This window comes from Pipistrellus kuhlii, unplaced genomic scaffold (genome assembly GCF_014108245.1).
Source record: "Pipistrellus kuhlii isolate mPipKuh1 unplaced genomic scaffold, mPipKuh1.p scaffold_m20_p_6, whole genome shotgun sequence".
Taxonomy (NCBI): domain Eukaryota; kingdom Metazoa; phylum Chordata; class Mammalia; order Chiroptera; family Vespertilionidae; genus Pipistrellus; species Pipistrellus kuhlii.
In genome coordinates, this window is record NW_023425562.1 from 37887098 (window position 1) to 37938943 (window position 51846).

At 46.2% G+C, this 51846-nt stretch overlaps 2 protein-coding genes and 1 long non-coding RNA gene across 7 annotated transcripts; 1 reads left to right on the forward strand and 2 right to left on the reverse strand.

Annotated features, from left to right (window-relative positions):
- Window positions 1-1450: 1450 nt before the first annotated feature.
- Window positions 1451-30405, reverse strand: CNDP1 (carnosine dipeptidase 1). Of its 5 annotated transcripts, none has more exons than XM_036418389.2 (12): window positions 30244-30405; window positions 18122-18247; window positions 16524-16673; window positions 15662-15824; window positions 14907-14995; window positions 11656-11856; window positions 10047-10131; window positions 7216-7376; window positions 6109-6273; window positions 4469-4610; window positions 2119-2266; window positions 1451-1934 (listed from the first exon to the last, which is right to left on the reverse strand). In XM_036418389.2, exons 1-12 carry the CDS (start codon window positions 30265-30267, stop codon window positions 1865-1867), a joined length of 1524 nt encoding a protein of 507 aa, XP_036274282.1. In that variant the 5' UTR covers window positions 30268-30405; the 3' UTR covers window positions 1451-1864. The 5 variants fall into 5 exon arrangements, with proteins under 5 accessions (XP_036274282.1, XP_045430426.1, XP_036274283.1 ...); XM_045574470.1 differs by lacking the exon at window positions 30244-30405 and adding an exon at window positions 23321-23483; XM_036418390.2 differs by lacking the exon at window positions 30244-30405 and adding an exon at window positions 23313-23483.
- Window positions 30406-34145: 3740 nt separating this feature from the next.
- On the reverse strand, window positions 34146-49821 carry CNDP2 (carnosine dipeptidase 2). The gene is made up of 12 exons (XM_036418392.2): window positions 49803-49821; window positions 47972-48061; window positions 46622-46765; window positions 44596-44758; window positions 43105-43193; window positions 41422-41622; window positions 40025-40109; window positions 37711-37871; window positions 37059-37223; window positions 35984-36125; window positions 35586-35733; window positions 34146-34754 (listed from the first exon to the last, which is right to left on the reverse strand). The coding sequence occupies exons 2-12, from the start codon at window positions 48029-48031 to the stop codon at window positions 34685-34687; spliced, it is 1428 nt and encodes a 475-aa protein (XP_036274285.1). The 5' UTR covers window positions 48032-48061; window positions 49803-49821; the 3' UTR covers window positions 34146-34684.
- On the forward strand, window positions 40265-40692 carry LOC118707693. The gene is made up of 3 exons (XR_004984363.1): window positions 40265-40359; window positions 40480-40599; window positions 40668-40692. It is a non-coding gene; the product is annotated as an uncharacterized LOC118707693 (long non-coding RNA).
- Window positions 49822-51846: the final 2025 nt, after the last annotated feature.

The window sequence follows — 51846 nt, forward strand, 5'->3', positions numbered from 1 at the left end:
GGTAGATTTCTCTTAACTCTGAAAGTAACAACCTGGAAGATCATGCTTATCACAGCAGCACTGGGGCAGCTAGATGGCTCAAGGCCACGTGGACAATCCAGAGAGACATATGAGAGCTGGGCTGACGGGGAGGCAGAAAGGCATGGGCTCTGGACTCAGGCATCCCAGGGTTAGAATCTCTGGATTCAATGACCTTGTTCGTCCTCCTCCATTCTCACTTGGTGGCAGCTGAATAATTAACCAAGACACTGCAGGTCTCAGATTCAGCAGGAGTGAAGATCAAAGAATATATCTTATTACTCAGTAACTTGGTAAAACTGATGTTACATTGCTCAGAAGTAGTGACAATATAGTATTTTACAACCTGCTTTGGTAAGTTGACTTATCTGAACACCCTTTTAAAAATAAAATTAGCATCCTAGACCTCTAGTACAATTAGTTCTTGGGAACTCTGCCAAATAACGTCAGGTAGGTCCCACAAAAATCCCAAATGTCACACGATTCAATGTAATCCAGCAAGCACAAATTAAATTTAATATTGAAGAAAATGAAACACCTGCTAACACTAACTGCCAGGACTTGATGTTCTTTCATTCAGAAAAGTGGACCCTTTGTGTGTGTCCCTCTCCACACACACACAGGCTAAAGCCTAAGTGAGGTCCCATTTCTGTGACTGGAGTCAGAGTAAGTGGATCACTGGTCCCATGACCCAGACATTTCAGATGTGAAAATTTAACACTGACATTTTAAGGACCCACCCACAGAGATGGAATGCCTTATGCTTTGGTTTATTTTGAATCACAAGAAAAACGTTTTTAATAAACCCTTAAATTCTTCTCCATTAATGTGATTTAGATAATGAATTCATAAAGATTGAATTGATTTGTTTACATTCTCAGCCTTAGAAAAATTACATTCTTATTTGTTTGTGTACACTATCAAACCCAATCAAGCAAACAAGATGGTTAACTGAAATGATTAATGGATGCACACTAGCTGAAGGCTTTAAATATAGAGTGTGTTACTGATGTCAAGGTTGATTAGTTCTCTATCTATCACTGATGCTATTTAAAGCTTTGAGCAATTTAGATGTAGTCATTGAATAAAATTACAATGGGCTGAGTGAACTATCAGGATTGATTCTGCTGTAGCAAATTTACATGTGCACAGATGTTGGAACGAACGAGTGGGCCTTTCCTGATGGGGAGAAAGAAAGAGCAGAAATCAGGTGGTCTGTTGGCATCCATCACAACAAAGGTAAAGGGGCTTGGAATAAAAAGTACTCATCTTCACACAAGGAATCCCAAGTGACATGAGGCTATGCATATGGATCATTTCTATTTCAGAACTTTTCAGAGCAGGAAAAATAAATGAAAGGGAAGCAAGAGGTTAACATGGTATCAAGCTCTAGTAACTCCTCTAAAAATGAACCCACAGGGAAATCATGGTAGTCAGTGGTAGAGACCATGGTTTTTATTAATAAGATAAAAGGAAGATATGGTACAAGCAAGGTTGGGGTGAGTACTGACAGTCACTGTATGGAATGATTATGTGTCATGAGTACTTCTGGACCTAGAAAGCAAGCTAGAGTGACTACACCAATCATTGTGAGGGGAGCTCCAATCCTGGGCTACTGCAGCTGAACTTGGGGAGATCAGATTGGTAAAGGAAGCTGTGACTTTAGAAAGGCTTGCTCTGGGACTTTAGACCATTCCCAATGTCTATACTTATAGGTCCTACTGTCCAAAGATCTTTTAAATGGGAGGGAAAACATAATTTTCTGGACCAAAATTCTCTGGATATTGAGGTTCCTTTCCTTTCCAGGGTATTAGCAGGTCAGATCTAAGCTGGAAGGTTCCTGCCATTATTCATGCAGTTGAGCCACCTCTAGGAAAAAGGCAGCAAACAATTTGGATCCTTCTATGTAGTTCCACCTAATAAGAGAAGTAAGAGAAACACTGTTATTTCCATTCAAATGATGGAGGAAAACTAGTCTACAATGTGAACAGAAAGATTTGAGGATATCAGCTCAATCTAAAGTATGCAGCTTGTCAGGAGGTTCTGATGAGTGCAGGCCTGGGGTTGAGCAGTGAGGGCATAGCCCTCACAGGAGCCTACCTGTTGATTTTCTCATTCTGAGAGTGCTCCCCATCATCAACAGCGCCTAGTGGAAGCATCAGCACACTCTTCTGGATAATATCCTGGAATATTTTGGCAATTGGTATGGTTGATCCATCCCGGATCATATCTGGCTCTGTTCCAAACACTAAAACAGGAAAAGAAGGCATTTGAATAACATAAGGACAAGACTACGCCCAGTAATCACCATTACTTTTGGTGCATAGGGTAAGTAAGCTTTTTGCTATCATGCAATTTATATTCTAAAATAGTCAGTAGCATCCAGAAGAAAACTGTGATTGCCTTCTTTACAGCTACCTACTTAAAAAAAAAAAAAAAGATATTTTCAAAAATTTTGTATTTTGAAGTAATTTCAGACTTATAGAAAGTTGCAAAAATAGTAAAGTTCCCAGGTGTCACTAACCCTTCTTCCCCTAACATTAACAACTTACATAGCTATTGTGCACTTATCAAGAATAGGAAATTAAAATTGGAATGTTATTAACCAGACTCCAACCTTATTGGAATGTCATGACTCTTTCCTCTTTTTCTGTGCCATGATCCCATCCAGAATCCTACACTGCGTTTGTCACCACTCTTCCATCTCCTCTGGTCTGTGACAGCTTCTCAGTCTTTCCTTGTCTTTCATGTCCTTGACCCTCTTGAAGAGTACTGATTGGTTGTAAATTGGTTATAATTCCTCAATTTGGGTATATCTGTTTTCTCATAACTGGAAGAGGTTATGCATTTTTGGGAAGAGCAGCACAGATGTACTTTTATGGTTGTTTCATGAATTAAATATTAGAAAAGTGGGACTTTGTGTTTTTGTGTTTTGTTGATGTTGTTGTGTGTGTGTGTGTGTGTGTGTGTGTGTGTGTGTAACCAATCTCTCTATATAAAAGCCTAAGTGACTGTCTTACCCTTTGACCGTTCGCCTGGTCACTATGACATACAATGATCACCAGGGAGCAGACGTTCCAACCAGTAGAGAAGGGAGCCTGAGTCCTCACGGAATTGGCCATGGATTAGGTTGCTGCTGGGGAATGTCAGCCTCGAATATGCTTCACCTGCATCCCAAGATTGGTTTCAACCCAATCCCTACAGGCCAGGCCAAGGGACCCCAACTTTGCATGAATCAATGCACAGGTCTCTAATATAAATAAACCGCTATAGTCAACTATCACCTGACTGTCTGAATATTTGTACTCAGATTTCAATATATTCCATGAAATAGTTTAATGGTCTAAGATCTAGAAAGAGATGGGTTCAAACCTTCCAGACAAGAAGGACAAGTTGCCAGTGATGGAGTGGAAATGAAAAATAAAACGAAGACAGAAAAGAGAATATGCCACATGGTCTAAATCCACAGAGCAAGGCATGAATGTGAAGAACGTTGATGTACTTGGCGGTTTATCACACAAATAGACCAAAAGGCGACTCCTGCATTCCTGCAAGAGGATCTCAGGTCTTTATTGTTGACCCTGACATGTCGATCACACATCTCTCTTCAGCTGTCATTACATTTACCTGCCTGACTTCTCTTCCTCTTTTCTTCACTCCCAAATTTTACTGGTAAAATACTGCTGCACTTAGAGGCATTGGAATGGGGCTTTTTATCCAATTTTTTATGCTTGTGTCCCTTGTCCTGACAACCCTCACAGAGACTTGGTCCTCCCAGTAGGTCTGGACCTCAAACTCCAGCTTTGGCATTGTCAGGGGTGTGGCCTAAGGCCCCATCTGTAATACAGTAGTCCCTTCTATTCATGACTGCACTTCCATAAACTCAGTTACCCATGGTCAACCACAGCCAGAAATAAACAATGCCTACATCACTTCATTTCATCATTGAGAGGGCAGGGCAGGGTGAGGGGGCAGGGCGGGGTGAGAGGGCAATGCAGGGCAGGGCCAGCTCCCAGTAACTGGACCCTAGCCCTAACCCAACCAATCAGGTCAGCCAAGGTAGCAGCACCACCCTCTCTATAAAACCCATTGATATGTTAAGTTCTTTCTCTTTCTCGCCATGCCCTCACTGGTGTAAGTGGGACTGAGCTCGGACTAGTCCGAAATAAATACAGGCTTTCTGCAATTGCATTGGATTCGGCTCCCTGGTAGTCTTTGGGGTTTATGACACTTGGACATTACAATCATCACATGAAGGGTAAGATGTTTTGAGAGACCACATTGATGAGACAGTGTATAAAAAGACCCCTGCACGGTAATACAGCCTGTGTAAAAAGGATGGTCGATATTTGGAGTTTTAAATGTGTCTGCTTTATCCACATCTCCCACCCTTGTGCACCACCCCTCAGTCCCACTGGACACTGGAAACTCGAAATATCCTAAGTCCAACCTGTTTTGATGGCTCTTTTTGCTGCAAGATACTGATGATCTTTAATATCTGCAATCCACGGGTGCAGTCCCAGCACCATGGAAACAGCCATCTGGTTGGAACTATTTCTTTGGGAGAATATATACTGGAGATACTGCTGCACCTAAAAGGTAATGTTTTCAAATGTAAGAGAAAATTTCTAATTATTCCCTCAGACATTGACTATAGTCTTCCATCAAGGAACTTGGAAACTCTACCCAGCCAAGTCCAAGGGTTGTGATCTGACTTTGGTTCTGCCTGCGGGATGATGACACAGTGAGCAGGTCTCTAGGATGGAGCTTCACCCAGTGGGAGAAACACTTACCCTCACCCTCTTCTGTCCCCAGTCCCTCCCCTCCCCATCCTGACCACAGTGACTGTTAATATTTGCTTGCTATGAATTTGATAACTGAAACCTTGAATAATATTATGGACAACATGAATAATATGAATATTATGAATGTTGAGTGATTATGTAACATAAAACAAGTATAACTTCTCAATTTAAAAATTCTTCTTTTTGGACTTAGTTTGAGAGCAATCCCACACTGAGCTTGGGAAGGGCCTCTTAGCATCCTTCTCTGCCCCTGGATATGTTGCTACTACAAAAATCCTCTGAAGGAAAACTCCCATAGCCTGAGATATTTCTTCCATTCATTCCTTCACCTAACATTTATAGAACACCTGTCGTGTGGCAAGAACTTTTCTAGGTGCTGAGGATATAGCTGTGAGCAAGACAGACAAGGTCCTGCCCTGAGGGAATGAGTGTTGTGAGAATGGGGGAGGGGAGAAGGAGAGGCAGTTGGGGAGGGGACCTTACTTGAGAATGTAATTATCTCCTAGAACCTTGGTTGGCAAACTGCAGCTCCAGAGCCACATGAGGCTCTTTGGCCCCTTGAGTATGGCTCTTCCACAAAATACCATGGCAAGTCTATTTTGAAGAAGTGGCATTAGAAGTTTAAGTTTAAAATTTTTGGCTCTCAAAAGAAATTTTCAATCGTTGTACTGTTAATATTTGGCTCTGTTGACTAATGAGTTTGCCAACCACTGTCCTAGAAGACAGCAACAGAGGAATGTGGAGTAGAGAGAGTTGGGATGAGGTATTTCTTGAGCTCATTTGTTCTGAGTTTACTTCCTATTAAACTTGAAGTTTACTGATGACAGGTGGGTAATGTAGACATACAAATCCTTCCAGATAACTTTTTCATTAAAATGGCCCCTGTCAGAGTGTTCATTTCAGACAGGTGGACAAGCAATGGGCACTTGAGATTTTCTGGCTCCAAACAACCAGCCAGTTAGCTTCTTCATCTGTGCACAAAACCAATCTCACCTTTATACCTACCATTCAATTCTTTAAAATTTTCCATCATTCCAACTCCAAATGGTTATCTGACTACTGTAATTTCAATATAATCGAGGAGATTTTTAGCGAACAAAAATTATATATATATATATATATATATATATATATATATATATATATATATTTAAACATGTGTTGCAGTCCCTTTTATATTGGAAAAAAAAAATGGTACTTCAATGCCAACACCTGCACTGCTCACTCCACAGGGTGTGTGGCTCTCGGGAGGGTGCTCCTAGGCAGAACCATGCAGGTTTCTTACCTGTTTTTCCACCACAGACATATTCATGTGAGGGACCAGGCGGATGGAAAATTTTCCTAGAACTCGGCCAGGTATGACTGTTTTAGTCCCAGGCTCATCGAATGCGCCCTCGATCCCATGGATAGAAAGAGATGGGTACCTCCATAGGTGCATCAGAATTTCCTCCTGAATTAAAAAAAAAGTTATTTTATTATGTTCAAGAAAGACTGGTTAAAATCAGTTCCATGAGATTGCTTACATCACCAGTTTCTGTACATCAGTGACACCGTTGATGACAAGTTCATTATCACCCTGCGTGGGACGTCTGGACTGATAACACAAGTGATCTTCCCCTCAGGACATGAGGTCCTGTGCGGCTGTCACCTCCCCAAGTGACTCTAGTGGCAAAGGCCCTTCCTCACCCGAGCTCTGAAGTTTCCACTTGATAGATGTGTGGTCAGAGACAGGGGCCCTTTCAGAAATGTGAGTTCAGTTATAAATTTCCATCCCCAATCATCGCAGTGACAACTTGCATGTAAATGCCTTTGATTTCTCAGGCATCCAAGCAGTTTTCCTGCAGGCTGTGGCCTGGAGCCTTCAGAGGAAACAGACCCCGCCTCATAGTAAACTCCGCCCCTGCGTCTAGCAGAGGTGTGTCCCCCCCCCCCCTCCCCCCAGCGCCCACACTTCACAGCAGGAAGAGGTGGCAAAGGAAAAAGTCCGAATTTGCTCTTAACAATGCCTCTGCCTCTGGGCTTACTGACTACACTGAGGCAGCGATGCAGGCATTTACAGGGAGCTCTGAGGCTCTTGGTTTTGTCTACAAAAATGAACAGTGAGGGGCCTTGGAGCTAAACAATTGCAGGCTGTTCTCACTCTTTGAATGAATAGGAAGCCCAGCTGGTGGGGATTGAGGCTAGCAAACGGATTAGGAAAGGCTGGGCTGGGAAAGGAAATGCTCTGGAGTTATGGCCCCCAAATGAAGATCTGGATCTAGACCCTGACACGCCTCAGAATTAGCTGCTGTCAGTTCCAAGATGCGGAGATGAGCAGCGTCCAGACCAGGCAATGGGGAAAGCGGTTTAGTATCATCATTCCTTCCAGAGAGCCGCCAGCTGGTGGCTGTACCTTGGTGTCGAACAGAAATTTCTTAACCCGGCTGCTGTTCCGGTATTCTTCTAGGTCCAGGTCGATGGCGCCATAGAGTTCTTTCTCCTCTTCCGTGAGAGGAGCCACGTGGTCATAGATCCCAGGGATCAGAATGTGACCAGCAGAGTCTGTGAGGCTACCTACAGGACACACAGGAAGCAAAGCCAAACAGATGTTCCTCTGGGCTGATGCACAGGCCCTGCAGTGGGACCCCTAGAGGGGGATGCTACAGAAAGGAGCAGGTCACCAGGCCGACTCAGCCTGTGCCAGACCTGCTTGAATGTCTATCTTGTTGGATGGAAGGATGAAAACATGGATTTGCAATCAATTAAATGGGGTTTGACTCACCTGCATTACATTCAAGTTCCCACCTCTACCTGTGATAGCATAAACATAACAACTTTTAAAAATTTTATCATATCCTGAGTTAAAATGTAATGTGTTCATTATAAAAATGTTTCATTATATATGTGTAAGCATATACATAATACTTGAGAAAGTGAAAATCATCATTCCTTCTCAACATCTCTCCCCTCCACACATAATAATATAACAAATGCTCATCATTAATCAAAAGCATAATATTGGGGTCTAGTCTGTGAGATCCATCAGGACCATGAGAGCCTTTGTGGTGATGAGCAGTCAACTGGACTGTTATTTATGAAAGACTTTTGGGATTAATAGGAACCAGGAAGTCATCAAAGAATATCTATAAAAGAAGCAGACTCGAGATTTAGTGGACATTGCTCACTATCTCAAGAAAGTACTTATCAAAGACACAATGCAACCAGCAAGTAGAGAACATAAATGATGAAAGATGTCTCTGGGCAGCAAAATCTGTCCTTAGTCCATCTAGGGACTTTCATTCAAGTAAAGACACTTCATAAAACTATGTCCACATTCCCAATGTGATTATAACCTGTCAATGCCAGAAAATTACTGTGAGGCATGACATTTTCAAATCTTTCCATTAAAATTGACAATCACAAAGCACACGGTAAAAGCTGTGGGTCTACAGGCAGCTCTATCCTTGCATGGGAGGATGTCAGCAGAAGTTTGGGGATGTTCATTAAAGGGACACTAAGTGAGTCTACTGTTGGTGGTGGATTTATGTCCTGCTTTGACTTTGGTGAGGGTGACTGCAAATCAATGACAGCCAGTCCCAATCACTCGGTGCCCAACTTTACTACTGGGTTTGTATCATGACCTTAACATACTATATTGTATTGAGCTAAATGAGGGAAGTTCCATAACTCAGGGCCATGGATACTGTGCAGCAATCTGCAGTACTGTACCCCAAGTGCAGTGACACATTCTGGGTGAAGTCCTGGGGGACAAGAGGAGGGGCTGAGGAGGATGTGGTTGAAAACCAGAACAGAGACATCTTCCCTTCACCTTTTGATCCTGACACTCTCAACCCTCGGGCCTTGCTGTCTGTGGTCCTCTTAAAGCACTGGGCATGCCATTACATGTTGCACTACTGCCATCCGTGACCCAGTAGATTTTCATAGGGGGTTTTCTTTGGCTTAATTAGAGCTAAATCACTTGTTGGTCCACTCATGTGGTGTCACACTTGTTATTTAGCCTCATGTGGTCAGAGACAGTGCGCTCATTCACGGAAGGTGGGTCTGTGTATGGTCACATCCCAGCATTCACCAGGCGCTGGAACATAGCAGGTGCCTAATGACTAAAAGTAATGCATCAGTCCTCATAGACCTTCAACCCTGCGTCCTTACATACACAGCAGATGAAAACCACATGGTGAGCACAATCCAGAATCACTCTGTTAGGGATTGTTTCAAAATTTAAAAAAGGGAAACCCTTTTCATTCCATTTGAGAGAGAGGGAGATTGAAATGCATTGTAAAGACATGAAGGTGTTGCTCCTAGGGAAGAAAATAAATTATTTCTAGTAAAATAGAGAATTGGCCTTTGCCCATCCCCCAAATATTAAGTTGTATGCTTAATATTCTGAATCTTTCTGGAAACAATTTAAACACTTAAAAGGAAAATGGCTTGTTGCATTCTGTCTTAAATTGCCAAGCAAGTATGTTGTAAAATTTGTATAAAGATGCACTTTGTGCCACGTGAGGCAGACCCCAGTATTGTGGGCTGAACTTACGTAACCTGAGAACCTGAGTGAAAAGAACACCAACATTCAAACACAAAAGAGCAACATCTCTGACAGGACTGTGGAAGGGGCTCCTGCAAGCAAGGCCCCTGAATATGAAGCTTCCTTCAGTTCCTAGAGATCCACCCCAGCTGCTGCGCAGTCCTGATATAGGCAAGAGCCACAGGGTGAATCAAGGTGGGCAAATGGGCTCTCGGGGAATACCACACACACACACCTCTAACTTTGCTTGCAAACACCAGGTATCCACAGGAGGTCAGAAGCAGGTGTAATCGGCAAACTCATTGGAATCTCTGTGCAACCTGGGGGCACAGCAACGTGGAAAAAGGAGCCAAGTGGAGCCAGGATATTTGGCATCATTCTGAGAGCCTCCCCAGAAGTCTTTCGATGCTATGCCATTGTCTTTGCTTATGGCCAGGTGTGTCACAGTATCCAGTAAAAGGGACAAATTCAGGAAGAGATTCAGTCAATGAAAAAAAAAAAGAAAAAAAAGATAACATGGACTTAATAAGCCCAAGGAACATTTAGACAAGGGGGAAGCTAAGAATATGGTTTTTCTTCCACTGCACCTCTACTCAGAGCTGGCTTGAACCAAGGAAGAAGAAACACATTGGGTCAAACAGAACTATATTTTAGGAAATTGCTTGATGTTTAAAAAGTGAAATGAAATAAGACATTACCGAGAAGAGCCACCAAATCAGCCATTGGCTCCTGAAGAATACCACCAAAGGTTCCTGAATGAAAATCTTGATCTCTGCATGTCACCTGTAAGACAGGTAGAAGAGAATACAGGTGCTACCACTGTTGTTTTGTAGCTGTAGCTTTCACATGGTGGGAAACACACCCAACCAGTGTTCCTCAGGGCTCAGGTAAGCTCCTCCTCCTGTCTAGTCACATGACTCCCATGTCTTCTTTTCCCATGTCTTGAATCCCTGAACCTGACCAACCCCCACCTATTTCACAAACATGGTTCTATCCAACATCACCAAACTATTGATGGCTACATTATCGTCTTCTTCTTGGTTTCACCCCCATCTGTTGCTCACCCTCCTTCTAGGAAAATTCTCCTCCTGTGGTTTCTGAGCATGTTTCTCCTCTGTATTCTTTTATTGCCTATTGGATATTTCTATTAATGTCTCCCCTTGTAACTTCTCTTCTGTCTCCCACCCCCACTGGTTATTCCTCACACACAGAGCCCCAAGAACTAGCTCGCTGGGCTTCACTCACAGCCCCATACTCCTACATGTTCACACCTATATGTCTGATCCCCTAGGTGTGCTACTACTTTCTGAAATTCAGGTCTAGAAGTCAACTCAACACCTTCTGCTATGATGACTTCCTACCAACTTGCTCATTTCCAAAACAAGGATAGTCCCCAGACCTGTTAATCTGTCACCTTAAAATTATCTTGGATTCCTTCTATGTATACCATATCTAATCTGTTACCAAGGTCCAGTGAGATGTTTTTTAAAATTGTCTCTTTGATTCAGCCTCTACCATCATTCCTGCCCAGCTGGTCTTTCTCTGCCTGGTGCACCTTTAAGGTGTGACCAGGAGTGTTTCCTCTTTCCTGTCCCACTGGGTTCCCACAGGATGCAATTATTACTGTCCACCTTGTCACAGGATAAAATAGACTAAAGTGGCTGAATAACAGATGATTTTCCAGGAGGGACTCTTTGATTCTGAGTTGTGTGCTCTGTCCCAAACTGTCTGTATTGATGGAAGAGGAGAAGGAAGCAGACTAGCTGTCACATTTAGCCATCACACAACCCTAGAGGCTTGTGGGAGGGTTTTCTGTGTTCGCTTTAGAGTAAAAATGCCAAGACTCGGAGGGTAAGGGGCCTACACAGGCTGTATGTGCAATCACTGAGCCAGACTGGGATGCGGGCCTCACAATGTCAGTGCCCCTGGTCCTCCGTCCCAGAGGCAGGAAGGCCCCATGGATTAGATACTGTTGCCCTCCCAGGAGCCCCAGCACCTGATCAGCAGGCTCTTAGCTCCCCCCACTCCCTGGAGGCTGCTGAACCTGCCTCCAGATTCCACTTTGCACAACTGCAGTCCCTAAATCTCTTGGCTTGTGAGTCATAAGCCCTCTCAATTCTGTCTGCAGAAAGATGCACAATTTACAGGCTCACAGTGGGGCTTCATGAACCCCACACCCCAACCCAGGACCTCCCAGAGGCAGGTGAGCTTCCTGGGAGAACTCTGTGCTCTCACACAGCTTTGTCTCTGCCCATCCTAGACCCCAGGGTGGCTTCCTCCCAGCAGGCCACCAGGGTTTGCCATTACCTCCACCGTGAAGTAGCAGTTCCCTCGAGTTCCGTAAATGAGTGCTGGCCTCCTCTGGCTCACCCACAGGTTATCTGAAATCACTATGTAGTCCACGCTGGAAAAGAACCTGTCCTTCTCTCTCCTGACCAGTTCCTCCAGGGCCACAGAACCGGCTTCTTCCATCCCTTCAATGATGAATTTGATGTTCACGGGGAGATCCTGAGTTAACAAGTCAAAAGTTGGACAAACCATTCTGTCAAAAACCACACAGCCGCCCACTCACCTTGTAAGACTTAGAGACAGTGTGTATTTAATGTAAGTACAGTAATTACCATGTGTTCAATATGCGAATTATTCATGTTCCCAACATCTCTGTTACAACAAAGGAGTTTCAACCAACGTTGTGAAGGAGAGTTCAAGGTAATGCCCAGTGTACACATTCCACCGTTCCAACCAATTTAATGTTGATGAAGGATTTGGGGAAGGAATTCCTAAAAGCAGTGACATCTACACCACAGAGTTCTGCGGGGCTGCCCCAGACAGAGGCCCTTTCTTCCTTCTTCCCAAAACGAATTTTTCAAGAAAGGTTATTCTGTTACAAATCTCCTTTCTGAACTCATAACTCTGAGCATGATAAATGAGACCTCTTTCCTTTGAAAGACTGGCTAATATTTAAGCCCTGGGATAATTTTTATTTCAAGTATCTGTTATTTCTCAACTACGAGTTCAATCTGCCTTTTAACTTATTCAAAGGCTTTGATCATGCAGCAGAATGGGACATGAGTTTTTTTCCAGTTAGTATTAGGGCTCAGAATCACTCCTTTAAAATTTTTACAATGTGCCCTTCCCCCATTTGGTTTTGATCTTATTGTATTTCTATAATTTATAACTTCCTATCTCTGAGAGCCACATGAAGAGGAGAGGTTAAAGTCTCTTCCCAGAGCAGAAGACACACGTAGGAGACTCTAAAAGTGATTATACGCAGACAAACGGCAGCACATACATACTAATTAGCTCTAATGAGTAGGACTGACTGGCCAAAGATGAACAAAGGCAGGATGAGCAGAGGATTATGTATTAGAAAATATGACCTTCGGCCATTCTGTTGGTTTAGGGCATGTGGGGATGATGATTTGTTCAAATGTATCATTTGTGTACATTTCTATGTGTCTTAGGAAGTCAAACTACAGTACTGAAATCTTAATATTCAAAAGCTCTGTATTAACACTTAGTTAATATGACTGAGATGTAGTTGCAAAGTCTAAGATTTTCTTGCCAAAGGTGATGAATAAAATCCAAGCCAATGGCTACTAAGTGTTGGAGGAGGGTGGTAGGCCAGCAGGCCCTCTGGGGCTTTGGTCTCTGCTCTGTCCCTTGGCACCCAAGGGACCTGCACAAGCTAGTCCACCTCCAGGCAGCTCAATTGTCTTCCTGTGCCGTATGGGCACTGACAGCCCATCTGGCTCTTGGTGAGATGGGCAAGTGAGGTGACACATGGCTAGTGATCTGCACACAATACAGGAAAGGGTGAGAGGCGAAGGGCAGGAGGGCGCCAGGAAAGAAGAAGCCCACAGTCATAGGGCCCAGCACTCGTAGGCACTGGAATTCCTTGACTGTTACTTCATTTAGTCTTCTCAATGCCCTGAGGGGGAAATGATCATTCCTACCTCACAGACAAGGAAAAAGAGGCTTAGAGAGAATTAACTGGATTATGTGCTGTTTGTAAGTATGTAAGCTTCAGAGTTGAAATTTAAAAGCAAAACAGATTTTGGTCTTTATATAGGAATTTTCATATAAATATTGCTTCCCTCCTCTTAAGAAAGAAGGGGAAAAACAAAGAGAGAGAGATAGCTAGAGATAGAATGAGGAAGGAAGGATGAGATGAAGGGAGGGAGGAAAGAGACAGAGAAGAAAGTCTAAGGAGATAATTCAAGACAGAGAGGAAGAGAGAAGAGAAACCAAAGCCACATTAAACTTTCAGGCTGACCAATGTGAGTGTCAAGAATCACAAGGCAACATTTCAGTGGTCGAAGGACCTGCCAGCAAACTATCCTCACTCATACTTTCTTTCTCAGTGAGACAAAGCAGCTAAGCAGTCACATTCCCCCACACCCTTTCTGCTTATGTCTGGGAGAAAAGAAACTCATGAAAGAGAAGCCCAATGAAATCTCCTCCAGGGGAAGGCACCACAGGATCAGGCCCTGCTCTGAGGGACAGGATTTGGGAACAAGGGGCACCATCAAAGATCTAAGCCTTGGGTCTGGACTGGGGCTGCGCCGGGGCCTGAGCACTGCTTCCCTGCTTCTTCCTGGAAGAGGCTGGAAGGAGACCAGCACGCAGGAACCCTGATCTTCAACTTCCTGCGTACAGAGGTGCTTGATTCAGGGAAGTCATGTGAAGGAGAAGTCATGGCTACGTATCCTTAAGGTTAGCCCCATAAAATCCTCGGAGGGAGCGAAGGGCCAACACCTCCATTTTTATGGGACAGGACTGAGGCCCAGAGAGGCCAGCTCTCCTGCCCAGCACCACACAGATCGACTCCTCTGTTTGCCTAAGTGCATTCATCAGAAGGCAGGGTGGTGTGAGATGAGACCACCCTTGTGAGAGCATCAGGTGGGACAGTAAAAGGCTCAAAGCTGGGCCACCACCATGTCCTCCGATGGCCCGAGAGAGGCAGCCCTCTACCTTTCCAGTACCTGTACTGGCATACCTATGAAAACTACATGTCAAAGAATGGAGAGGCCTAAAGATTCAAACAGGATGTCACATGCCAGGGAACTCTATCTTGATCATTGATAAAATAATGTGCTGTTTTAAAGTGTATGTTTGTGTCTATTAATAAAATCAAGCTTTGTTATAAGGAGGAAGAGAAGATAAAAATCACAAGTCAAAGTAAGATAAAGGTGAAAAAGACAAGTCCCAGTGAGAGTAACTTAACCACAGGCTCGTCATGCTTTTTGTTATGTTATTGTTTTTTTCCATGTGGTCAGCAGTACAGGCTCAAGGTACTGCCCCAGACCAGCTGGGTGGCTTTGAGCAAGTTCCCTGACTGTCCCAAGTTTCACTCTCCTCATCTATAAAATGGGTGTGATTATAAGAGTACAGCCCGAAGAGGAAAGGACAAAAATTTAGGTGAAAGCTTGCAGCACAGGGAGGGACTCAAAGCATATTGCCTGGGCAATTATCATTGTCATCATCATCGTCACTGTCACCATCACCATCATTATCATCATCATCGAGCTCCCTCCCCAACACCACTGGCTACCTACTTCCTCCAGGGCTCGAAATGCACGCATAGCATTAATCCACGCCAAAACAGGACCCTTGTTGTCTGTTGCTCCTCGTCCATAAAGTTTTCCTTGAAAAATGGGGGAAGAATTTTCAGAAAAGCGTGGGTAGCTCTGCCAACTTGAGTGAGTTAAAAACCAACATTGTTTTATGGGTAATTGCTTGAACAGGGCTTTCTGCTTATAAGAACAAATCTTGCACTGAAATCTCAAAGTGTGATTTCTTATATATAGACAGTATGGCCACTAGCTAGACATAAATGTAAGCTCTCTTGAAATATACTGAACCATTATGAGGTGTTTTATCCAAATTCATAGAAAAGGGCCTGTGTTACAGATGGTCATGTAACACAGCCTCTCATGTTGAGATTTTACAACTAGCAAAAGAATGAAAAAAGAGTACATTAACCTTTCTTTTTTTTTTCTTTCAAAAGAAATTATAGTTGTTAATTTTAAAAAGAAAACATTTGACCAAGATAACTGTTTTCCTCACAGCCCAAGGACTCCAGCCTGGGGCACTCATTCACTCATGGGCACAACGGTTTGAAGTTTCTTTTCCAAATGAAATAAAATTGGCCACATTGGACCAACTTGTAGAGCATGAGAGTTGCATTTAGTTCATTCTTAACAACAGGTTAGGTCTGGGCCAGTGATGGGAAGCCTGTCTTAAATCTTTAACCCTGTGAGCATCCCTTATCCACAGAAGCACCAGCTCTGTGCACCAGCATGTCACTAACCGTCCACTTCCGTCAGCGTGTAAGGGTCTGTGAGCCACCCGTCAGCCTGTGTGGCTGGCTGCACGTCCAGGTGGCCGTAGAAGCACACGGTGGGTTTCCCTGGATCATTCCCCAGCTCACCCAGGATGACAGGAGGTATCGGGAGAGTCTGGCCATCAGGGAGCTGCAGGAGGACAATGGGTCGTAGTTTTAAATAAATGCTGTTTAGTTCTTCCTGACAATTCAAAGACATAATGTTGGGAGTCCTGCTTCTACCCCTGGGTCCTGGCAGAGCCCATATAACTTTCTGATCACCCTTTATCCACATTTAACATGGTACCACAAGACACTTTTAATTAAAACGTGAAGTATAATTAAAGTGAAGCACTTCCTCAGATACACATTGATAAGCAGGAAACTTAGCTGAGCATGCTCTTCAGTAGGAACTCAGACTCAACTACCTTGAATTGGTTGTTGGAAACAAACCATTGGGAGACTTTCAATGCTAAGCCAGGCAGCACTGGGCGCTAAGAGTTAAGATCGCCATTACTGACCGAGGGGCAGTAACAGGAAGTGATTCTGATGAGAGGCTGGAGCCTCAGAAAGATGCCTTAGAGCTCAGGGTAGTTTGAAGCTTGCATGCAGGGTGTGAACAGCACGGGGGCCTTTCCAGGGTGAGTCTCCTTGACTCACCTCCTCCACTTGTGTTCCCTCCTACCCCCACACAAGTCCTGACACGATGAGAAGTCAACATGGCAACCCCGTTTGAGATGAGGAGGAATTCTATGGGTGTTTGTATTGAGGATCTTGCCACCACCACGGGAGGGCATGGCTGATGCACAGGGAAGTGGCAGCTCATGGAGAAGGGAGGGACAGCCAGCACCTGCTGAGAACCCAAGTCCTCGAGGTCCACGCTGGCCCCCAGGCGCCGAAGCTCCTCTGCTGCCACGGCCATCATCCTGGAGAGCTCTTGTCGGAGGTGGGGCACAGGCTGAATGGAATCACTCTCTATGGCCACCCACTCCTTCAGCTTCTGTGAGGACAGGCCACAGGGTGGTTAGCATGACACAGCACAGGAGGCACAGAATTCCCCAATGTCCATTATTTGACCTTGATATTCAAACGTCACTGGCAAAGCTGAAAGTGTAATCAGGAACATAGACACCAGAGTTGGCTGGTCAAAAGGAGAATGGAACAAGGCAGATGAGTGGAAGGCTGTTGTCCCACACACCAGGCATGTGCCCCCGAGGGTTCACCAGGGTTGCAAAGAAGGGCAGGTCCTGGACCCACCCTTTCTGATATTTAGCACTGAGAAGGCTGGTTGGCCATGCCCCCACCAGAACTGGCTTCCCACAGTGCCCTGAAGGCCTCTGGACCTCACAGAGTACCCGACTTGACCCCCTGGCGGCTTCAGCAGGCTGCAGGGCTCCTTGGAACCATCCTTCATACTTAGATTTTGTGGTCATCCCCACCTGCTTCTCCAGAATCCTCAGGGTGGCAGGCAGCCTTGGCTCCTAACCCTGGACTGCTCATCAGAGTTGGACTTGAAGAATACTCCGTACATTTTTTTAGCCTCAGCTTTCTCATCTCAGGTTACGGTGACTGTGAGGTTGCGATACAATGGAAAATATATATATTTTGATCTTTGTCTCACCTGTTGTCCAGAGCTCCTAAAACTTTCACAACTTCCTAAGTGATGGAGGTGTCAGGGTCATCTTCAGGTCCAATATTTGCTCTCAGACTCAGTGTCCTTGGGAGGTGAGTTCAGCCAGGAGAGGACCTCAGTGAGGGGACTATGGCAATCTGAGGATGGTTCCCAGTGAACATGAGTTCAACATTTGCCAGACTCCAAGGACAGTCCCCTAGATCAGTGGTTCTCAACCTTTCTAATGCTGTGTATGGTTCCACATGTTGTAGTGACCCCCAACCATAAAATTATTTTTGTTGCTACTTCGTAACTGTAATTTTGCTACTGTTAATGAATCATAATGTAAATATCTGTTTTTTCCAACCCTGCTAGCGGTTCTCAACCTGTGCGTCACGACACACAGGTTGAGAGCCACGGGTTGAGAGCCACTATAGAGCCTAAGACCATTAGAAAACACAGATATTTACATTATAATTCATAACAGAAGCAAAATTACAGTTATGAAGTCTCAATGAAAATAATTTTATGGTTGGGGTCACCATAACATGAGGAACTGTATTAAAGGGTTGCAGCATTAGAATGGTTGAGAACCACTGCCCTAGATCAAGTATGCTGGAAAAGAACAGAGCTCCCTTTTCCGGAAGAGTGGTTGGGAGAGATCTCTTCCCTCAACCTAACAAATAGTGACTATTTTAATTCAATGAAGAATCACAGGCATTTTAAATGGAATTAAGTTGTCAGGCAAAAAAATCCCCACATCTCCCAGCAAACCACCGTTCACTCAGACACTGAAAGATTTCTCATGCAAGTGTCCCGCCTGTAGTTTCTCCAACCTGCACAAATTCATCCTGATGCAGATCCATGTACCAGAAGACCTTCTCAAGCAGCCCAGCCTGGGGTGAGGATGGAGAGGACATGCCTCCCAAAAGCAGCAGCAGAAGAGCAAGGAGAGCTGACACCTGTGAGTGGGCACAAGGGAGGAAGCAAAATAAGTACCAGGGTTTGGACTTCCGACCTCGCAAATACTTCAAGAAGTCTGTTCTCCGACACAGCTGCGTGCAGTCACTCAGGCTAAAATAACACCAGGGAGTAGAATGGGAAATCTATGTTGTGCTCTGTTTCCCCAACTGCTTCCTTTTCAGTGCTAAAGGATTGTGATAAGACAGAAAGCAAGCTGACGAGCTGGTTTGGAAGCAGCCTTCCTCAGTCTGTTCCTGTGATCATCTTCCTCGTTGATTGACTTCCCCTTACATCACAACACACACTTATGGTGTGAAGGGCAATGTTTGTAAGGAGGAGAAGTGTGCTGTAATTTTTAAAATAATGAAGTTTGTATGTGTGATTTGCCACTCCATTAGAAAGAATATTTTGTAAGGACTGCCTAGAATCCCGGGCAGTGTGTGGGGTTTTCTCCATCAGCTCCTGAGGCTAGAGCACTTTAAAAAGAAACATAAAAGCACAGTGTGATATGTAACATGGAAGATAATGTAGGCATAGTTGGCCACATTCCCCACCTGGGGCTCTCCCTGGTCCACGGCTTGCTCCCCTTTCCTCCCACCTCTTTGGCCTCTGCTTCCCTCCCTGATGGCTCTTTGCCTCTCCTGGCCCATAAATGTGGGACTTGTCCATGGCCCCAATCTTGGCCCTCCGCTTCCTCCTTCCCCCTCCCACACCCTCTTCCTACTCATCCTTCCACCCTGTGGTAGCTGCAGCTGGGTGCAGAGCAAAAAACCACAGGGAAAGACTTCCAGACTCAGAACTAATTCATCATCTTCTTCTGAACACGCTATTCCTTGTGGATTTTTGTACATTTTGAAGCTAGACTTTATTTTCTAGAGCCATTTTAGGTTTAGGCAGTTTCTTTTCTAGGCCTCCAGTCCTAAGCACCAACAAAGCCAAGGTGAAGATATGTATCTAGATTATACTTATACAAGTCAATAATATAAGATAAATTTGAATAGACATTTCTCCAAAGAAAATCTACAAATGATCAACTAAGTACATGAAAAGAATGCTCAACACCATTAGTCATCAGGGAAATACAAATCAAATAAGGAGTCACTTCATACCTTCTCATCTATTCCTATGGTTAAAATTTAAAAAAGTTAGGTAACAACAAGTGCTGGCAAGGATGTGGAGAAATTGGAACCCTCGTACATTGCTGGTGGGAATGCAAGATAGTGCAAATGCTTTGGAAAGCAGTCTGGCAGGCCTCAAATGATTAAATATATGACCTAGCAGTTCCTCTCAGATATGTTTTTAAGGAAGATGAGAACACGTGTCCACCAAAAAACTCAATAGGGATGTTATACAGCAGCATTATTCATAATGGCCGCAACCCAAGTGTTCATCAGTGGATGAATGAATGAACAAAATGTGCTGTATACAGGAGATGGAATATTACTCAGCCATGAAAAGAATTGCTGATACATGCTACAACATGCATAAACCTTGAAAACATTATGTTGAGTAAAAGAACCCAGACATAAAGACTACAGATGGTATCAGTCCATTTATGTGAAATGTCCAGAATAGTTAAATTGGAGAGACAGAAGTAGATTGGTGGTCTAGGGATGGAAGAATTGAGGGGAGTGACTGATGATAATGAGTAAGAGGTCCTTTGTGGGATGATGGAAGTCCTAAAGTTTATTTTGGCAACATTTGTGCAATTCTGAATATACTAAAAACCATTGAATTGCACACTTTAAATTGGTAAATTGTAAATTCCGTGAATTGCATTGCAATATGGTCACTATAAAAATAATAATAATAAATATTAACACTTGTTAAAAAGTATAAATATATTATTGAATATGAAAAATATCTCAAAAGGAAGCTAAGGAGTGGGTAAATTTCAGGTAAATGTGAACCTTGCTCATTCATAAGCGGTTTAAGAACTTGGTCCAGAAGATGGCGCCAATGAGCCGCCCCTGAGTATCCTTTGCCTCATTCTGATCCTAATGAGGCTGGATCCAGCTAAGCTCTGGGGAGTTAAGGTTAGGGTTAGGGTTAGGGCAGGTGTCGGCAACCTGCGGCTCCGGAGCCGCATGCGGCTCTTTTGAAGCTTTGCTGCGGCTCCCAACCGGTCGATAGCAGGGAGGGAGGAGCTGGGGGCGGGGAGCTGTATCACTTACCTCCGCCGCCCCCGGCCCTCCAGGCGCTCTGTGTGGCCGGTTGCCGCGACTTAGCGTCGCTAGGCAACCACAGTGTCCCTGTCCTGGCCCAGCTTCCTCTCTCACATCACAGTGTGTGATGTCACTGAGGACACGCTGAGCGTGCACCTCTGAGCTGGGGTGGAGGAGACTGTTGCGAGGGGAAAGAGAGGTGCTGACAGAGGGGACACTGAAAAATAATAATAATAAAAAAGCAATAAAGAGAAAAAAGGGAGAAGGAAAAAGAAGAGGACAGAGAGGACTGGAGAAAGAGAAAGAGGGCTTGCAGTGTGACTGTCACTGGGAGTCGGGCCTGTACAGTGAGTGGAAAGCATATATTCTGACCTCCTGCTCCACAACAAGGTCCGGTGGCTGTCCAGAGGCGAGGTGCTAAAACGCTTTGTCGCATCTTTGGAAGAAGTAAAAACTTTCCTGTCCAGCAAAGAGCTCACCTTTCCTGAGCTGGAACAACCAGAGTGGCTGGAAAAATTACATTTTATGGTAGACATGACAGCACATCTAAACACACTAAATACAACGCTTCAGGGGAAAGGAAGCACAGCACATGCTGGAGGACGTTTTGGTATTTGAGCGCAAGTTGACAGTGTTTGTCAAAGATTTACAGAGAGGTACACTGTCTCACTTTCCCTCTTTGAGAGAGTTCAAACAAAGTTATGATATGATAAATTTGGAATATTTGAAGTCTGCAATCACCACAATGCAAAGTTCGTTTGGGAAACGATTCTGTGAGTTCAGAGAGGAAAAAAACACATTATCCTTCCCTGTCACTCCCCTGGCGATTGATCCATCCCTATTGAATATAACTGCATTTGCAGGTGTAAGTCTACCTGATCTTGAGATGGAACTGGCTGATATAGCCGACAAAGATATATGGGGGTCCAAGTTCAAATGCTTGGCCGCTACTCTTGAGGATGTTGCCTGTCAGAAGGCCATTCTGGCTCAGAATCATAAATGGAGTGATATTAAAAACCTTCCCAAACAGGACAAACTTGTATTCGAAACATGGAATGCCATCCCCAACACTTATATAAACATGAAAAAGTATGCATTTGGAGTCCTGTCTATCTTCGGCTCCACATATGTATGTGAGCAGGTCTTCTCCAACATGAACTATATTAAAAACAAACATCGATTACGCCTCACAGATGCAACTTGCAAGCCTGTGTGAAAATGAAGGTAACATCTTACAGGCCTGATGTGCAGACACTGTGCACTGAGGTTCAGGAGCAAAAATCCCATTAACCAGGTAAATTAAATATTTTAATTAGCTATTAATTTACAAAAATATATTTTACATTGTTAAATGAAAAAATCCTTTTTTTCTTCAGATTGACAGCTAACTGCACGATCCGGTATATAGCATTAAGGTAAGAAACAATATATGCAGTGTTATATTTGTTTTAAATATCGCAATGGTTTTGCGGCTTCCAGGCTTTTTTTTCCCTTCGAAAACAGGTCCAAGTGGCTCTTTATGTCTTAAAGGTTGCCGACCCCTGGGTTAGGGGCTGCAAACAAATCAGGAGGAAAGAAATCTTGAAGACTGACAGCAGCAGCAAAGAAGCTCTAGACACCTGGGGAAGGCTCTTTGAAATGGAGCAGGGTATTTTTTGTAGGCAATCAATCTGAATTAATATGTGAGCTGTTACTTTTATTTTTCATGCATTCAATTTCCACTAAAAAAAGATTTGGTGCTCCAATCCAATGAAAACTAAAATGGGGAAATTTGAAGAAAAGGAAGCCACAAGAAAAGAAGGAAAACAGCAATTTTAAGGAGAAAAAATGGTTCGTATTTCAGCAGAAGTCCCCTCCCCTCCCAAGAGGAACAGCACATGCAGGGCCCAGCTTCCTGAAGGATTGTCCCTGGTGGTGGGTCCTCACACAGGGTCTGCAGGACTGCACTTCCCCAGAGTGCCTGCAGAGTGACCGAGCACCTGTGTCCCTTTGCCACAGAGATGGGCGGAGGACACTGATCCTGCCTGTAGGATCTTGGATGGGGTCCCCGCATTGCATATATGCTCGCTTCTCCAGTCTCCCACATCCCTTTCTCTTTCTGTTTCTTTTTTTGGGTTACAGTCACACTTGACTTAGAATTAATTGCACAGCAGCAACCTGGAGAATGAGAAGGGTTATTCCTGGCTTTTGCCTTTGCCAAAGAAGGTGCTGGAGGATAGGAAGGTGAAGGGGGCAGAGAGAGCGGGAAACCCGGTCCTAGTGTTACCTTGGCGGGGCAGGTAACCCAGCCCAGCTGGAGCAGTCCCCTTCTACCCCCCATAGGATTCTGTTAATTCCAGCTCATTGCTTTTAGATTTGGAACAAAAGCCCTAAATGCCCCTACACTAGGCCTTATTTTTAAATACTTTAACTTTTAAGACTTTCTGAAGGCATGTCCACATTCTCTGCGGTGGACCCACCCCCACCCCGTCCTTCTCCCAGTCAATTCAGCTTCAATCCCAGGAACCTCTCCTCCCACAGGGCTGGCCTCGGGGTCTCCTCCCCTCTTAGCTCTCACCAACCACCAGGACAGTTAGATGGTCTGTTTGCTTAGCTGACAGTGGCCTCCACCGAGCTGCAGGCTGGACACAGACACAGAGCCAGTGACACTTAGGACACTTCTATCTCTTGCCCTGAAAGCAGCAGGCATCTGACAGGAGGCTGGGTGGAGTGTGCTGCTGATAAAGCCAATCCTGCACCGTTTGCAGCTGAGCAGAATAAAGAATCCAAATGACAGCCTTCCTGCCTCCCCTCACTGGGCCTGGGGGAGGCCTGTTCCTCCGGGGCACTGTAGCCAATCCCTCTTCCGCCTCGGAGAAACTTTGTGCTGGGTCAACTTGTAAGCCAAGACACCACTTACCAAGTCACCTAGAGTCCCATGGGATTGCTTTATGAAGGTGCTCTGCCCGAGACTGATGGGTTTGTTATAATGCAGGAAAAATGCCTTACTGGCTTATCTCACTGTGCCGGGATTAAAAATAAAAGTCGAACCCCTCCTCCCCCACAGCCTTTCTGGATTCTGTTAATTCCCCCGCAGAGCTGGGCTGGGCCAAGCATTCCTGAGCAGATGAACTCTGGCAGCCAGTCTTGAAGTGGGAGTGGTCAGGGCGTGGTTTTTGGAGAGCAGCCTGGACAATTTCCAGCAACAGAATTCCCCAGAAAGTCTCAATAGCTCAATTTCTCCACCATCCTCTAGTCAGGGTCTGACCGGCCGTCTGACCCCCCCATAAAAAGAGCTTAGCTCAGGCTCACTCCTAAACCCGAGGTGAAGCCCACTCCCCAGGTGCAGATGGCTAGAGACAGACATCACTGGATAAAGGGGTGCAGGAGGAGTCCAGCGCAATCCTGGGTGCAGGTAGGGCTCAGAATCAGGCTCAGCTTGCACTGACCACTGGCTTGGTGTTCCCTGGCCCGGAGCTGCAGGCTGGATATAGGCACAGAGCACTGCCCTGTGCAGCAGGAGGCCAGAGGTCATGCATGCACAGCATCTGGCCCTTCGAGGACCCTGCTTAGATGGTGTGCCATTCTAGGGGCAGCCAGCTAGTCTGAGGACCATGCCCCTGACTGCACAGGTGCAGGCAAGTAGAAAGCAGCAACGTCAGTGTGTGTCACCTAGAAAGGACTCTGGACATCCTTTTGCTTCCCTCCATACTGGCTAGTGATCTGGGCTTCCCCAGGCTCTATCCTGGCTCTGCATCACCTCCGGAGCTCACTGCCATCTGCAAACATGACAAACCTGACCAAAAAGTGTAAGCGTTGCCCGGCCGGTGTGGCTGAGTGTCTGAGCGTCAACCTATGAACTAGGAGGCCGCCGTTCATTCTTGATCGGAGCACATGCCCACACTCTGCAGGCTCAATCCTCAGTAGGGGGTGTGCCAGTGGCCGGTTTATGATTTGGGGAGGCCCAAAGAGATAATGCTAATGTTGGTACACTTGAAGTTGTCCCAGAGGCTCCTTATACCATCTTCATATGTTTTAATTCTTTTTTCTTTTTGCTCTTCTGGATTGGGTGTTTTTTGTTCCCTCATATTCCAAATCATTGACTTGATTCTAGGAATCCTCTACTGTTGATTCCCTGTAAATTATCCTTTATTTCAGTTAGTGTATGCTTAATATTTAACTGGCCCTTGTTCATGTTTTTTTGAAATTCTCACTAAGATCCTTGAAAGTCTCACTAAGTTCTTTGAACCTCTCATCAAGATCCTTGGTCATCTGCCCAGCCAGTGTGGCTCAGTGGTTGAATGTCAACCTATGAACCAGAAGGTCATGGTTTGATTCCTGGTCAGGGCACATGCCCAGGTTGCAGGCTCTATTCCCCGGTGAGGGCCATGTAGATGACAGCTGATCAATGATTCTCTCTCATCATTGGTGCTTCTATTTCTCTCTCCCTATCCCTTCCTCTCTGAAATCAATTATATATATATATATATATATATATATATATATATATATATATATAATTTTTTTAAGAGTCTCTTTAAAAAAACATACTAACCATCCTTAAAAAAACAAAAAAACAAGTGGCATGGCCAGAGGTGCCTGTTGCTCCTCCCACAGGCCAGTCTCTAACTGCAATGAAGTCACCACTGAGCTGGACCCTGAGCTCCTCCAAGGCCTGCATTGTGTTAGGCTCTGAGCCTGGGACAGGGGACACGTGGTGAGAGGTGTGAACCCCAAACCATGGATTGGGTGCAGACCCTGGAGTCAAGACCCATGGACAACTCAAGGTTTTCTAACATGCTTCAATGCATGCTTGGGCCACAGCCACTGCCTTTGCTTTCTTCTTTTAAATCTCATTTGTGTGATTTGGATATAAAAGGGTTAGCTGGATAAACATGAGATACCTGAAGGAGTAACTGAGTGATCTCAGGGAACAACAGATAAGATCAGATGGCAAACAACAGAGACATGGAGAGTTGGGGGGAGGGGCAAGGCAGTGGGAATTGAGCCACAGAGGACTTGGAGACAGGGACAGGGGAGGGGTGGCAGGGAGAGGACAGTCAGAGAGGAATTGGTGGACAGAGTTCTGCGGGCTGGTCCAGCTGGCAAAGGTACCAAAACCCAGCTCCCGCCGAGACCGGTTTGGCTCAATGGATAGAGCGTCGGCTTGGGGACTGAAGGGTCCTGGGTTCGATTCCGGTCAAGGGCATGTAGCTTAGTTGCGGGCATATCCCCAGTAGGGGGTGTGCAAGAGGCAGCTGATCGATGACTCTCTCTCATCGATGTTTCTAACTCTCTATCTCTCTCCCTTCCTCTCTGTAAAAAATCAATAAAATATATTAAAAAAAAAAAAAAAAAAAAAAAACCCAGCTCCCTCCCACCTTCTGGTGGTGGCTGGTGGTCCTTGGTGCTCCCTGGTCCAGAGCTGCATTGCTGAGGTCTGTGCCCCGGCTCACCTGGCCTCCTCCTGTGTGTGTCCCTGTGTCCTCTCTTCTTCTTAGGTCACCACCAGTTTCTGAAGTATGGAGTACCCCAATCCAGTACAACCTCATTTCCTTACATCTGCAAAGACCCTGCTTGCAAGTCAGCTCAGGTTCTGAGGCTCCACATGGACATGCATTTTGGGGACATCATTTCCCCCAGCACTCCCTGATCTTTATTTCCTTTTCGTTACTAATGTTCTATTATTTGTTCACTTACAATAATATTCTCCGCCTCATTCACTTGAACTTAAGCTGAATCAGGGCCAGGCCGCGTTTTCCATATTCCCATGTACTGAGAGGTGCCTGCCTAGACTAAAACCCCAATCGGTGTTTGCTAAGTGCACAGTCTGAGGAGAGACACCAGGAGTAGCTAATGTTCACCAGTGTAATGCTTTCTGTTTCAACATTGTGCAGAAAATGCAAAATGTGTTGACGAACAAAACTATCTGAGCTGTAAGCAAGAATAAGGGGGCGGGGGGTGGGGGGACACACGCAAAATTTAACTGTGTCAGATGATTCCTCCTCCTAGCAGTCTCAGGAGGCTCCAGCTTCCTGACAACACACCACGGGGGCTTTGTTCATTGTGCTGCTGCTTGGAGTCCTTGTCTCTCTATACCACTCAAAGCTCCTGGCCCCCAAGTCCTTCATCAACAGCCTCTCTGCACCTCCCCCTCCCCCAATCCCACACATTCCCTGAGGCTCACACCAGGGCCTCACAATTCAGAGCATCCAGGCTAGCTGTTCAACTACCCTCTTCCCTAACTGATCTCAGATTTTCTTATTCCTTGAAGCTCTCAGCTTCGTCCCAGTGGCTCTGACTGATATATTCAGTCCTCAGCACCCATTTTCATTTGTGTCGGTTTATTCTGTGCACTTCTTAGTAATTTTCTTCTGATGTCGCTTCTCCACCATTTCACTTTTTCTCTTTTTGTAGACCTCCTACTACAGTTGGAATCTTTTGATCTCTCATGTATCCTCCTATTCTCTGATCTTTTCTGTCCATTTTTTTTCCTGCTTTCTGGCTAAATTCCTCAGTCATAGGACTGATTCATTCTCTCTTTGATTATGGCTGGTCTAGAATGCACACGAACTACTGAGTTTCTCAATAACGAATTTTCATTTTCAGGATTTCTCATTGGTTGTGTTCCGTGTCCACCTATTCTCCACTCACATGTGTCTGCCTCTTCTCTATGGTTTTAGTCCTTCATTTATCCTAGGAAGGTTGTAAACATATTTCATTTATATCCATTTAAACATGTTCTACTGTTTGCATTTCAGTGGCAGTAAACTCACTTCCCAATTAATATTGTGAGCTTTCTTATTGCTAGTCTGATATTATTAGTCTAATGTATACTTTTAATAGTAACTTGCAGGCTCTGCCTGAACACCAGTTGTATTCTCTGTCTCTTGGTCATTACTTCTGCGAAGAAATGCTGTGGGTGCTCAGCTGTCACCCACCGGGAGACCCAGCCAGTCCAGGTTCTGAGAGTGGTGCCGGCTCCGCTGCCCTCTGTGCTGGGTCCCTGTGACCCTGTGGCAGCCTCATTTCTAGATGCTTCTGCCCCGCCCCCATCCCACTCACCACTGAATGTTTTTGTTTTGCTTTTATCCAGTAGAGATATTATGTTTTTGAGTCTACCTTTTTAATTAGACATTTGAAGTATGTGTACTTGTGCTGATGGAAGTGGATGGGAGGTTTAAGAGTGAACTCCTGAGCATTGATTTGAAATCCCTGCAGTGACCACCCTCTGGGAGGCAAAGTCACCGGCTGTGCCCGGAGCCAGCTGCAGTGTACATGCTCGGGTGTGTGTATGTGTGTGTGTGTGTGTGTGTGTGTGTGTGTCTCACACACTTTCCCAAAAGAAAGGGAAGCAGGATTAGCTTGAAGAGGAGGAAATCTCCCTTAAAAGCTTGTGTGTCTTGCCAGTATACCTTAACCAGCATAGAGGCCCAGGTCCCAGAAATCCTCAGGCTCTAGGACCAGGACATAGGACTGATAGATAACTGCGGCCCAGCAGGGTGAGCTCAGGGTCAGGACTCAGGTGCGAGGCAGGCAGAGGCACTGGGCCCCGGCAGCGGCAGCGCACCTGCAGGGCAGGGTGTGCTGTGAGGGAACAGGATGCCCCAGGCAAACTGAAGGCTGATACCTGTCAGAACAGGGGCTCCAGGCCATGCAGGGTCTCCCCCTTCCCACAACCTTCCAAAAGCTCCACTCTGCTCATCCCTCCCTTCTCTTCTCCTTTCTCAAAGTCCCTAATCCCTCTGGGTGTTCTGGATCCCACTCTTTGGGGGCCCATGGGGACAGCCTCCCAGCTTCCTGTGCTGCTGCTGGGAGCTGCATATGCTCCCTGTCAGTGCCATGCCTCCCAAAAGGCACTTCTGTCCAAACCAACGAGCTTCTGAATGGGGCGGATTGTAATTGCCTGAAAGAGCGATTGAGAGGGTGGACACTGAGGCATTGTGGGCCAGCAGGGAGAAGTGCCTGGGGACAGATACCTAGCATCCTGATGTGTAGGGGGGACCTACGTCCTGTGCGCAGGACTAGGGCAGAAGTGGGGTAGGGTTGTCCTTAGGGTCCTGCTCCAGCATTTCCCTCACTGGCCCCCAAATAAAGACCTGCACCCCACTTATAGTCTGGGTGCCCAAACAGGGTCAGAGGACTGAAGCTGGACACACACCATCTCATGTCTACCCGTGACATCTCCAGGAGCCGCTTCCCTGCTCCAGTCACCCAAACAATGATAATGTTTCATAAAATATGTCTGCTTAAAATTAGTTTTGAAATATTTTGGTAACTTGAAACCTTAAAATTATACTCAGTTAAGTTAAATATGGGTATTGGATAAATGCTCAGATCATTTCTAGATAAGATAAAATACTGAAACATTAATAGCTTCTCATTACAGAGACTAAAGGTGTTTGGGCCTGTTAGTAAATGTGTTCTTTGGCCAAATTGAAAACTCTAGTGCACCACTATTGGATCTCAGTCCTCTCACTGTCTGTGAGGCAATGTGATCTGCCTGTAAACTGGACTAGGTCCTGGAGTCTTCAAGCTTCCTCCAATGTCTGGCTACAACTCTCCACACTAATGTTACCAGTCTTCTCTTGCTCCTTTTCCTAAAGCCCACACTGAAGCTGGGCGACTGGATATAAACTCCAGAGGCGTCACTGCAATGGGTCACAGAGGGGTAACAGTAAACGCAGGCCCTCAGCAGTCACATTTGGTGCCTGCTGCTGTGAGGGCCACTCAGGACGTTCACTGGAACACCCATGACATCCCAGTCATTGAACCCACAACCTGGGAAATTCATCAAAATCACCCTCAGACCACTGTCTAAAGATGCCTTCAAGCCCAACACCTAGAAATATGTGTTTTAAATTGATGGATTTGTTGTTCTACTCATTGATGCATTCATTGGTTGATTCTTATATGTGCCCTGACCAGGACCAAACCAACAGCTTTGGTGTATCGGGACGCCACTCTAACCAACTGAACTACCTGGTGAGGGTAGAAATCTTGATCAACTGCCCTCTGGAATAAAAAATGGAGTCTGGAGTCTGTTCTAATCATTGATGCTTATTTTTGCTTCCCTAGGAATGCTTCTTATTAAACGAAGCACAGGGAGATTAGTGGTTGCTCAGGGCTGGGAGCAGGGATGAAGAGGGAAGTAATGCTAAGGGCTCAGGGTTCCTTTCTGAGATGGAAATACCCTAAAATCAGCCATGGTGATGGCTACATACATCTGTGAATGGGTAAAAGTGATGCAATCATACACTTAAACGCAGATTCCTGGGCCCCACCCCAAACTCTTCACACTAATGTTTGGGATTGGGGTGGGAGGAGCAGACTTCAGGGTTTAGTGAGAAAGGCACCAACTGAACCTGCATGCATACCATTCTCTACCTCTTCCTCTAAGTCATACCTCCCCCTTTGTATTCAGCACCTAGAGGTTCTGCTGCAGTTTTACTAATAATATTGCTTTCTGTGTGAAGAAATACCGAGCACATAACTATGACTGTGGTAGGTCCCAGTGCACCAGAGAATCTGCCTGGGCCTCAAGTCCACACTCTGACTGCCACCATCCACCTAACATGACTGTGCTCCAGCACTAGGAAACCACCTGAAAAGAAAGCCAGGTGTTTATAAGAACAGGTAGCCACCCAGAGCACACTGTAAACCACCTCCACATGGTTCCTTTCTCAGAAGAGACACTGGCACCTGAGAGCACTTCTAAACAGCAGTTGCTCATGGACCTCATGCAGCACCTGCTCTGTTTGTCTGGCTCCCACATGGCACCCCCACTCTTTGGGCAAATACACGTCCAGCACTCTGGTCCCTGCTCTCCGAACACCTGAGGGCGCACTCACCATTCTTCCCAGTTTGGGGTCCATCGAGCAGGATTTCCGAAACTTCTAGCAGTTCCCCTGGACCTCAATGAAGAGCGGAAGAGGAAACCTCACCAAGGCCCTCAGCGGTCACATTATATACCGAGGTGCAAATGCTTGTCTGTGCTCCACCATCTGCCTCAAAGGAAGACAAGGCTGGGATAGTGGGCCATTCACACTGGGAAACAAAGATGCTTCAGAGGCAGTCAGCCCATTTGGGGAGGAGAAACAATAAGTCTCGTATGCACAGGCATGCAATGAGGTAGTGGTCTGGGAGTCATCTGATATTACCGAAGGGGCTGCTCAGGCTGTGCATGGCAACCCAGGAGCATCACTGGGTATGTGTGCAGGTGTCACCCTCAGAGTGAGTGGGTGCACGGGCCCAGGCCAGCACAGCTGAGATAGGGTGACTCGAATCCTCACTGTTACCTTGAGCAGCTGGCAGAGCCCTGCCCTATGGCTGGGCCCTTGTGATGGAATGCCACCCAGCAGCTAGGTCGGGGTTACTTGCCATGTGTTGGGTTGCTTGGGCTGCCACAAGCAGGGCAGAAACCCATTGTCTCACATTCTGGAGGCCAAAAGTCCAAAACCAGAGTGTCCTCAGTGCCAATTCCTCTGAGGGCGGTGAGGGAGAGCAGGTCCCAGGCCCCCTGGCTTCTGGCAGTCGCTGGCAATTTTGGGTTTGCTGTCTTCAAATGCATCCCTGATTCCTGCCTTCATTTTACATGGCATCTCCCTATGAGCATATCTCTGTGCAAAACTCCCACTTTCGCAAGGACACCAGGCATCCTGGAGTCAGACCTAGGCTATTCAGAATGGCTTCCTTATGACTATACCTGCAAAGACCTATTTCCAAATCATCACAGTCTGAGGTGATGGAAGTTGTAACTTCAACATACAAATTTTGGGGGGTATAATTCAACCCCAACAGGTGGTGAACTTCCAAATCCGCTAGCCTTTTATATTTAACCAAGGAAGCAAGACATTTCCACAAGACCCAAAGGTTCACTCCCAGGATAGTCTAAGACAGTAGAAGCCCTTTGTTGCTACAAGCAGTAACACAGGAAGGCTGAGATGGCAAAGGCCCCTATGGACTGGGTTCCCTCATGACCAATTCCCCCAAGAGCTGGCACAGTTGGGCAAAAAGGCAAAAAGATGACAGTTAATTGGCTCCAGCTGCCTGGAAGCCCCAGTCTATAAAACTGGCTGCCAAATGCCCGTGGATATATGCACCTTTTGAGGCCAGAGACCGAAGACAAGATCAAAACCAGCTCTTAAAAACAGAACAAGACAAATGGCATAGACAAAAAAACAAAACAAACAAACAAATAAAAAAAAAACCAGACCATTCTAGGGGGAATAGGACCAGCAGAAAACAATAGTATTCAAACCTTCACCGGAACCATGTTTGCTCAAGAAACTACTTTCACAAATTTTCTCCTGATAATCCTTTAGAAAGAGGGGAAGTAGAGATTCTTACCCCTCTCAGTCTACAAACCCCACTTTCGGGGGTTTTAGGGGTGTTGACATAGAAAGAACTCTTACCATGTGCCAACCTATTTCAGATGCCCAGGGTCTCATTTGACAGTCCCAAAGTGACAGAAAAATTAATTTTCCTTCTACCCTTCTAAGTTCTTTGGGCTGGACTAAATGAGTATATTTATTAGGTATGTATGATGTCTCCTAAGAATATGAGACCTGAGGATAAATCGGGCAGTTCAGGCTTGTGTGCCCTCTAGAGCTAAGGAGAAGAGGAGGGGTGAGTTTGGAACTTCCAAGGGCAGGGAAGTAATTCACAAGGAGATGGAGGAGCAAACTTTGGTAAGTAAATGTTGGCTGGGCCATCTTGAACAAGGGAACACTGAGAGGACTTTGGTCAAGGGCTTGCCAGGTTCCTTCCTGTCTATCACACCTAGTTCATGGTGAACTGTAGTTACCCATGATGCTAACTCCCTTCCTGTCTAAATCTTATAGGCAGGTAGAGGGAAGGTCAAAGGCAGTTAGGGGGAAGGTAAAGGTTCTTCCTGTGTCTTTTTAAAAAATATATATTTTATTGATTTTTTTTTTTTTTACAGAGAGGAAGAGAGAGATAGTTAGAAACATCAATGAGAGAGAAACATCGATCAGCTGCTTCCTGCACACCCCCCACTGGGGATGTGCCCGCAACCAAGGCACATGCCCTTGACTGGAATCGAACTTGGGACCTTTCAGTCTGCAGGCTGATGCTCTAGCCACTGAGCCAAACCGGTTTTGGCTCTTCCTGTGTCTTTTATTTCTTGAAGATACCCAGCTTAAAATAACCAGCATTTAAAAAAAAGGAAAGAAAAAAAAAGGCCTATTTCAGACTAATACTGCCTCCCTCACCACTCAGTGTTCCCCAAAGCCTCAGGGTGGATGCAGATGTTACAATTTTATCTGAAAAGTGATAAACAAAGTCCCACCAGTCCTTCCTTTAGCTAATGATACTACTGTTTACTTTTTTTCTCAGTTTTCCTTGGGACAAATGTCATAGTATCATCATGGTGTAATAGACTTAAAGGTTGACTCCCTAATATCTGTCTCTCTTCTGCAGAGTGGTAGGAATGCCAGACAGGCCCATTTCCCACTTCTGGGAGCACTTTCTGAGTAAGATGCCAAAGGAAGAAACATTTGTTCATTCTGGATTGCCTCCTGGTCTCTGAGTGGGACTGCAGTAGAGTTGCAAAGTGTAGAGCAGAGGTCATGGGCCATGACACTGAGGGCAGAGGCGCCCCCTCCAGTCCCAGCCTGGCTGCGAGGCCGTGTAGCAGAGAAGTGGGGGAACAGTGGTTGGTTCAGGCACATTAGCCTAGCCATATCCTCACTAGTGAACACGTTGTGGCTTAAGGATCCTCACATGCCTAGCATCACCTTTCTGACCCGGACACCAAGAGCAGATGAACTTCTCTCTTAGATCCAAAAGCTCCTCTCAGGCCCTCCTCTCCTCAGCTCAGTTCTGCCTTTTCCCAAATAATAGGCAGCTGTATTTTTGTCAATGACCAGCCCCTGGTGGAGTAACAGGGAAACAATCCTGGACTTTAGAATAGCCAATCCCAGGAAGGCCTCTGCTGCGCACAGTACTTGGCTGATGGGCACCATCTCCCAGGGCAAGCCTCCCTGAGGACTAGGACGGCTGGTTAGGAAGATGAGAATGCAGAACACAGGCTTCAGGACGCTGTGGTGACTCCAGAGCAGGGGAGAACCTGGGGAGCAAAGGTGTCAGAGAGGGGGCCAAAACAATGAGTGTGTTTTTTCAAAAATATATATATTTGTATTGATTTCAGAGAGGAAAGGAGAAAAATATCAATGATGAGAATCATTGATCAGCTGCCTTTTGCATGCCTTCTCCTGGGGACTGAGCCTGCAACCTGAGCATGTGTCCTAATCAAGAATCAAACCAAGACCTCTGGGTTCATGGGTCAATGCTCAACCATTGAGCCACACTGGCTGGGCTAAAACAAAGACTTCCAATGTCATCATTCTGTTTCATCAGTATGAGTATGAGGGCTCAAAATATAGCAGCCCTTTTTCACATCCGAGTTAAGAAGGTCAGCAATGTGGACAAACTATATACTTTGAAATGAAGTAAGCCCTTCTTCCCATTTACTTTGGGCTTTTTACCAGCTGGGCCAATAAACTCTCCATTTGTTTAAACCAATCTGACTGGATTTTTGGTGTCTAGGCAGCACAAGGCATGGAGATGGGGATAGACACTTTCCTAACAGCTATGGAGGGGCCATGAGTCCCCACTCCTCCTGGGGGGCTGGGAAAGAAGACCCACCCCCACCTGAAGCCCCCACGACACACCACCTTCCACACACAGGGTGCTCCTGGGTAAGTCAGGAGGCAGGGACGCATCCAGAAGCTCCATTTGTACTTTTTATTCATTGGCACAGATCCTTCCAGTTAGGTTCAGGTTTGGAGGGTTAGCAAGAAGACAGGAGGGTTACAGAGTTCAGTAGAGAACAGAACTGCAGGGCAGCAAAGGACCAGAAAGGGAGGCCCTCACTTATCATACATCCCACCTAGATACTCAGAGTGCCCGACCCTGAATCAGAGGCAGAGGGAGGGCCAGGATCAGCAAGGCCTCCGTTTAGTCTGACTAGATGTCAGCCAGAACCTTCTACAGAACTCTTGTTGTGAGTCCTGGAGACCAAGCCATGCTGAGCATCTCGGAGAATTCAGCTGACATCTGGGGTCACTGATACCCCAGGACTGAACGTGTGTAACTGCCCAGTGTGGGCCATGTCACTCAGGGACAGGCTGGTGCTCCTGTGTCCATTCCTGGATGTCTGTGTGCAGTGTGACAAGAGGGGAGGAAGACAGACTGCTTTCTGGAGCGATCAGAGAGGAAATGGGTGGAGGGCGGGTGCCTTCAGAGGTGCTCCACAGGACACGGGGCCTCTCAGTTCTTCAGCTGAGACACTTCATACAGATACGCAGCCAGCATTTTGGTTCCTTCTATGTAGTTGTACCTGATGGAGAGGAACAAGTCATGGTGTTGTTTGGTGTCCCGAGATCCAGGCACACATGTGGCATTCTGGGAGCATCCCACCGTCCTGGTGTGCAGGCCCTGAGTTCTGCTTGCCTTTAGAATTTGGGCACCTGGTTCTCAAATGTAGGCTCAGCCCAAGTGTCCCAGCAGGGACCAGTCGAATAGACGGGATCTCACCTAGCCCCCGACTACGAAAGGCCTTGTCTTGATCATGGCCCTCCCGTTATTTGTTTGGATCTGAAGCCACCACCTGGTTTCCAAGGGCCCAGGTCTCTGTCCCTTCCTTCCACCCTCCATGCAGGGCCTCTATCTCTTAGTCCCTGACCCCAAGATGACCCCTGTTTCCTATCCTCCTCTGCTCTTCCTGGGTCTTTCCTCACAGCTTCCAACTCAGAGATCAACTTCCGTCTTTGTTGGTTAAAGACCCTATCATGTCTGTATAAGCCAGTAAGGAGAAAAGTAGCTTATGGAGTCAGTAATGACATGAGGACTTCCAAACAGGAAGATGCGGGGGTCCTTCAGGAGTCGCCGGGGAAGCACAGCGATCAACAGACCACTGGGTAAGCCTTGTTCTAAAGAACTGCCACCTCCCACAGGCTTCCATTCCTACCTCCCACCTGTGTTCCCTCACCAGGGACAGATGGTAGAGAGCACAGGAGGCGGGGACCCCAGAAATCACCTCTTAGCAGCAGGAAAGGGGCAGGTGTGGAGGAGGAAGGGACGCAGGGGACGCCCTGGCTTTCACAGGATTTCTCACTGGTATCCACAAGAAAACTAACCCAGATTCAGGACTGAGGATCCAGAGCCTCACCTGTTGAGCTTTTCATTCTGGGAGTGGGCACCATCATCAGCGGACCCCACGGGCAACAGCATGACATTCTTGCCTGTGGCCTCCTGAAAAGTCAAAGTCACAGGAATACTGCCACCTTCCCTGGTTAAGTCTGGCTCAACACCAAAAACTGGAGGGAATGAAACAAAAGAAATAGTTAGCTTGGGAGCTTAGGCTTCCCTGCACACCTACTACCCGCAGCACCAAGGTTGGACCCTGGGACAGCAGCCCCTCTCCAGAATGGCTGGGCTGGCGGTGCGGCCCAGCCTGCAAGTCGATGCTCCTCAGAGCATGACTATATAGCTATGTGTCATGTGATACAGCAGAGCTCTAGCAGACACGCTGGGGGTCCTGGCATCATTCCCAGGAGAATGTCTGACCTGTTTTCAGGGCTCTTCTCCCAGCCATGTAATGAGGGTGGTTGAAGTCAGACACCCAGGGCTTCCCACCATGGCCCATGTACACCTTGAATTTGTTGGGGCTCTGCAGTTCAGCAAACTTCTTTGTCAAATACTTTGTAACCTGAACCACAAACAGAAGAGACACAAAGTATTATAAAGCTCTGCACCTGACGCACAGCAGATCTACAGTGAGTCAACACAGGTCTACAATGGGTCTAGAGTGAGTCTGCAGTGGTTTACAATTAGCCTACGGTAAGTCCACCAGGAGTCTACAGTGAGATTATAACAGGTCTACAATGGGTCTAGAGTGAGTCTACAGTGAATTTTCTGCTGCTAAATGCTGATGTGCATAACTGTGATAATAGAAAAGGTGATTTTATCAAGAATCAAAAGCCAGTTATTTGCAGGTAAAATGTTTTATGTCAAGCAATTCATCCTTTATGTAGATGTCCCCATATAATGATAATATGTAAACCAAGTTTTCAAAATTGTTCTTTGACTTGCTTTATAAAAAGATCACATCCAGACTAAAACTAGAGCCATTTGCCGGCCCAGGGAGACCTCTTTATGACAAAATGCCAGTCATCAGTGTCCTCTCCCCATAGGGAAGCTTCTATCTTCCAAACCTTCCCATCAGGTTGACTGCTCCTGGGGCCTGTCGGGCCTGCAGCAATCAGAACTTGCCCCTGTGAAATCTTCCGACAGGAGTGTTCCCCTCCGCTCCTCACCACAGCCCAGAGGGTGCTGTGCCCCTTGGACCCTCACCATGACATATTGGACCCAAAGTCAGCATCTGACCTGAAGTCAGAGATCAGGTTTGGGCATGCCTCAGCACTGACAAAGGTCACTTACACGTAATGCTTTTTTATGTGGCCTTTATCTTCGATCAGGTTCTGAACTGCTTATCTTAGTAATTACTGAGTTGACCATAGCCAAGAGGTGGGGACATATGGGTTTGGGTTTGTATTTTTCAGTCGTTCAGAGGAAAACCTTTTGGTCCCCGATCTTTGCCGGTGCACGGCCCCCTCTCCCTGAGTCCCACTGCCCCATGTACCTGCTCGCTGACAACCTCAGGAGTCATATTGGGCACGAGCCTGATGGAGAACTTGCCAACCACTTTCCTAGGAATCACAGTCTTGGCCCCTGAGCCGGAGAAGGCACCTTCGATCCCGTGGAGGGAGAGGGACGGGTACCGCCATCTGTGCATCAGGATGTCTTTCTGCAAAAATGACAGAGAAGTTCAGGGGACAGCTTTCAGAGACAAGAATGTCTTCTGGGAGGTTCCACTTAGTCACAGCTTTCCTGAGCACAGAAAGGAGATGCAGACTCCGCAGTTCAGTTAATGCTGGCTGACCTGAATGTGAGCTTACATAGACCTCATAAACCAGGAACTGAGTGGGCTCTGCCAGGTAGGCCTTACACCGTCTCTGGCCTGTCCTAGAGATCATCCTACACATGCAAACAGGTGAGAGTTACCTGCCTCTAGGTTTTCTCTGCATGTATTTCAGGGCCCATGTGGTCACTAGTCAGTATTTGACATTTCTAACAACCTCTCAGCACCCAGCCCGGAGTGGTCTGCACCTTCCAATGACCCAGGTGCCTACAGAAATGCCCAGTTCTCTGCCAGCCACTCTGCTCCTTCCCAAGGGGCCCCTGCAGTTGGGAGGCTTGGGGATGGACAGGTCTTGGTGTGGCCAAGGCAGCACCTTGCTGCTGTGCAGCAGGGTCTGTGCTCCCACGTCCTTGGCGTACTCCTCCAGGTCAAAGTCAATCTGGTCATAGAGCTTCAGCTCCTCCTCCGTCACGGGTGCCACAGCCTCGCTGATGCCAGGGATGAGGATCTTCCCCTTCCTGTCCACCAAGCAGCCTGGAGGAGAAAGGGAACCGTGGGTGCCAGTGCATAGGGTGCAGGGAGTCCTGGCACAAGAGCCCTGTGGTCACCTTTCCTGGGCACATGTGAGCGCCTGGGTATCTGTGCTCATACGTCAGTTAACTACTATAATAACCCAGTGAAGCAAGCAGTACCATCTTCCAATTTAAGACAAAGACACTTAGATACGAAGGGACAGGAGAACTGGCCACGGTCACAGACCAGGACATCCTGAGCAGAGTGGTCCCAGGCCTCCTCTAAAAACCATGACACTCTCCAATATTGCCTTTTCAACGCACTTTCCACAAGAAAATAGCTACTCCCAAGCTGAGAGGGAACTAGAGAGAGGGACAGAGTAGACTCCAGTCCCAGGAGCAACAGACTCCACAGATGGCAGCCACCATCCATCCGGGAAGGAAACAGCACAACAAACCTTATGGTGAGGCAACAGGATGCCAGGGAGAGTGAGTTGGGGTATCACTCTCAAGGAGCCGACCATGCAAGAGCCCTCGCTGAGGCCAGTTACAAAGTCAAACGGGCTGGAGCAGATGCTATCTGAGAGAAGTGACATACTAGGTGTACCGGTTAATAACAGTGAATTTTGTAATCAAAGCAAACACAATAATTTTAAGAGAAACATCAAAGGTGTTGTATTCAAAGTAATGCCCATCGCTAGCTACATCTTTCAGGTTATTTGTGGATACTGTGCCAATAGAAATTTTCTTGTTTTGAGGCAAACCATTCAGAGACCAAATTTTCCACTTCTTTGTATGTTTTGAAGTGCTGCTCAGAAAGTGCGTGTGCCATTGATCAGAACAAGTAGAAATCTGAAGGAGTAAGGTCTGGTGAATACAGCGGGTGGGTAAATACTTCCCAGGCAAGATCTTTTAACGAGTCTTTAACTGGTTTTGAAGTGTGTGATGGTACATCATCATGAGGCAAAATTACTTTGCTGTGTCTTCTGGAACATTCTGGTCATTTCACTATCAAAGCATGGTTCAAATTGATTATCTGTTGTCCTTAGCGATCAGCATTAACAGTTTCACCTGGTTTTAGAAGCTCATAGTACACCACACCTTCCTGATCCCACCAAACACAGAGCACTGTCTTCTTTCCGAAGCGATTTGGCCTTGCAGTCAATGTTGATAGCTGACCTGAATCAATCCATGATTGCATTTGGGACTCTCAAAATAAATCCACTTTTATCACCAGTCACAATTCAATGCAAAAAAGACTTTCATGCTGTTGAAGCAACATTACTGATGACTTCTCGGTTTTCCATTTGTCTTTCATTCACTTGACGTGGCACCCACTTTGCTTCCTTTAAAATCTTTCCCATTGTTTGTAAACAATCAAAAATTGTTTGCTGAGCAACATTTAATCTTTCTGGAAGTTGTTTTTTAGTTTGACACACATCTTCATCTAATGATGCTTGTAACTGTTGGTCTTCAAATCTGGACATTTTTGTTTTTCACATTGAAAGCATCACTTTTAAAGCATTTAAACCAGCATTCACAAGTATCTTGAAATGGAGCATGTTTCCCATAAGCTTCCCAAAGTATTCAACAGCATTTTTCTTCAAAATAAAGTAAATTAAAACTTCCCACAAATGCCGATTTTTTTGCATGAAATTCAACATTTTTAAGTGTAAAAATATCTATGATATTAACACCTTCAGAGAATTTGAAATATGAAGTTTTGAAGCTTGTGTCAATACAACAAAATAGCATATATATCAAATCACATTGCAAATATATCAATATATGTGCAACTCCATTTATTGAAAAAAATCTGCATTATTAACCGATACACCTAGTACGTGTCCAGAGGAAAGACAGTTGTGGGAATCTAGGGGACAGGCTGGACAAGGCCAGACAGAGCTGAAGGAGCCAGGGGTGACCAGCTGGGTCCCGGAGGCAAGAGAGAGTTTAGTTACACAGGGAGGTAAGGGTGTGAGGAAGAGGAAGGCAGAAACCAGGCATCCAGACCAATCTTTTAAAAGGGAACAGTGAGCAGAGCAAGGGAGCTGCAGGGTAACAGGGAAGTGGTTCATGAAGAACACTGGAATGCACCAAATGCTGATGACAGCCTGGAAATAGCCCACCAGCTGGTCTCCCAAATCACCAAGTCATGATTGAAACCCGGCTTACCCATCAGCGTAATGAGATCCGTCATGGCCTCGTGCACTGAGCCCCCATACACCCCAGAGTGCAGGTCTTTGTCACTGCATTCCACCTGGAAGGAACAAAGACACTCTATTGGGCTGCTTAGCAGAGCTTATTTTTATCATGTGACAGTAAATTGAACCAAGAACATTCATAAGACCTGACAGGCAATTTTTAAAATCAAAATTTGCTCCGTTAATGAGCAAAGCAAGGCATTTCCTAAATTATAAAACTTGAAACAACAGAAAATATCCTTGGAAATGCCAACCATAGGTAAACCAGGAATATAACCATAGGTGAATTAGGAATACTGATCCCAAGTGAACTAGGAATACTGAGCTCAGATGAACTAGGAGTAGTGAGCTCAGAGGAACTAGGATTAGTGAGCACAAGTGAGCTAGCAGTACTGAGCACAGCTGAGCTAGCAGTACTGAGCACAGGTGAGCTAGGAGTATTGAACATAGGTGAGCTAGGAGTGCTGAGCACAGGTGAGCAAGGAGTGCTGAGCACAGGTGAACTAGGAGTGCTGAGCACAGGTGAACTAGGAATACTGAGCACAGGTGTACTAGGAGTACGAACATAGGTGAGCTAAGAGTACTGAGCATAGGTGAACCTGTACTAAGCGCAGGTGAGCTAGGAGTACTGAGCAGGGCAACTCCCCAAGCTCTGAGAGCATTTTGCAGTGGTTTCAGGGATACTCTGCAAGAGCTATGAAAGGGTAACAACCACCAGAAAAAAAGAGCCAGCAGAGACCTGAAGCCCAAGGACCTGGGGTCAGTGTCTGCCCCACCGCTGCCACGCTATGTAACCAGGATAAAACAGTAACAGCCCTGGGCCTCTGCCTCCTCACCTGTAGCAGAGTAAGACCGCTCACCTCCAAGCTACTGTGTCCCCGTTGGTTATTCGTACAGCAGGTAGAAGGTGCCTTGCACAGGGTGAGGGCTCTATGATCATTCCCAGAACTTTTGAGTCTATAGACCACCCTCACACGCAGGAACTAATCATCAGTCACCCGTGAGGTAGGAGCCCCCACCTTTCTGTGTAGAGGGGAAGACCGAGGCTCGGCCCAACAGTGAGTGGTAGGTCCATCCTCTTGGGCTTCTGTGTTGAGGGTAAATATCCCAGTTCCCTTAAGATCTCTCAGTCAAGAGATAAGAGCTAAAATATGAACACTGTCACTTTTGAAAGGAAGTCTTCCTAAAATGCTCTGCATATGTCTCAGTCTTCCTACATGGACTAGCACTTCATCTTTTCTCAACTGCCCAAGACAATCCTGCAAAGAATACACCCTAGCGTGAAGGTGGATGCTGCTGATTCTGATGGCATTGGGCAGGGAGCACGACAGGGGAATCACCATGAGACATGGGAAATGTGACCGATACCTCGATGAAAAAGTAGCAGATGCCCCTGAGGCCATAGGTGATGCAGGGCTTTTTCTTCCCCAGCCAGTAGTTGTCAGAAATGCAGACATAGTCCACGTCTTTAAAGAAGGTGTCCTTTTGGGCAAAAATCAGCTCATCCAGGCCCTCAGAGCCCGACTCCTCCATACCCTCCAGACAGAATCGGATGTTAACAGGGATTTCCTGTGATAGGAAAAGAGTGTCACAGGCATTCAGCTTTCACATACGTTTAGTGCTTAGAGACAATAGACAGGAAGTCACCAAATGTGAAATCACCAATTTCAAATACCCAACTTCCTCCAGACCAAGCATTCTGACAGGAGGTTTGCAGTTCCCAGTGACCCTCAGTCCCCAGGTGCTGGGCTGTGTCAGGGGACAAGCCTGGCTCCAGCCACAGCTACATCCTCACTGAAAGCTCCTTGCCAGCAAGTCCTCAGGTAACCACACTCTGAGTCACAGGGATCTATGTGCTCACTCAGGGCAGGTCAGGAGTCTGCATTAAGGCCTAAGCTGTTCTCTGAAGGCTGTACACAAATAAATCACAGAAGTCTTCATTTGCACCCTTGTGGCCACCAACAGTGCCCTCAAGGGAGGGAAAGCCTCTTCTTAATTTAGAAGGTACTCCTGCACTATGACCTCCTGCTCGCACTAAAGTACCTTTTCTTAAAGAGTGGGTGCTGCTGTCTGTCCATCTGGCTCCTCTCTGCAGTTTACCAGGTCTCCCCAGCACTGTGCAGTGAGGCAGGTGGCCTTCCACACATGAGAAAATGAGGCTTGTGGCATGGCAGGGCCTCACTGGGACTGAAGTTTGCAGAGTCCGTTTCAGAACTGTCCCCGGATGGCACTGCTCAGGCACACCTCCCTTCCCCTGCCCCTCAGATGGATTCCTTCTGAGGACCTTGATATATGGATCAGGTAGATGGAGCTGCTCTGGGCAGCTCTGCCCTGAACATCTATGCCTTCTCTCAGTTGCCTCAGTCCCTGCGCCCAGCATGTGGCGGCCATGGGAGCACTGCCATCCAGTGGTTCTGGGCCGCGGTTTTCTCCTGTGCAAAATGGACCTCTGGACTCTATTCAGATCTACCTTTTCATGCTCTAACAAACATGCTTGTCTTACAATTCTAATTTTATCATGATACAAGAGAAAGGCAAAACGCAAAAGCCATCTGTACACTTGATCACAATTAGGTTAAAAGCAGGTGAAAAGATTGGTAAGTACCAAAACATTAAGTCTCCTAGGGTTGAGATTCTAGGCAACTTTTTCTCTCTGCTCCTCTAAAGTTTACAAATTTTCAACAAGGAGTGGAGAGTTCCTAGTTAAGGAAATGTATTTCTAAAAATAAAATGTATTTTCAGGAGGCTGTAACCATGCAGAGAAAGTAAGGGGTTTGTCCGTTTATCACAGCTCAGGTGGGAGGGTCATTTGTGTGTGGCCTGGATTCCTGCCTAGTTATCAATAGTGCGACCCTTGAACACTGTAAAACAATTACTCCTGCAGTGTTTCCTGAAGCTGGAACAAAACTCTCATCTAAAGCCTGAGTCATCGGACTGACACTTTAGGGGGAGCCTGCTGTCTCACATCCTATTGATCTTTGATCTTGAGAAGCCCGGCCTTGTTACACTCAGATGGAATGGGGTGAACCAGGTTCAAGGAGGGTGACATACTTGATTTGTTTTCTGAAAGGCTTCCAGGGCATTCATCCAGCCGGCCACTGGCCCCTTGTCATCAGTCGAACCTCTCCCGTACAGCTTGCCTGAAGCAGCAATCAGCAAATTCACAGCATTACAATGACAAGGAGACAGATGGAGAGTGAACCCTTATAACATCGTTACCAGGTGAACATCTGGTAACAACTTTGCAAAACCACATGCATCTGCCCTGAGAACGTCTCTTGACACTGGAAGCCCATTTTCCTGTTATCAGGAGCCCCAAGTCTCTAGCCGGCACTATTGCTAAAATGATGGGAGAATTTGCCTTCACGTGAATGCCTCCAAGTCCTTCTCCCATCCCCGCAGACGTGGCAGTTAGCCAGTGCTCACAGTCCTGCTGACTCAGGGCACAAACTTCAGACCCAGGTCCAGGAGCTTACTATCAGTGGGCCAGTGATTAAAATCCATAACCAGCTGGTATCAATAAGGGTAGAAAACCTGGGCAGGGCGGGGAAAGCACCATACACCCTTATCAAGAGAACGACAAATCTGACCCCACCTCAATTTCACATCTAATCTGATAAAGAATGGGACTTACGTTCCTCCCATTTTTCTCCAGGGTATCACTGAAATCTAACAGCATAATACTGTTCCCCTCAGTGTAAGGAGTCAGTCCCTTCCCTCTGTACTCCCGCTCCAGGGGCCCCTCCAGGGGAAACAACACCTCCCCCGGGCCTGCAGTCATGTGACAAGAGCCCTGCGGGCAACCAGGGAAAAGCACAGATCGCAGCTTCCCTCTGTCTTGGTCAGCTCTATGACTTCCTCATTCCTAAGACTGTTTCCAAATGTTTGGCCGTTTTAACACGACCCACCCAAAAGTAGTACAAGGCTTAAAGGCATCATACCCTGGGAATTTACTTTTAAATTGAACCCAACTTTTCACAAAAGCTAAAGATCTCTCCTAAAAGCATCACTGTTCTGGGAGGAATGCTGACAAGGTGACAGGGGGTGGGGGACGGTGCAGACCACACTGCACTGAGGTGTACAAGACAAAGAGGCATGCACTCCCAGCTTCTTCCAGCGTCCTCAACGCTGAGTCTGCTGAGGGAGCCCCCTCCCTTCCGAGCAATCAGGAGGGGCTGTGTTCTAAGCTGGCGGTGCAGGTGGGGGAGGAGTGATGAGGAAGACAACTCAAGGAGGAAGGGGTCCCAGTGGCACCAAGGCTCCAGAGGGTTGTCAAGTGGAGACTCAGCATGTGAGGGCTGCACTGCCTCAGTTCAGAACTGGGGAAGCCTCACTGACCCAAGGCCACAAACCCCCGTTTCCACAGGACGGGAAGGCTTTCTCGTGTTCCTGTCTGGTGCACACGTGTAAACTTTTGGAAGCCCATTGCTATATTAGCTCACACAGCCTGTTCTGGGAGGATGGCCAAGGGAGTACTGGCGATTCTGCCGGTGAAGCAGCAGCAGGATTTGAAGCGCTGCTCTGCCAGGAGAGCGTCCTTACCGTCTCGCTCCACCAGTGTGAAGGGCTCACTGTCCCAGCCATCCTCCAGGGCTGCCGGCTGCACGTCCAGATGGCCGTAGATGCACACTGTCTTCTTCTTGGGGTCGGAGCCCAGCTTGCCAAGTAAAATGGGAGGAAGTGGTATCTCTGAGCCATCCGGGAGCTGCAAGAGGAAAGGGAAGCATATGAAGACAGCCTTTGTTTAAAAACCTAATGTTCATGGCAGATATTATTAAAATACCTTAAGTGTTCTTATCCCTTCTCATCAACCTCCCTCTATTGCAGGATTTAAGATCATATTGCTCAACTGAGTCATTTAATTAACAAGAAATTATTTTGCTTTAACCCAGAGTACAAAGACTGAATTATGTTCACCAATTGAAGGCAATTTGGTAGATTTCTAAAGGCAGGGTTTTTTTTGTTGTTTTGTTTTTTTTAAACTCTAATACAACAAAACATGTTTTTAGAGGTGAGTTTGGGATGCAACTTAGTTCAGTATTTTCTAAATAATGAATAAAAATTACTACAATCTTAAAGCAGAAGATGGGTGTTTGCAAATCACATTAGTTCTGCACAGATAGGGCTGTAGACCAGGATGAGTGACTGTCACAGGAAAGTGCACGAGCAGGCACTGGAGCAGGTCCTCCAGAAGGCTTTCTGGTCTTCAACGATCCCGTAAGAATGGGGCCAATGCATTAGCCACGGTATTTTCTCTAGAACAGCAAAGCAGGAAGCGAAGGCAGGCTCAGTGCTTCTCCTATGCCTACAACAGCTCAACTCTCCAGCCGGCACTTTAAAATCCGGCCCTGCACCCTGTAACAGCTCTCCCAGCTCCTCTATCCCTACAGGGAAAACTACTGTCACCATTACAAAGTACCACCAGCAAAATTGGGGGGCGGCGGGGAGGGGGGGAGTTACAGAAGGATCAAAGGTACACATAAATTTATGTAGCTGCTGGGTAATGATTACTCATGCTAGAACCATCACATACGTCTAGTTACTAGAACATAGTCTTGTGAAATAAACATTAATAAACTCCCAGACTAAATTGGGAATGAAACTAAACTAACAATTTACAATCAAGGGGTAAATGAGCAACTAGTGAAAGTGACAAGCCTATCAGGGTGAGTGATGGGCTGATGAAAGTGTCCGCCCCAAGCCCAGGGGCTCTGAGCACCCCAGGGCATACCATACATTCAGGAACGCACCAGGCTGCCGGGATTTTTGCAGGTCCTCAGATTTGTCTTTCCAGTAAACTCCACTCATAAATACTCAGCATAAGTAACTCTCAGTAAGCCCACAGACACCCCTGTGCAGCCCTCACAATCACTGCTGGACTGGAATCAGGAGGCCCAGGTTTTATCGCCACTGGGAACTGGTGTGGTTCCCAGTGGAGGCAAAGCCCACCTGGGCCTCGGGTGCTTCCACTCATGAAAAAAGCAGACTGAGATGAATGTCCACAGTACAATCCAGGGACAATGACCTCAACTGACACACCAGCAGACAAGAAAAGTGAGATAAAGCAAAATTTGCCACACTCTGCAGTAGAAAGTGATACTGCATCTTTGAAAATACATGGCATGAAACAGGTAATTCACATGGAACTGAAATCATTGTAATGACTCTGCGTGAGTGGACTGCTCACTTCAGTTAGAAAGCAATTTCCTGTCAGAATCCAGCTCCCACACAAAGTTCCTCTTTTTTAAGAAAAAGTGTTATTCCTTGCAGTAGGGATGCTGGAGACAGAGTGTGGGGACTGTAGGAGTCTTCGTGTTTTTACACTTACGTGGACAGAGTGTAGCTGCCTAGTTTAAAAGGAGACTGATTTCTGGTGAATCTGTTATTTTCTAAGAACAGCCTCTATGCTAACTGGTTGGGTAACCTTCTGCAGTTCTTCCTGGAGATAAATGCCGAGAATGACAAAAACCTGTGCCCCAGTCCAACTGAAGAAACCATACAGAGATTTATATCCAAATCAGGCCTTTCTGGTAAAAGACAAGCAGGGTATCTGAGTGTACACTCATACCTTCTGTTTTCCAATATCCACCAGTTCCACAGAGCCGCCCAACTGCTTGATATCCGCAGCAGCCACTTCCATCATCTTTTTGATTTCCCCTCTCTTCTCGGGCCATGCAGATACGCTCTGGATGGCCACCCATTCCGCAAGCTTCTGTTTGTGGACAATAAGCAAAAAGGGATTCTCAAATGATACTCCTAAAGGAAGAAAGGCATCCATACTTTTGCAGTGTTTCAGGCACCCAACGTTGACCTGCTACCTGTGGCCACTCCATGTTGAACATGTTGACCACACATGGAAGAACAGATCAATCAAAACCTACTTTTACTGACCCTGTAGCAAGAACTATATAGCATAACAGAAACATGTCATATTTTTTACCATTAAGCATGAGGTGAATATAAAATGTATAGAGTCCATAAATACCTTTTTTATCTGAACCTAACAAAATTACAAATGAGGGGCACAGAAACTACCCAAGATTTTCAGTTCAGGTTAGCTTAGTTATCATCCTTATAATGGCAGGTTCTCTAAAGTATAAGTTTTAGAATGAGAACTCTAAAGATTTCATCTGAAATGTGGCTACCAAGAATAACTTTAAAGCATGATTCTTTAAATTAAAATCAAGTAATAAATTAATCTATAATGCTGCTGAATCATTAAAAACATCCTAAATGCAAAAGAGGTCTTTAATCTTCTACAAGAAGTTATAGATGAAGATTAAACAAAAATTTCAATTAGCTCTGCCATTTCTAGAAACATATATTAAGACTTTCTGTCAAAAGCCAAAATTGTATCTTTTATACTGTAATGAGGAGGTAAAGGAAAAGATCTCTAGATTTATATATACTGGGTGGGGCAAAAGTAGGTTTACCGTTGTAAGGAAAAGTTTATTCTTAAATTATTTTATTATTTTTCATACAAACAATATATAAACCTATTTTGCCCCACCCTGTATACACACACACACACACACACACACACTTCTTTTTCCCCTGTGCAAACCTAAGAACTACTCTCTTAGCAGATTCAAGTTTACAACACAGTATTGTTAACTATAGTAACCATGCTGAACAGTAAGCTTCCAGAACTTACTCTTCTTAAAACTGAAAGTGTGTGCCCTTTGCCTAGGATCAGGATCTCACCACTTCCCATAGCCCCTGGCAAACACCATTCTACTCTCTGCTTCTCTGAGTTTCTTGTTCAGATTGTACAAAGAAATGAGATCATGCAGTGTTTGTCTGTCTTTAATACTTGATTTAAACAGCATAACTCACATCAGTTCCACATCAGTTCCCCTGAGCTCCAAAGGACTAAACTGGATTTTAAGTTCATTAGAATAAATAAATATTCCCTTACCTTGATGTAGCGATCCTGATTTTCATCCACATACTTAAACAGGGTAGCGAGGGCCGACATCTTCCAACCAAAGGGCAGGCCTTGGAGATTCTTGGAGGGAAGAGCAACCTGTCAATCCTGCTTCTACACAGGCAGGAATGAGGAAAAGTCACTCGGCTGCTCAGGGTCATGAACTCCTACCCCACCTTCCTGGCCAGCAGTGATCACGAGGACTCCAGGAAGTGACTGAAGAGGCAGAAATGAAAGCTTTGGGATGCAGTGAGAGGCTCAGGTTGATCTCCCATCTTTTTCAGAAGGAAAATGTACCCAAGATTATGTCACAATGGCAGATAAAGAAGCAAAGGCGAGTTGAAGAAAATCTGATGAAAACTAAAATAGGTACTTTTCAGTAATGCTGACTTATCAGCACTTAAAAATTTAATTTAATTTTACTCTCCTAAAGCACATAGAGAACTTTACTATGACCACAGAGGCAACCATCACTCAAAGGATCCCAGCAAACATGTCACAGCCTATCTCTTAGTCACAAGGGCACAAAATAGCAAAAAAGCCCCAGGCCAGACCGATAAACCCTGTTTAAGAAAGTTAACAATCTGAGTCCAGAAACTGCTAAAGGCAACATGGGAAAGAAGGCCTGATTAGAATAAGCAGCTCCATCTACCTGCGCCCGATCCCCCTGAGCATTTTCAACACCCAGTTTCCCATGTGTGAGACCTACCACATTCTACCCCACAAATAAGGGGTGGGTGGGGGTGGAGGGGAAGAGATCCTGACGCCCTACCTTTAAAATCTGAAATGCATATGAAACAAAAATGATTCTGCTATATATTGGGACTTTCAAAATTGCTTGTCCCCTCCTTAAAATTGACAATTTGAATCCCATCCAGTGGTTGGAAAGGGCTGTTATACCGCAGAGATAGGCAGTATTTTAGACCCAGAGTTGCAAACTAACAAGATCCCACCACATCCAGGAGTGCTGATGCCTGGGCACCGACACACTGGTTAAAGACCATGTTTTGTTTGATATCAGATTCCAAAGTGATTTCTGGACAGGGGAGTGACTGTATCTGCTGTGACATGAAGCAGGAAGCTGCTCAGCAACTGAGGAAGTTGCCAGAGCTGTGCAGGGTGAGTTCAGTGACAAGAGTTCAAAGTGCTTATTTTCAGTGCCTCCTTTCTCCTCCTCAAATACCACCCATAAATTATTACAAACCTCCCAGCCAACTCGGATGGCTTCAGCTGAGGCTCTCATCTGAAAGAGCCCACCCAGGAAGACAGTCCATGAATGCCGCAGAGGGATTTCACGGACCCCATCTGGGCAGCGGGGGGGTTGGGGGGTTGGTGGCCCTGTCTTCGAGACCCAGGCCTCAGGGACGTGGTGCCAGCGTCCGGGGACCAGGGATCACCTCCATGTTAAGGAAACTGAGCCCGACCTGCTCAGACCCGCAAGCTGCCACCCCCGCCTTCAATGCCGGCGACAGCTAGAGACCCCTGACCCGGGCCGGGCCACGCAGCACCATCGAGCCTCCGCCCAGAGCTCTGCGGGCGAGGGAAAGACTTCCGTTGGCCCCGGGCCTAGGGACGGAGGGTGCGCCCTTCCCCGCCCGCGGAGCCCGGCTTCCGCGCCGGCCCTATTTGAACGAGACACCCCGGTTTTCAGTCACCGCCAGCTGCACAGACCAGGCGGTGGGCGCCGCCCCTCCAAGCCCCCAACCCGACCCGCTGGGCCCGGAGCCCTCCATTCCGGCCTCGCCATCCATTCTGAAAGCCTAGCGAGGCGCGACTCCCGGGGGCAACCCGCCCGCCCGGCCAGGAAAGGTCCCTCACCCGCCCGCAGCCGCAACGCCTAGGCCGCTTCACGTGCCCCAGTCACGCCCACAGCGGGGCTAGCCCCACCCACCAATCCCCGCCCACCAATCCTCACTTCTATAGGACTAGCGTCACCCCGCCTCCGGCGCGACCCGCCCACCAATCCCCGGACTCTTCCGGGAACAGGCATAGCCCCGCCCCTCCCCGCCTTCGCCCCGCCCTCTCAGGGCACGAGCCGGGGTTTAGCGCCCGTCCGCGGCGTGACCTCCCTCTGTGTCTTTGGCTGCCTCTGACTTGGCCCCTTGGACGAATCTGACCCGGTGACTTATAATGAGGTTCTGAGATCTCAAGTCGGGTAGCCCACACCTCACCCCCTGAACTCTCTGACTTTGTGGGGTGTCCCATCCCAGTGGGCTCCTGAGCAGTGCACATTTTGCTGGTCACACACATTTTCTTTTCACGTAGCTTCGGCATTTCCTTTGCAAAACCATCAGCACCATTACCGATATTTTAGTATATAAATTCAATAATCCCAGAAATCAAGGAAGGCAGACTGCCAACCAATGGTCATTGTGGCCAATTTAATGCCAATTTGGAGTGTAGTGGATAAGGAAACTTTATTCAGTGCAAAGAGCTCGATTGAAATACAGCAAAAGCAGCACCAGCACGCTGTGAAATGACTGGGGTGGGGGTTCAACTCAATTCCACTCTGCCCATCTGGTTGGTGTTTCAGCCTTTCAGTTCCAGCAGGGAAACACAATCTTCAGTCTAGCCACGGGATGCTGACATACAGAAGTCCATTCCCAGGTCCTTGATTTGTTTGATCTCACGTAAATGAGGGCTCCAAATCCTTGCAGTCTGATTGGTCAGATTGATGCTACTGGACCACATGTGTCAAACACAAGGCCCGCGGGCCAAATCCGTCCCGCCAGGCATTGCAATGTGGCCTGCACGGTGCTGTCATCACTGCACTCTGCTGCGTTTCCATCACAATGACAGTTTATGACTGTTCAGTAAACCATTCGGCCCGAGATTTAGGCTGGATTTTAGATTTTGGCCCCTTCTCTGATTGAGTTCGACACCCCTATACTAGACTATACATGTGAAGCTCCAATTGGTCAGGGAAAGTATTAGTCCTATTGGTTGAAATAGGCTTCCAGGAACTCCTCTGGCTCAAGATAGCAGGAATGCAATACAGGCTAGGGTGACAGACCCCTGTTTAAAAATGGTCTATTTTTTAAAATTTTGAGCCCAGTTACCCAGCAAGAGCCCTTCTTGGTAGGTGTCTTCTTTCTCAGGCTCCACCTCCACAAGACACACCATTTATTTATCAAACATCTACTACTCATATTTTACAATTCTTGGGCATAATGACTATCTCCATTTGATTAATTCCAAAAGAATTTGGCAAAACTCATACACCTCCCACATTCTTTAAGTGTTTTCTTTAAACAAGTTTAACATTTGCAAAGGATATACTAGTAATTTCCCACATCCTATAAATATTTTTAGTTCCTGTGATGACCACAGATCCTCCTATGTGGTTACTTGAGGTCTCTGAGTTTGCAAGGTTGCCACAGAGGCTTCCGCCAAGCTTATTATGTTTAGTTTCTGGCCCCTTTTTGTCCACAGGTTCTATAAATGAGATTATTGCTGGGATGAGACATGGCTCAGTGACAACAACAAAAAGGATTTAGAGGATCTATAACACATTGCCTGTTAAGTTTATAGGCGTTTTATATGATATTTATGTGGTGGTTATAACTAAGTTAGCAAAGAAGCTGTTGATAAAGAAGAGCAAGGAGGCTTGGGTTCAAGTAAAAAGTGAATATGCACTTATAGCACCGATAATCTTTTGACAACAAGTAATGATAATGTTCCTCCTACAAATCTGAATAAAATGTAAGAAACAACATGTCTGGCCAGTGTTGCTCAGTGGTTGAGCAATGGCTCATGAACCAGGGGGTCACCATTTGAGTTCTGGTCAGGGCAAATGCCTGGGTTTACAGCTAGATCCCTAGTAGGGAACCTGCATGAGGCAGTCAATCAAGAATTCTCTCTCATCA

Coding starts and splice junctions, on each gene's coding strand:
- CNDP1 (XM_036418389.2), bottom strand. CDS start 30,267: ATGGACCCCAAACTGGGAAGAATG. Junction 18,248..30,243: donor ACCCCAAACTGGGAAGAATG/GTGAGTGCGCCC, acceptor GCCCACTCACAG/GTGTCAGCTCTCCTTGCTCT. Junction 6,274..7,215: donor AATTTCTGTTCGACACCAAG/GTACAGCCACCA, acceptor TTTTTAATTCAG/GAGGAAATTCTGATGCACCT.
- CNDP2 (XM_036418392.2), bottom strand. CDS start 48,031: ATGTCGGCCCTCGCTACCCTGTTTAAGTATGTGGATGAAAATCAGGAT. Junction 36,126..37,058: donor CTGAGGTTGTCAGCGAGCAG/GTACATGGGGCA, acceptor TTTGTGGTTCAG/GTTACAAAGTATTTGACAAA. Junction 34,755..35,585: donor CAGAATGAAAAGCTCAACAG/GTGAGGCTCTGG, acceptor CCTCTCCATCAG/GTACAACTACATAGAAGGAA.